General features: G+C 43.0%; 1 protein-coding gene across 4 annotated transcripts; it reads left to right on the forward strand.

The window, feature by feature from the left end:
• Positions 1 to 13,903: 13,903 nt before the first annotated feature.
• Positions 13,904 to 54,594, forward strand: ppargc1a (peroxisome proliferator-activated receptor gamma, coactivator 1 alpha). Of its 4 annotated transcripts, none has more exons than XM_042512220.1 (13): positions 13,904 to 14,096; positions 16,710 to 16,889; positions 31,672 to 31,866; positions 33,726 to 33,851; positions 35,681 to 37,022; positions 37,943 to 37,988; positions 38,185 to 38,258; positions 43,902 to 45,123; positions 46,852 to 46,944; positions 48,144 to 48,264; positions 50,036 to 50,157; positions 50,482 to 50,633; positions 53,606 to 54,594. In XM_042512220.1, the coding sequence occupies exons 1-13, from the start codon at positions 14,049 to 14,051 to the stop codon at positions 53,707 to 53,709; spliced, it is 3,825 nt and encodes a 1,274-aa protein (XP_042368154.1). In that variant the 5' UTR covers positions 13,904 to 14,048; the 3' UTR covers positions 53,710 to 54,594. The 4 variants fall into 4 exon arrangements, with proteins under 4 accessions (XP_042368154.1, XP_042368156.1, XP_042368157.1 ...); XM_042512222.1 differs by having other exon boundaries at positions 13,905 to 14,096; positions 35,681 to 36,035; XM_042512223.1 differs by having other exon boundaries at positions 13,905 to 14,096; positions 31,675 to 31,866; positions 35,681 to 36,035.
• The last annotated feature ends 17,495 nt before the right edge of the window (positions 54,595 to 72,089 follow it).

Genomic DNA, 72,089 nt, shown 5'->3' on the forward strand with positions numbered 1-72,089 from the left:
TGTTCACAAGAGTGCACCTGTTGTTGCTGCAAACACACACACATATACGGAGCTTATCAAAGAAAAACAAGAGTTTACAGCCTGATATGTTACAGGATACAGGGTGTGACCCTGATTTACATTTGCATGGGGAGTGCAATGGAGTACAGAGAGCAGAAACGGCAGTCAGCAGAGAAGATAACCCCAAACATTCACTCTAAATTTATGCCGGGATCCTATTCCCTCTCACTGAATTAATGCTTTAATCTCTCCCTCTTTGTTGCATGTGTACTTGGGCTCAGGGTGTGTGTGTTTGTGTGTGTGTGTTGGGAGGTTGGGGGTGGGGGATTATATTTCTCAGCAGCCACTGTTTTAGTAGTTAGAATGAAAGAATTTACCGACAACGTCCGGAGCCTGAGAAATTGCACCTTTTGCCATTTCACTCTTTCCTCTATTCAAAGTCACACCAATAGTCCCCATCAGTTCTGCTGTCTTTGCATTTCTCCTCCACAAAGAAATAGCTAGTGTTCTTTAATGGAAGATTACCTTCAAATGCAAGCTTAAAAGATTATGTGCTTTCATATATGTCTTTGAGGTCCATTATTCGATGTCATTTCTTGAACATTCGGTCCTCTGCCTCACTTTCCTCACCTCTCCTTCTCTTTTGGTTCTTCTCTCATTTATCTGCGCATCTTTAATTCACCAGTTTATCTATTCAAATAATACTCACCTGCTCATATCGCATAGAAACTTTCTCCTTTTTTTGCCAGACACGTATGTCAAACGTGTGACTTAACGTACTGCATCTTTGATCCCTCGGCTCGCTCTGCATGCAGTACCACCAACATGTCCGCTGACAGGCCGTATTCATAATTTATTCCACTCTAAAATGAAAAATCAAACGTATGCCGGGGAATATTCATTCTTCCCACCGCCGTCCTGCCACCTGACTCCTCGCTTTATGAATTATTTTGACTATTGGTAATGATGTCCTGTGTTGGTAGGCCATTACAGGAGAGGAACTTAATTTGCCCATTGTTAATTAATTGCTTCATTCTTAGCGGGAGTAATAAAAATGCTATTAAGTAAAATACCTCTATCATTAACCTAACTTTGTTAATATGGGTATCAGTGGGGCTCAATAAACAAAGCTGTAGTGCCTACCGCCACACTGGGGTAATTAAAAATGCACTGTCATTAATTATATTGGATGGAAGATTGTCCAATGAGTTGGAGTCTTGTTGACTATTCCCTTCCGTAGCCAGCGCTCCATCAGGCGCTCGGTGAGAACACTGAGTTTTTATCAGACCTGGACTTCCTGCTGTTCATCTGCAGTGTATGAGTCTATCCATATAAAACAAACATCCTGGAGTTGCACAAAATGTACTTTCTGTACTTTTGAGCTGATTTTTTAACAGCTATTTGCTTTTGTAATTATACAACCCGCAGTTGGAGGGATCTTAAATGCTGCAATATTAGTTGATGCTTTACTTGTGAGTCACAAAGCCGCATAGTACACCGCTGATCTCAAATTTGAACAGATGAAAGAAAGGAATTATGCAAACTGCCATAAAATGTGTTTGGTCAAGAAGCCATAAAGCAATTGTCAGGTTAAATATCTGCTATCTCAGCTTGTATAAACAGATGTGTTTGCACCAGAGATATAACCTGGTTACTGCAACACCTTTTGGAATTTAGTGGAAGTTTTTGTCGTGGATCGGGTACTTTTCCTTAGAGGCATGACACATCTACAGTACCTTGGACAAGAATGAAACAGCAGAGAATAAAGCAACTGTGGTTGTATTACTTCATTTATTCTCAGAGAGAAAACTGTGATCAGTACCTGTGCTGCAAAGTAGCTGCAAAAAACGATAACTACAGAGATGGATTACTTAACAGGTCTACTGGGCTCAGGCCCAGGGACCAAAAGAGTCAGGGACCTCCTTGGCTTTCACCTGTAAAATGTGTACTGACCAGGAAAAAACACAAAGCAACCACAAAGAGACACAAAATTACCTCAGTTTGACACAAAATTACCTAAAAGAGACTCAAAGCAACCACACGGAAAGACAACCACGAGGACATACACAATGATAACAGAGATATAAAACCACCAAAAACGACACAAAATTACCTGAAAGCGTCAAAAATCTCTGCAGTAGGACACAAAATGCCCTAAAAAGAAGCGCAAAAAGACCTCAAAGAGACAGAAAACAACTTAAAAAGAGATGCAAAACAACCAAAAAAGGCAAAATTACCTCAATTAGACATAAGATTAAGTCAAAGACACATAAACAACCACCAAGACAAAGACCAAAATTATTACAAATGGACACAAAATGACCAAAAAAGACACAAAATTACCAAAAATCACAAAAATTCCTCAAGAAGACACCAAACAATCTCAAAGAGACACTGAATGACACAAAATTACCCAAGAGAAACAAAATTTCCTCAAACTGAAACAAAACAACCATAAAGAAACACATAATAACCACAAGTAGACAAAAAATGATGAACAAGGGGCACACACCAAACACCAAACTCATAGAAAATTACAGAGAGACAAAAAAATGACCACATAGAGACAACGTAGAAATATACCTCCACCACAAAGTCCATGTGTCTTGTTGCTAAGCAGGAGAGGTTGTGGGACCTTTTTGGGGGTCGCCCAAATGTCTCATGATCCGCCCATGGATAAATATGATTAACTTCACATTTCCTCATTCTAAAGCCTTATTACACTATGAACAAATGACTTCCTTTAACTCTGCAAACATACCAGAAAGAGTCAGTTGAAATGCAGTAAGAACCTCTGTGTTGCATCAGTAAATTGAGAAGTGGCTAAACAATAGTCAGTAGAGATATTAGGTTTGGAGATATTCTCATTTGTTTGTTCACGAGACAGCTATGACAGCAATCACTCGCACCGGGAACAGGGCCTTGAGATTAACATTGCCAGCTTCATGTTTCTCCGAGCTCGTTGTTTTCTTCCTCATCACTATCTCCCTTTTTTTCTCCTACTTTTTCTTCTTCCTCCCCGTCTCCATCTTGTCACACTTCTGAAAAAAATACAGGCGGCACAAGCGTGAAATTGATGTGATGAAAAACAACTGGGATATCTCTATGAGCCATTTGCTTTGCCGTTTTGGCCACCCTCTCTCCACTTGGCGTGGCTTTCTGTTGCGATTGGGGGCATACTGCAAATTAGCCAGCAGCTATCTGAGGTTACCGACCAAGTGCATCGATGACCTCGCTCTCTGCCAAGCTTCAGCCCAAACTCTGTTTCACTGACGCTGGGCGTTCTTTAGTTGGTATATTTAAAATTCTTGAAGAAACACGTATGATCCATTACAAACATTTCCTTTGGCACGCCTTTAATATTCCTGAGTCAATTGAATTTATAGAGAGGAGGCGGCGCAAGTTTGGCATACCTAATGTTGCGTCTTTACTTAATGTAATTCAAAATTGCATTTACACTGACAAATGGCTGCTCATACTCTAAGTAACTATGAAATAATAATAAATAGGTCTGCGCCCATGCTACGTTTCATAAGAGCTTAGATAAAGCATCATCCTAAAGCCTAGTGTTGAATTTCTTTTTTATTACTGACTCTCCTAACAACCGAGGAAATAGAAGGGCAAATAAGAAAACTCTCCCCTCAGTTATGCTCATCCTAACATCTCCCACATGAGCCATGAAATCGGGCTCTGACTTATCCCGCAGCTTCACGTTTACAAGGCGAGATAAGGGCAGTTCAGACCTATTGTTGCGGCCGGCATGACCCTAAACATGAAAGGGCATCTTGGCCATCTCCCATTGTGTGCAGCTACAGTATATATTGAGCTGCATAAACCCATCCTTTTGTGCGAAGTGAAAAGAGAAGGGGGCCTCTTAATTAAGCGAGCAAGTGACTTGCTACGTGCATAAATGAACGTTCAAGAAAGTAACTGTGTCATCCTGAATGTGGATAAATGAATAAGTTGCTGAATGCAAGCGGCAGTAAGTGGGTTAGCATGTAAATAAATGAATAAGTTAGCGAATTAGTGTTTAAGTGGGTTAGCATGTAAATAAACAAGTGAATTACAATGCCAGGGAGTTTGCAGGGTGAATAAAGACGTTAAGGAAGCGAGGGTGTCAGCAGTGCAAAGGAAGTTATAGCAGCAAAGGAAAAAAAAGCCTTTGAGGACACAGTTGTTAAAGCGACGCTTGTTGCCGGGCGGCACAAACGAGTACATCTGGCTTGCGCATGTCATATTTCCTCATGTACAGATGACATGCCAATTACTCCTTAATTACACGCGTCATCTGGACCAAAGTGCCCAACGCCAGTGCTGATTAATCCTGTTTATTGTGGCGGCGATGACAGTCCCGGTGGACACAGAGCACCACAAAACACACAACAGGGGATTATGAGAGGGAGTTGGAGAAAGCTGCAGGGGACGGGGTAGCCAGGGCAAAGGGTTGACTGATTGAATGACTGCCTGACAGTTAATCTTGCTCTTGATTTCCACCACTGATTATCAGATATATAAAAAAAAGTGATGGAAATTCATTTTATTTCCAGAAAGTGGAAATGGCTTGAAGCATAATAACACTGGAGTGGGGAAAAAAAAAACCTGCCAAAAAACACTGACGTTGCCTTACTCACGAGGAAAAGCTAACATTATTGCTCAGCACAATCTTCAATATGCTTACACACGCTTTCATGTTGATGGACGGCTGCCAAGTCATTTGAATATCATGTCCAGTTAAAATCACGATTTTACACACATCAAAACCAATTACTTTCTGTCATCTTCACATCTCATTATTTCTTCCAATTTAAAATGGCTAACAAGGAGAGAGAGTGCATTTGCGACACAATTTTATTTCTGAAAATGTGATAGTCATGAGGGGGCAATGAGGTCGTGTTAGCAGCGGTGGAATCTGTGTGTGTGTGTGTGTGTTACTGTGCGCGCACGTGTGTGTGTGTGTGTGTGAAAATCTAAACCTTCCTGTAAATGAATACGTGGCACAATGTGAGCCAGATACCCATCGTAAGCAGGAAGATCTAAGAGCGTGACCGGAATATGCGGGGGAGGGGAAGGTGGTAACCATTAGATTAACGCTGAGATAGTGGTCGGACCAGTGCAAGGAGGCCAGCAGGGACCGGGGTCAGTCCCGGACGAAGGGGGCGGTTTATCTTCAGATGAGTGATGGAACAGTTTCGAAGCATGGCGAGGCGGTTTGCCGGCCTCCCATCGGTCTGACCCTTTTGTTAAAGTCCACACTTCCTGTCCCCAATCACTCCTCCTTGTACTTAGCTTCCATCTTCCTTCCTCTCCTTCCATATCTGCCTCTAATTCATGCCCCGTCTTTGTCCAAATCTTTCTATCACTCACTCGCCTCACTCCCTCTTGCTTTTGTTGCTCCCTGTCACACTCTCTTTCACCATTAGCTCCATCTCCATCCATCTGTTCCTTTTGTCTCTTTGCTCTTTTTCACTAGGATGCCTTGGCAAAAATGGGTATTGACTCTCTCCTCTCATCCCGGCTTCCTTTTCTGTTTTTTTTTTCCCCATCACTGTGTACTCCGGCAGCACTGTACATGCTCCTTTTAGGAGGTGATATGAAGAGTAGTGGAAATGCACCCTGTAAGGGGAAAAAAAGGTGATGATACAATCAGTTTTATTGTGCCGTAAGGATTTTTTCAGGCTTGTGGTTATACACCCCGTATGCAGGCTGTATGAAAGAATTGCAATTCGCATGCATTTTTTTTTCTTCCCCTCTCGTTCCCCTTCTCCTTCTCTTTTCATTGCTCAAGATAATTAGACTGCAGTCTGGACTCAGGGGTGTAACGTTTCTGCTCACGTTTCCACGATACAAGAATAAAAGAAGAAAAAAAACTGGTTGTGCTGCTCCAGAAATTTCTACCTGTGTGTCACCAACCACCACCTCCACCCCTCCTCTCTCCCCTGATGCTGTTTTAACGTGGAGTTCCACGAGGCACAATGCACTTCAGCTGACCTAATTCTTCCCTGGCACTCTTCCAGTGCTAAGAGTACATAAGGACTGCGCTGTCAAGGTATTCAGCCCTGCCTCTCTATTATTTTAGAAATCAAGCAACATCTGTTGTGCTTTGGGCCCTCCTCGTGACTCACAGGAGGTTTTTTTTTTTTTGCAGTTTGCAGAAAGATGCACCCAAAAATGTGCCTGTAGCCAGTGGTGAGATCTCATTAATGCACTTTCTACGGTTCATTTTGACTCTTGCTGTTTTTTTTAGTCAAAACATACATTTTCCTGGAGATAGTTAAACATACAGTTCACAATCTAAACATATCAGAAAAGAGGTAATTCCTTTAATTCCTGTGTATTACCTAGATTACACTGCTGCAAGCATCATTGCTTGTACAGGCCATGGCTTTTGACTTACTGAGTTTAAAGTTCGTATTCAACCCCAAAAATGCCTTACTGGATATTCAGAATGACAACAAGCACAATTTCCATGTGCCCTTTCAGTAGAACCAGATTTGACTGCACCTCCTCCACACAAGCATATCTCATTTCCTCTAGTTACATTGCCGGGCATGTGGCATCTGTTGGAATTTTACAGCAATTTTCAAAGTTTGGGTTTGTAGCATTTTAAGTCTTGTTTATGTATGTGTGTTTGCAGCCCAAACCCTCATGGTCCATAAATTTTAATATTCCTGGTGAGTGCTATACCCAAGCAAAACACAAAGTGCCTCACAAGTCCCTGCCCAGAGCGCTAGTTTAGCACAATTCTCCACCAAGACGCATTAAACACCAGGCCTGCGCTCACAGCTCACCCTCCTTGTGCCACCACTTTCCACATGCATCTTGCATGACTCGCTGGCGATTTTAAACAAGCCCAATAACAGCCCCACAACACAAGGCTTCGACGGGAGACTCCGACTCGCATCGCCATGTGACCGTGATATTATTCATCTGCGGTGGGGGGGAGGGGGCAGGGCCGCCGCTTTTCTCCAGCTCCTCCAAAAACAGAGCTGGAACAGGGAAGGGGAGGGCGGAACCGTCCTGTGTGGCGCCCCAGGCTCCTTTTTGTGTTTACCTGCCCCTGCATGGGACTGCTGCTATTTTCAGTTCCAAGGCTCAGCCATGGCTAACTGGCCCTAGCCTCTTCATGCCATTTGCCTTAATAATGTGGGCTGGACTCTCTGCGGGAAAAGTAGCTGCCATCCTGAGACTGGCTAAATGACACAGTGGAGTTCATTGATGGAAAGGATTACACGCTTGCACACAGGGCGGCAAGGCGACGGGGTCTCTGAAGGGCACTACAAAGAGAGGCGATGTGGAATCATCACAAGGAGAATGCACTAGCTTACTGTATGTCAAAGGGCGAGCGTTGGCATAATGGCGTCACACTGTTTATCTTGTAACCTATAATGCATGAGTTAAGAGCCTATGGAGGCTGAGTAAATGTATGGACTTTGTCAGAGATCTTTCTGTGGCACTGAATAAGCATTACAAATCATTTAAAATGTTATGTTGTGTTACGTTATTGTTGACTATGTGATTAATGTTAGTTAGTAGTGTCAGTGCAGCTAGTGGTGTTAACATAGTTAACAATGCTGAAAGGGTGGCACAATGTTTCCGCAGCAACGCATTCTGCCACAGGGACAGTGTTTCCAGCTGTAATCATGGAATTCTCAATGCTGCTAGCTGCCTAACATTAGCTCTCTTTCGACTGCATGGTGCGCAGTAAAAAGTAGCCAAGATCAAGTGGATACTGTAGGCTGGGTAGTGGGCATATTTCACAGCTTCTTGTATTTTTCATCTTTTTTTTTTCTTCTCTTAAAAACCGGTAAGTTACAGGTCAATGGATGTTGGCCTATTGAAAGTAAAATTAACCAAAATTGACATCCCTAAGAGCTCACAATAGCTACAAGGGGGGAAAAAAATAAACCATATTGTTTTTCTGTTAACATTGCGCAATGGTTGAAGCACTTCCATTGTGCTTTTGTACCCGGTGGCAGACAAAATTGCATAATGAAAGTGATGCTTATAAAGAACCAATCTTGACGCCAATGGTGTAATTATTCTGTAGCCATGACATCATGCAATCAACATTTACTTCACAATGATAAGTTCAAGCAAAAAACTTGCCTTTTTCCACTTTATTAAGTGGTAGTTTCAAAGCTGTCCTGTGTGATAATTTGACACCACATTATGACCTTATATTTGCGCTGTGTATCCATTTACATTTCCTGTTCCCAGTTTGTACGGCATTACATCCTATGTTATTACAGAGACTTTGACTACTGAGAAATGTGACCACTTCCTCCACTGTCCCCTAATAAGTAGAAAACAATATGACTTGTCGAGGGGGGGAAAAAAATCCCCCATGCTCCAAAGATCTGAAAGCATGTCAAACCACAAGCGGGAGAACAAAGCATAAGCTGTCTTTTAACAGTCTTGAACAATAAATGAATAGCTGTAACACTCTGTTTTACCTCTGCCCTCAATTAATTCCTATGAATCCAGCCACCATGTATTAAAATGGCCAGATGCTAGGATAGATTCTGTTGGGAGCAATGACATGCAACAAAGTGATATGAATCATCCCCCACCACGCTGTGCAGCGGCGCACACTCTCAGAGGGCCGGTGACACAATTTATGGAAAAAGGAAAACAAGACACAGCCACTTGAGTATAGATGGACTGTCAAAACCGACACTGTTAAAAAAAACACTGTCAGACTGAATTGGAATTAAACACTTAACCATAATTTCCACTACAGGATCAGTATGTTTCCAGCTCTTTAATATCAGATTCACTCTGAGACCTGAAATGCAAATTGGAGACTCTGTATCATGAGTCAGGCCATGTTGAATATTCAAACAAAGATAATTATCTCTGGATTAGCCCCATTTTGGCTTTGAGAGCTCCACTTGTCAGCTGACTCTTGGGAGAAATTGTTTAATCATTAAGACCCTTTGCTTTCTGAGAAATGCCAGCAGCACAACCCTGATTTAAGTAAGTCTGACTGTAGTTTATCTGCAAGTGGGACTGGACATCTTCTGTGCTTACAGAAACAGTGTCACGCTGCATTGTTTTTGAGTTAGGAGCCATTAAGAAATAAGTGAAATCACTTTTCTATGAGTTTTAAAGGGACATAATACCCTCAAATCAAAAGTGTTTATTTTTCCTGTTACACTTAGTACTACTCATTAATCTAGATTGTTTTGCTGTGAGTTGCTGAGTGTTGGAGATATGAGCTGTAGAGATGTCTGCCTTCTCTCCAAAATAAAGGAACTAAATGGCACTCTGCTTGTTGTGCTCAAAACATAAAAAAAATACATCTGAAAAACTCAACAGCAATGTGTCTTTCCAGAAACCATGAACCAGTTACTCAAGATTATCCACAGACCTTGTTGTGAGCAGTTTCATGTAGGAGCTATTTTCTTTCTTCCAAACTACACCCACTAACTGTATCATCGTGCAGAAGGAAGCATGCTAACCTAGCACCACTCAGCTACTCTCAATTATTCTCTTTCTACCAAAGTGAAAATGCCAATTGTATCATAATGCAGAAAGAAGAGTGCATCCACTTGTGGATGAGAGGCTTCTGCTTGTAACAGCACGAGATGTAAACACAATTGCATCCTCCTCCACTGAGCTGTAATGTTAGCTAGCACAGTGGTGCACGGTCAGCTAGCTGCAGATGCACCTTTTCCTCTGCGCAATCATTGCCAGCTGAAGTTCAGCAGAGAGAAATTAGTTCTAATGTGTAACTGCTCACAGCAAGGTCTGTGATTGATCAAGAAAATATTCTTTCTATGAAACTACACCGCTCAACTAAAACACTGCGCAGAAGGAAGCATGCTTCTACTGCTAGCTCACCTAGCACTATTGAGCTATAGCTAAAGTTACTGCGCAGTCAAGGAGGACCCCATTAATGTTTACATCTCGAGTTTTCAGGAGCCTCTTATTCACAAGTACATGCACGCTTCCTGCTGCACGGTGATAAGGTTGGCAGGTTAAGTTGAGTAGAAAGACAATAGTTCCTACATGAAACTGCTCACAACAAGGTCTGTGGATTATCTTGACTAGGTTATGATTATAAGGATGCCTAGGTTATAAGAGACATTTTAGCTGGATTTTTTTAAAGGAATTGTTTCGGCACTTTGTGCCCCACAAGCTGAGTGTCATCTAGTTCCATTATATTCAACAGAGGGACATCTGATATCTCTCACTCGACAACTCACAGCAAAACAATCTAGATTGGTAAATGGCACTACAGGTAAGAAGAAAAATATGTATTTTTGATTTTCAGATGAACGGTCCATTTTTAAAGTATGTCTGTCAGGTGGTGCTCTGTAATTCGCAATATTCAAAGTCTTGCAGAGGTTTCAAGAGGTCATGGTCCATCATATGACAACATGCTATGCATCAAATGGGTGTGAACAACTTTTCACACTCCATTCTATACATTCAGCCCCTTGAGACATGATATCTATAAGAGTAGCTAAATGCAAGAGCAGTGTGAAAGCAAGACCCAAGGTCATTCTTGGGAGAGGAGTGATCAAACACGCAGTGACGTTGTCCCCGTAGCTGGCCTAAATATCTCCTCTGATGTGGTGCTACGAAACATTCTCATTCTGCACCAGTCTGTGACAATCTTCCCATACTTACCCATTCATTAGCATCACTCTGCAAGTGAAACAAAAGCTGTGGCATTTCAAAGATTACCTGTACTTCAGTAGAACTCCCCCTTTTTTTCTCCTTTTGATATGATTCCTATATCTACAAATCTCTGCTGCAGCACACGTAAATATCCAGCCTCCAGCAGGAATGTGTTTGCAAGGGAAAAAGAAAGAATCAAAGACCATTCAAGAAAGGAAATCATGACATTATATCTATATTTAGCTTCCGTTGTCTTAATTGGCATGAAGAGTACAATCAGATAAGCCTTTTGACTGTGACTCGCCTGCCGCTTCAGGAGAGGGAGAAATATCGTTTACCAGCACGCATCTCCTGCCAAGACTTTTTTCCTCTCTTTTTTTGGCAAATCTGTGTTCATTATGGTGCTATTACTCAAGCTGTAAAGAATCTATGTGACCAGTACCTGCAGTTAGCTACATCTGCTGGACACATAAACACCACGTAGAGGTGATTTTAACGACGCTTTTTCACCACACTTAAATCCCTGTTGTCTGAGTGTTTTTATATCTACCGCAGTCGCAAAGCCAGCTACCATCAAGCCCCATGTCACTCCCATGTTTCCCCCTATATTATATCTCTGTGGTACTGGTCCATCTGGGCTCTGTGAGGTCACTGCACACGCCACCTGCTCTGATAGGGTTTCGCCGTTGCTTCTGGGTAGCATCTCTGGGCACGCATGGAGAGGCAGATGTATAGATTTAGTGGTACAAATGCCCTTAGATACCCATAAGCATAACACACACACACTTATGTCTCAATGCACTCACAGGGGCACACACTGGCATGCTCACACACAATCTGTACGATTTACATATCCAAGCTCACAACCTTTTTTACAGGTTTCTGTGCAATTTTGTGTTTAATGAGACTTACTGTATGTGGTTCACAAATTTAGGAAGACAATTGCTCCTTGCATGCTCAGGTGGACTTAATAGGCTTACAAGAGTAAAAATTGGATTGGGGCTAGCAAGTTCCATGGAGTGAGTTTCTTATTACAGAGTGCATTGTCTCAAGTTAACTTGTTTTTTTTTCCTGAAAATAATGTCCAAATATAAATCTGTCGACATACTCCTTTTTACAAGTTTGTTAGAGACCTCATTCAACAGTATACAGTATCCCTTTAGACAACACCTTGTGATAGTTTACATATAGGGTGAAGACAGGTAATGTGGGACATCAGGTAAAATGGGACAAATAAGGTTTTACATCTTTGGCCCTTTAAATATTACAGCCAAGAACTAAACATGTTTTGCATTGTTATTACAAACGTGCTTTACACAAAACAATCGTTTTTATTAGTTTGAGATAACTAGTATGAGCACACGGAATATTCAAAAATCCAGTGGTCACTGAACTTCCAGGCATGTTGATTTTCTCATGTTGGGGTAACAATAAAAATGGTTTTAGGGTTTTGCCTAAATTTTAATGGATTGCCACAGGTTACATTGTCATTTAATTAATATATTGAACTGATAAATGGGTTTAACCATTTAAAAAACAAACATGCTTGTCCCTTTTCACCCTACCAGCTGTCCCATTTTACCCGAACATGTCATCAGAGTAAGTTTGGGGTTCTCTACATGTTTGACTGTCCAATATTTTGCTTAACAACATATTTTCTTCAAAGAAATATAACAGAGAACCATAACAAGTTATAAAAGTAACAATTAAAGTATAATTCACAGTTTAAGATTGTTTTCTTGGTAATCTGACTAAAAGCGTCCCACTTTAACTGCCTTCACCCTATAGAATAATGTTTCTGTTAAATGTATTATTAATAGAAGTCACCAACATCTAAAGAGAATTCATCCTGTAGTAAGCCTGTCAGTCTATACCTAACAGAAGCCCTGCTTTGTTTGAAATGTCCACAAAGCTTTTGTTTTTATTTTACCGAGGTAGTGTTGCCTATACACGTCCTGTTGACACTGTATACACAGTTGATACTGCCACCTGTCCTTTTTATTGCCTCTGAATGGACAAAGAAATACTTCCAAAAAGACTAAATTACCTTCTTTGATATTCTATATACCAAACAAAGGCATTTCAGGTTACAGTCTTGTGTGGAGTTCAAGTATTGAGCAAACAATGGAAACTAATTATCTTGTAGAAGAACAATAATTTAATTGAACATAAATTGCTACATACTCTTGTGTGGCAAAAACCTGTAATTCAACATCTCAAACTTTAAATGTGATAGACATCCACTGTAATCTCACCCTTATAAAATGATTTAAATGCTGGAGTTTATAATTTCCATTTTTGGGGGGTGAGAAACATCATTTATTATTTTCTCCGTTATATGATCTGTTTGGGCATGCAGAGATGTCAATACCATGTGCTTTTTACGCATTCATGACCAGGAATCCCTGTGGGTACGGTGACATATTTACAGGATTGGCTTTGTGAAAATATTACTGCCACTTTTTGGGGAGCTAAAAAAATCAGGGATGTCAACACACTAAACTCCGAGGTGCTGCAAAGTCCCATTGGCTTAAACAGAACAGAACTTGAAGACATGACTGATGTTGGGCATTTATTTTATGCCAAATTACAAGATGGACCTCCCTCAGAAGAACAAATGTCCTTAATATATGTAACTATTGTTGACATTTTTGTATTTGAAGGATGAAAAACTACAGTTCCAAAATTACACCAATTTAGTCTAGCGACTTGCGACCATTCACACTGCGAAAAATGCTGATTTTATTCAGTTTCTCTATCATATATCAGTATAAACAGAACCCCCCCACCCCCATCCACCCTTAATATTTAGAACATGTGCATTTGTACAGCGCAATAAAAAAGATGAAGCAGAGGAGTTGTATTTTGAGAAATTTAAATACATTTACTACATAAATTGGTGCAAAAAATATCATCAGAATGTAGGAAAGTAAGTGTTTGATGCCCAGAAATTTCTGGAGAGACACTTAATTTGTTCATTTCAATGTAGAAGGTAAATCTTTTTAAATTCCCCCAAACCAACCTACAAACAGAATATGTTGCTTCCTGTTTGAATATATATATATATAACACTGTGTATGCACAGATAAAGCCACGATATAGGTTTGAGATTGACATTTTTTGCAGTGCACAGAGAGGATTTTACTATGTGCGCAGCCAGACCCCGCCTGCTCACTGCGCGTCACTGGCGAGTAGTGTGGACTCGGAGTCACTCCCCTGCCTACTTTTAATAGCTTTGTCATGTGATGGAAAGCAGTTGTAAGACAGGTGCCCTCGGTTCATTCTCGGCGAGGGGCAGCAGTTGCCTGTGTGAGCGCGAGTGGGAAGCGTGTGTGGATTTCTTTTTTACTTGATTTCTTTCTTTTTTTCTTTTTTTTTTTTCTTTTTTCATTTTTTCCCCTCGGACGTCATTCAGTGGCTGGATGGCGTGGGACAGGTGTAACCAGGACTCGGTGTGGAGAGAATTAGAGGTGAGCGCATCTAAAAAAAAAAAATCCGACTTGTTTCATCTTTCTAGCCTCTCTGGAGTTTCTTTTTTCCTTGGACCCGATGGACAACACTGACTATCCGAGACAGTGATTTCCACATTACGCACTCCTCTGCTGCTGCTGCTGCTGCTGCTGCTGGTGGTGGTGGTGGCATGCCGGTGTAGTGCGCGTCTGGACACAGTTGAGGATGCGGGGGATATACAACACGGGAATATATGACGAGTGGAGTGCGGAATCTCCCTTTTCTCATCAGTTAAAGGTGTAGTTGTAACGCGTGCACAGGCTCGGGACCATCGCTTCCCTCATCTGCTCAGTCGGAGCGAGTGCTTGCAAGCTTGCGGATACCCTCCCCAGCCGCGGACTGTACGCGCTCCGGTGCCGAGAAGCTTTTTCATGCCGAAATGACTGAAATGTCTCAAAGTCAGGTATCTCGCTGACGCATGAAATCCACTGACGATAACAATCCCTTTGATGTGCTGTGTCGGGATAGGGCATGCTATTTTTTTGCTTTTCAATGGCAGGAGCAAAGGTTGTCCACACTAAGGACTATCTGGCATTGCGCAGGAGCATCATAACGGTACCGGGCACGTCTGTATGCCAATATCCCGGCCGGTGGAGCGTTGGCTGGAGAGCAATATCCAGCCATATCATATAATGTTTGTGCGAATTTCATTAATCTTCTGCGTATTTTTTTTTATCACAAGTTATTCCCGTCGTCTTTTTAAATATATAACCCTTTCTAGTGTTCTGATTAAAGTGCACATCAAAAGGATACTTAGTCGTCCTCCTTTCCTCTAATTTACGGAGTCCGTTCATCTTGTTGTGGACATTTACCTGGCTATACTTGTGTGCATGCAGGAGCTCAGGGATGCTTCAGAAAGCTTTTCTCTGTAACTACACGATGCGGTCTGCCTGCATATTTGTGGCTGCGTGATGAGAATATGAGAAATAAGACTGCCTTAAAAAGTGGGACTTATTTAGGGGTTTATTTTCATTCACATGCGCTACTTTGCACTTATATCACTGGTGCATACACGCACATTGTCACTTTATCCAGGTGGGCTTCAGGAGAGTCCTCTTTACCGTTTAGGCTGCGATAGCCAGTGTCAATCCAACAAATTTCCGTGTTTTCTCGAAATTCATTTTTCGACTCATTCTGTGAAGTGTTACGCGTGTAGACTCGATTATGAACTGTCTTCCAGGATGTCACTACTTCCTCTAATAATCTTCCCCTAGCAGTTGCTTTTATGCGTGCGTAAATCACCGGAGCGCTGTGGTGCGCCCTCATCGTCTGTCTGGCGGCGCTATTTCATTAGTCCACCAAGAAGTCCATAAGATAATTGAGCACAGGGACGTCCAGCCTGTGAATATCCACGCATCTTTGTTTTGTTTTTTTTTTCCATCCCGTGCCTTGTCACACTGGATCTTCACAGGGGAAAGCCTAAGACGCAGTGAATCTGTCCCCTCCGCTGTTGCGTTTGCAACATAACGGATTTGTCTCATCACAGTCTAAGTCATCGTGTATTCGCGTTGGTGCGAATCCGACGACAGATGAACTGTGACACCGGTGTCTGGGTGGTTTTTCCTACTTGGCACAGCATCCGTCTCCCAGCTTTTACCCTGAGCCGAACCTGACTCTCATTCCTCCTCAGTTTGGGAGCCAAATACCTCCCGGCTTCGCCTGAGGATATCTATCTTATATCTGTCTTAAGGCCAGTCCTGTAGCTGTTCATACATTGGCTGACGTGTTGTCAACAAAATTAGGAGTGTGTATCCTATTAGACAGTTGCCATGAAGCTGTTTTCTCAGGGTTGGATTTGCATGTGTGCAGGCACAGATTGTAAACAAGCCAAAACTCTGCTGCATTTTTGCCTTTTTTAATGACTATAGATCTCAAAGTTTGCTGTTGTTTATAATGATGAATATAAATTAAACTGTGCATCATCAAGAAGAGATAAATATCTGTAAATTATCTTGCAAAATCAGCTAAGCCTTCTAAACTTCTTGCCTCCTCCTCTCCTCCACTGAAACACCTTTTTGCACCACCAAAGCCCTGTTTGTTTCCACTCCAGGGCCCCTCACTTGCAGCCAGAACAGAGCTGCCTGATGATTAGTGCGGGGAGGAAGCAGGAACAGCTGCTACATACAGTACACATTGGCTAGATTACATAAAAGTGGCTGGTGAATAACAAAATGTCAACAGGCAGCGTTTAGCAGCACGGGGGCCAGCACCAATGGCAGTGCTTGGGGGAGTGATGGTGGGAGGGCACGGTGTTCTGCACGGCTGGAAAGAAGCAGAGGTGGAAACAGGTTGCAGGTTTGCATGTTCCAATTAATCATAGCAACAAAAGTGATAAGGCATAAGTGGCATATTCGGAATTATCAAATGAGGGGATTTTGAACTTAATTTGTCAGTTAGATGAGAAGCTTTGTATGTCAAACTCAACAGCAGGTTTGCAGAACACTTGTGACTCCTGCCCAGATTTGGATTCCCTCATTGTTTCCAAACTTGGCACAAAGAATTCATTGTCTGATTTGCATATGAAAGAGATTGTCTAACTAGTCGTGTTTGTTTGGTTTTTTTTTTCTCTCTAGTGTGCTGCCTTGGTTGGTGAAGACCAGCCCCTCTGCCCAGACCTCCCTGAACTTGACCTCTCAGAGCTGGATGTCAGTGACTTAGATGCAGACAGCTTCCTGGGTGGCCTCAAATGGTACAGCGACCAATCAGAGATTATTTCCACCCAGTATGGCAACGATGCATCCAATCTTTTTGAGGTAAAAAGCTTACAGTTTTATATTTTTTTATTCATTGCCTTCATTAATATTTATAGCATGACAAGTTGGTGTTTCTAAGCCTTCTGCTGCTAAGGAACATCTTTGCATCCACATTATTTTCATGATATATTCTCCCAGGGGTCAGGAGTGAGCGGCGATAACAACATGCCCTAGCAAACAAAACGCGCTTGAACGCGAGCCAGACAAAATGTACAACAGTCACCAGTTTACAAACATGCTTTTACATTGCTCCGAAGTACAAAAGGGAGAGATAACGTGAAGAACGATAAGCCCCGAGAGGACCTTTGTCCCCTTGTTTGCATCCTGGCTGCGACTGTAGGCTCCCTTATCAAAACTTTGAGCGTTTATTTCACCCCAGAGTTAGTAACGCGGCGCACATCTGAGAGAACGCTGCGGTGGTAAACTCGTGGACGCGGCGGCTGTGTTGCAAAATGCTTCTCAAAGGTTGGAGTGTAAAACTTTAATCTTTGCTTCCCCCTCTCTCCTTTTTCTTTCTCCCTGTCTCCTCCTATCCCTCTTTTTCCGTCTGACTCGTTCTTTCTACCCTCACCCGGTGACAAACGAAGTCCACAGAGGGTGATGATCTGGCCAGGGCCATAAAGCCATCAGTCTTGGGACTGAGTTCCAGTCCCCAGTTCATTATAAGCCTTTATCAGTGCCAGAGATAGACAAGAAAGACTGAGATTGGATGCTTTAGCCTCGCCTCGGGAGGAAAAACCCTGTCTGAGACACATGTGTGTGCGCCTGTGGCCCTGTCATGTGCTCACGTTTTCAGGGGCTCTGTTTTGTGCTTTGTGTGTGTGTGTGTGTTGCCTGTCTTGCAGGCAACAGTTGATAACAGGCTAAATTCTTTCCACGTTTGACCTCCTCCCTACCACTGACACCTTTTTCAGAGTCTCTTCATACCACCACACATTCTACCTCTGTGGACCACCCTATCACACACGCACACACACACACACACACACACAAACACACACACACACACAGAGGAAGGGGTGCCTTAAGTACTAGCTGGTGTGACCGTGGCTCCTCTGTCGTCTGAGAGTGATATGGCTTACAGCCACTGAGTGGCTCTGGGGATGGATAAAAATACCAATGAGAGTGTGTGCATGTGTGTGTGTGTGTGTCATTTTAAAACACAATGGAACTTAGCACCCACTGAGGACCCTGATGAGGGAGCTAGCGCTGAGCAAGAGGCCGTGTGTGACTTCCAATGTGGGAAAGAGCTTGTGTTTGTGTGCCTATGCATGTGCCTGTGCATCCACACCATTACTGTACATTGCAGTAAGTGGGTGATGTTTTTCACACGGAATAAGCCCGTGGCAGCTATTGTATTATGCTGAGGATATGGAAAGGCTTCTAATCAAGCAAGGCAAACTGGGGGTTTCAAAGCAAAGTAATGCATTTTCCTGACCACAGATTTTTTTTTTCCATCTTTGGAAAGTTTCAAGTCACCATATGAAGTGCTCAGTTCATCATACGGCAGGACCCAGCTAATCCTACTTAATCTGACAGGGGAAAGTTTGCCGCTCTGCAAGGATCAGAAAGCTGGGGCTGCAGCTGTACTTCCTGCGCCCCCATGATTGGCCTCTACACAGGGGCAGAGAAGCATCCAATCAAAAGTTTACAGAACATGTTAATCACCAGCCAGATTTGAAGAGTCTTTGTTTTCCTGCACTTACCCTTTCTCTTGTGCATATACGCTTAACAAATCAGCGCGTGTTTTTAAAAAAATAAGCAGGTAGCAGCTGATCAAGGCAGCCCTGAGTAACATGTGTAACAGCTGGGTGCAGCTGTCACGCTGAGGCCCCTCTTTTAAAAGTCCCCATCAAACAACGCGCTCCCTGGTAGTCTGAACCGGCTTTCATTAGTTCAAGTAAGTCAACTGTTGAAATGATTTGCAGCTCAGACAGAAAGACAAACACCTACTGTTTTTCTTGGACTGGAGCTTTTCTTCAGGTTCCATGTGACAGACAGCAGCAAATGACTAAACAGACTTGGTCGAACAGTACAGTCAGGACCAGAAACATAGTTGTCACATCGCAGGAAGTCTTATTTGGTAATTAAGCAGAAAATACTCCTGTTAACTCCTTGTCAAAGTAACCTTAGAGTGTGTATGGATGCAAATAAGCCTATGTTTCTATCTGTGTGTGTTCTCTTCTGTAAGCAACATACGGTCTTAGATCACAAGCTGTCCCCTGGCTGGCCTTTTGCTCCGTTCCCTGCCACTGTCCCAACTGTCCCTGACACGAAATGTGAAGAATGATACACCTCAACCCCCGCCCCCCCTTCATCCTCCTCTTGTAACACACACGCACACAGACACACATAACAGCTATCGCTCCTGGCATAGTGTGTTTGACACCTCTTCAAAACGGGCCGACCGTGAAAGTCCACAGTCTATTTTGGGCTGCAGTTGTTAAGGGGTGGTTACTCCAATAAGTTCCCAATGTACTGCCAAAGATAATAGCATAGAAGCGTGACCCAAAGTCTTTCTAACCACACCACTCTGCTCAGATTTTAGCGGTTTGATTGACGGATCTCGTCGGTTTTAGCTTACTCAGATTCCGACGTCGCGGTGGCGGTCGCACAGGGATGGCCACATCACAGGGACGATTGTGTCTCTGTGCTTATGCAAGAAAATTGGCACCGAGTTTACCGTCTGGCATGTTATCGCCGCTGTACCTGTCCTGTTGTGAGATACGCTGATGATAGATGGACAGGTGGGACAAAGGGACAAGGGCAGATAAAGTAAAGAGAAACAAAGGGAGGTGCGGAAAAAGGCCAACAGATGACAAGACAGACAGACAAACATGGGGACAGATGGGTAGTGAAAGAGACAAATGTAGAGAGTAGGAAAAGCTTGGACTTGTGCCAGCTTGAATCAAAGCCCGAGGATTGGAAGTAAAAGGTTGTGGGCTTTGCAGGTAGTAAAATAAGATGCCAAGGCTTAAAGCATTACTCAGATATTGCATAGGGACTTGCTGTGAGTAATTCACGTGAGCGCACATATGTGGGCCGTGTCGGTCATGTAAAATCTTTATATTCCTCCACCAGGATGTGCTTGTGATGGCATCAGACTTTGCAAGGAATTACGCTGCTTTGTCGTGCTTGTTTGAGTATTTTTGGACAGATGCTCAAGCGCTTATTTTTAAGCAAAGGCAGATTAGATTGATTGGGTCATCTTTAGCAGGCTTTGTTGAAAACATGCTGTGATGAAATGTTTTTTCCTCCTCAAATGGCCCCCATTCCTTTTCCCCCGCAAACACGTGTAAGCGCAGATTAGCTCACACACTTGTTGGGAGCTCCTGTGAGCTGAAACAGGCACAAAGTCATGGACCCTTTGAGAGGAATTGTCACACCCACACACACAAACACACACACAGACACCCGAGACCCTTATTGTCCCTGTTCCTACTCCCCGCTGAATGCCGGTTGCGTTTATTTTGCAAATTTATGCTGACATTTGAGAGTACACCACCCGCACCAGTTCACTGCTCCAGCAAAGGGTGTATGAATTATCATATTCCACTGTATAATATGATTTTCTCAAGTGAGTCTTATTAGAATACACCATACTTTCCTCATCTCGACTTCCCTTCAGTTCTCTCCCACTGTGCTGATACATTGTTTGCACTGTCTGATGGAAGGAATCCTCCATCACTGTCGAAACTGAAGGCGAACGGTGCTCTCACACCCGCGGCTATGCTGTTTCAAGATACACAATGAGAGAGAGCACGCCGACAAGTAGGCGCAGACGTATAGTAGAGAGATGCAGACTTGGGCTGTCCAAGCTTGTGTCATCTTGGAGCGTCTGTCAGATCCACTCCACAACAAGAGCTCTCAACCCGCCCTACAACACTGTGGGCTCTGCTCTCTGCTTCCCCCTTCCTTCTTCTCTGTCTTTTTTGCTCCCAAGGCAAAGCATTTGTTCCTAGCTGATGGGAAGTTGAAGCTGCAGCGGCTAAACAAATATATTCTGGCCTCCAACTATCGCTTCTGGAGAGAGAGGCTAGAAGGGGGGGGGGAGGGGAAAGGAGGGTTGGGCGGGGGAAGGCCAAGAAAAAGTCCCCCGAGGAAATGTTTTTTGAAAAAGAGCAAGGGAACATCCTTTGGTCTGGTGGTGGCTGCATGTGTAGCTCTCTCTCTCTCTCTCACACACACACACACACACACACACACACACACACACACACACACACTCAGCTTACGCTCCCAGTGGGCCTGCTGCTGCTGATTGAGGCATGGTTTGGTGTTCGTGCCCCAGCTGATCCCCTGCCCCCCAGTGGATAACCGTCTCTCTCATCACACTGGAGCCACCGGTGTGTATGTGTGCATGTTTGTCTCTTTTTTGTGTGTGTGATTGAGACACCCTTTACAAAGATCAGATCTTTTCTGGCTAGACACAACACTATCATCGCTTTCTGTTTCGTGTGTTCGCATGTGTGTGTATTGGGTGGGAATGACTATTTTTAGTACCTGGGGTAATCTCCACTAAGAGCCTTTCAGGGCTGTTTCACTTAAACCTGGCCAAAACACTAAGCCAATAATCCACCCCCCCCCCCCCCCCCCCCCCCCACACTCTCACACACACACACAGACACACGCGTGGCAACATGTTGCAACGATGCCATGCGATAAGACGAACCCTCCCTGTATTATTTAATAGTGTACACTTTGGAGTGGGAGGAAGGTATAAACAGTGGATTCCTAGAATGCCTTTACACCCGCAAGAAATCAAGACAGAGGAAGCAAAAGATGGTGTTTGCATGGAGATGAAATGAACTGATCAAACAATGACAGCTAGGGGTACAAAGGAAAGAGTGAAAGCGATCGCCGTTAGTGAGAAAACAGTGTGAATAACAGACAAAACAGGGAAACCTCGACAGAGAGAGAGAGAGGGAAGACGATGGAGAGAGGCCTTCAATCAGTGAGTGCTGTGATTCATGGTGAAGCGCTATCAGTCTTGGGCGATAGGCTGCTTCCCCTCTCCAGGAAAGGCCAATCGATCCCAGGTGTGTGTATGTGTGTGTGTGTGTGTTTCGTGCCAACATGCCCAGCAGTGGTGGTAGCCTTGGCCAGCTCTTCTGCTCTGGTAGTTTGACATACTCTCTATCAATCTCTGTGTGTTTGTGTCACAGCTTCCAGAGAACTTTGTTGATTCTGAACAATGATTAATAATTTAAAGACAAGTGATGTCTTTAGCAGTTTAAGTACACAAATAATACAGTTATGGGATGAACTTGCAGATATTAAAGAGTGACTTAATAACAGACTGAAAAGATCTAGATTATTTCGGTATGAGTTGCTGAATGTTGGAATTATCAGCCGTAGAGATGTCTGCCTTCTCTCAGATATCACTGTATCAGTGCCCAGAGGGAAGCATGCAACTACTGCTAGCTCACCTAGGATCACTGAGCTTGCTAACAATGTTAATGTTTACATCTCACAATGTCACAAGCTGATGAGTAGATTCATGCTTCCCTCTTTACTGTGACACATTTGGTGGGTGTAGTTCGATGGAAAGAACATAGTTCCACCATAAACTGCTCAAAATAAGGTCTGTTGATTATCTTGAGTTAATGGGACCTGATTTCCTGAAAGAGACATTGTTGTTTTTAAGCACTACAAGGCGAGTGCCATCTATTTCCATTATGTTTGGGAGATGGCAGATATTTCACGGCTGATATCTCCAACACTCTGCAACTCACAGTAAAAGTAAGATTGATAAATAGCACAGCAGCTAAGGGGGAAAATATGTATTTTTGATTTGGGGGTGAACTGACCCTTTTAGTTTATTCAGAAGTGAGATCTGTTGCACCAGTAGCCTCGCCTGACATTGATGTCATGGAGTACAGCTGCACATGACTCCAGCAAGGTGAGAAGTTAAACAACAACAGGTCAGCAAAAACAAGATCAGCAGGTGTAAACTTGCTCTTCCAATTAGCTCGGATTATCCTTGTGCAGTAGCAGATAAGTTGAAAAAGGAGAGTGATGGTGCTTCTCTTAGCTTTTATTGTCAGGTCAAAGGCCCATGTGTATCTTTTTTGTGTTATAATTTAGGAAACATGGTTTTAACACATCTGTGGCCATATGCGCTGCAGTCTTGTACAGTGCAGAACATGTGAAGGACTAGTTTTCCCTGGTTGAGAGTCTATTTTTAAGAGCTTTGTCGCCCATGCAGAAGAAAACCTCCCCATTCTAACTAAGCTTTATGATGTGCACTGCATGCTTATAGCTCCAGCTTATTTCCCCCCTGAAGCATTTAAGTCTGCACAGGCCTCAAATAGTTCAAGAGGCTCTCCGAGGCTCTGCTGATGCATGAGTGACTGGATGCTTGGATGACTCACTTGCTGCCCAATCAGTAGCTCCTGAGTCTAAACTGAAAGCAGAAGCTTTTACACACATTTGGTCACAGCGGATATAAAAAATCCTTGCACTCCACTTTTTGTAAAACAAAAATGTGCATGGATGTATCATTTGGTACTTTATACGGCTAGTCCTTCTCAAGAAAATGGTAATGTTATAGACGATAGATGTATGAACTTGGGTTGGAGCTAAAAAATGGAGTATTAACTACTTACTACGCAACAAGATAATCTGGCACACGCACAGTTATACCTAGCATGTTTTTTATCAGGTGAATTGTGAAATATTTGCATTGTGAAATCATGAAGTGGTATATCTGGGATAAATCTGCTGGATTCATGCGCCATGACAGTGCTTTTGACCTCAGGAAGTCAACAGCTCTAAAAATTGTCTGCTTGTTAATCAGCTCTTTCCAGAAGACCATTTTCAGTCTATACTGCAGCCAGCCAAACCTCTTTTCATATGGCTGTGGGCTGTGTTGTGTAATAACTCGACGGGCAGATTGGTAAGGGATTTCGAGTGTTGGACGCTTGTCATCAAGTGGTCAATGACCATTGATCACTCTGCTTTTGGCAGACGTTTCGCAGTTGAGTAGTGTGTGCAGGTGTGCTCAGCTAAATGTAAGCAGTGAAAGGCGAGCCTATCCAAACTAAAGGCAACATGATCAGTATTCCACAGAGAATAGATCCTAGATTAAGATGAAATGCGGCTCAACATTCGATGTTGATGCTACAAAGAAAGACTCGAAGGGCTTTCATACCCCCCTCATCCTTTCTCATAGCATCCCTGCCTCACGTCAACGAGTTGAGATTGTATCGACTTAAGTGCACGGTTTCTTTGATGTGTTTTCATTTCTTTACTTGTAAAGATAGGCGCATCCCCACATCGTTACCACTCACACTACATGCAAAGGCTTGTGAAGTCCTCTGCGTTTGACCACTGCTACTATGTGTGCAGCCCATACACATATGGCACTTGAGAGTGCACGAAAAAAAAAACCTACTCAGATAACATGCTCACAAAGTCACTCAGGGATAAGAGGCACACACACTGCAGTAGCAGCCTCCTACCTGGATCCAGGAGCGAAAAGGCACTCGCACACAGAAGTCAAGGTAAAAGATAATGCGTTTATTTAGTAATCAGCAAATAGCTTTTATGCAGTGGGTAAGTGGTGAAGCCTGTGAGGCCTTGATAAGATCGTTTGCTTTCAGGCGTTTCCCTGTCGCACCACGTATGGCATTGAGTGCAAATTGAATAGAGTGACCTTTTTTGCCGCAGAATCAAATTGACTGCATTTCCCCCAAAAGATTCTGCCATTTCAATTACCATAAATTTGTGATATTGCACCCCCACTCAACCCCTTCATATGCACTAACACTTGCACACAAAGATGTAGAATAAGACAATGACACAGAAAACGCAGGTTTTGTTTGAAATGCCGAAGACCACTATATCTCGTCCACTGTACCCCTGGCTCTCCTTTGCGCTGGCATCTTTCCGAGGAAGACATTACTGTGACAAATGAAACGCTGCAAACCCTCGATGGGCTTGGCAGGGCCTGAAAGGTCAGGAGCTGTATTTGTGTGCAGGTGTGTGCATGTGTGTGCGTGTGTGTGTAAAGGTGGTGTCAGCAGTGGATAATAACACTGAGTCCTCGGTGCGAAAAGCAAGAAGTTCTGGTCCATTCTGCTCCCCTCGCAAATCTATGTAAATGTCAAAACCAAAGTGACCAGCCGTCTGTGTGTGTGTATAATTGTTTTATGGACAGCTACGCTTGACTGCTGATGGTAGACTTACACTCCAGCCAGGAAATGTGGTCCATTTAGCAAGATGGACATTGGAAACAGCTTCCTTTTTTCCCCTGTCTCTCCCTGCACTCGCTCTGTAACCCCCTCCCTGTGTTCCTCCAGCACATTATCAACAGTGTACCAGTATGTTCAAAGGCCCCCTTGCTTAGTAGTGCACATTCAGAGCTGCCGACTTAAGCAAATAGCTATTTGCATGCCATTAAGGCAAAAAAAAAAAAAAGCAGAGGGAAGCACCATTCTTCATCCCATCTCTGCATCTAGCTGAATATTCCTTCTTCGCCACTCCAAATCTCTGTTTTTCTCCCCCCCCTCCTCCTGCTGCAACCGTCAAAGCGAGTCAGAGTCAGAGCAATCACAGCAATCAGGGTTTCCTCGTGCCAAGCCGATTGGAAAGTCGCTGCCAAAACAAAAGAGTGAGTGTCCAATCATTATGATGGTGTGTGATTCTGTGGTGTTAGCAAACGCTTGCTTGGACCATCTGTTGGACGGCTGTGGAAGGAAAACAACAGCAGCTTGGGGCAGGGCTGTAGATGGGGAGGCTCCACCAGGACACACCGAAACCCCCCTGTGATCTTATTGGTTGTTTGGATAGCTGTGTGAGAATGCTTTAGAGTGGATGTGAGCACAAGTGTGCATGCATTTTATGCCATGTTTGGGGGGAAATATAAGGAGGATGCTGCGCATGTTGTCTCTCACAGATCCTTCTGGTTATGCATGCTTTTGAGGTACACAACTGATTGACCCAAAGGTAAGCCAGTATACACTGTGTGATTTTGGGCTGTCTTAGATAGGGATGCGCGATAATAACGGCATATCATCAGTATCAGCAGATACTGGCTTCAAAATGAAATATCAGAAAAGGCCAACATGGTGATTTCTGCTGATTTCACAAACCGATATATTGTTTTATATTGACAGTGAACATGTACTAAACATCAAGCCAAAGTTTAAGTACTTTTCTTTTCTATGCATAATGATTGGATATTACATAAATTGAAAAGCACTGTATTTTATGTCCCCACATGCACGTGGGCCATCATGATGAGAGTATGCATAATATGATGTTGTTGATGTTCCACTACAGCAAATACTTAATAATCACTAAAATCAGGTGGGGAAAAATGGATATTTCAATAAAGGTTATCAGTAAAGGAGTTGTTATATATTTGCATTTCTGAAATCGGCAAAAATCCAACATCATGCATCCCTAGTCCCAGACAACACATGACCACTGTGAAAGAAACGTGGCAATATTTTTGGTTGTGGCTTTAAAACAGTGGTAGCACACAGAGAGAGGTTCAAGAATTTCTGTTGTCACAGTCAGAGACAGCCTGGGATAAAATTCTGACAGCGTCAGAAATTTAGGATGACCATCTTACTGTGTGACTACTGTTACAATCTGCATCTACTAACCAACCAATGGAAATGCAGCATGAAATGCAGCACTGATCAGCGTGACTCTACTAAAAATAAAGTAGGCGTTTACATACATCAAACTTGATGTCTTACCCAAGTTTATTAGAGCCATGTTGCACAGTGTAGCTTGCACCAAACTTATACGATTACTGAAATCTCACAGTCTGTGTAGGAGGTGTTAGACATAGAGGGCCGTGACAGCCTCAGCCGATCTCAGCAGATGTGTGACAGAGTTCAGGTGGTTAGTTTTAACAACAGCAGCAGCAGGGTTACCGGTCAAAGGATTTTTTTTTTTCCACAGAGAACTAGAAAGAACAGCGCCGCTAACATCCCTTGGGTAGGTGTCTCAATCGGATCTGGCCTGTGTCAGGATGTGTAACAACAGTTCTCTTTCTCTCTTTGGCTCACTCTCTCTCACACACACATACACACACACTCACACAGATATCTCCTCTTCTCACTTTCTCTTTCCCTCGCTCTATCCCCCATCAGCTCATCTGATAGTGCTCTAACAGTCTCAAATGGTTCCCAGGAGATGCATCAGCTCCACACACACACACACACACACACACACACACACACACACATCCTGGTCCTCATTGATGGGTTCGAAGCGTTTCCTCGCTGATGTATAACTCACATAGTCTTCCAAACTGAGACAGACATCTGGCATGTAAACAGTCAGCTTCGGCACCAGCGCTTCTTCTTCATTCAGAGAGCTGCCATTTTTGTTTAAGCGGAGGCACAAAAGAGTGAATTCCTGCCAGGCCGGAGGGATTATCGCAAGAGCAGTTGTGGCGTTATAGCTAAGTAGGATGGAGAATCCTAAAATCAGCTGCCTGGTGCTTGGACCGGACAATCTTGTCCCTGTTTAGAGGGTGCAAGATTTAGCAATTTGCGGCACAAATCATGATAAGCTGGAATACATACCGAACCAAATGCAATGACAATGGAGGAGTTACAGAGAACATGTCGATGTTAGATATCTAGTCCTTAGTATCATTTGCTGGGGAAATTGTTTCAAAATAAGAAGATGCTCTGTTGGCTCTGCAGTCACTCGGAAAACAACAGGAGCTGTCAGTTTGCTGCTATGCACATCGGAGCCAATCACAGCCCTGACCACAATGGAGGTTTAACACTTAGTTTTATGATTTGGAACATTGTCAGACTGTTTCACCGCCATCTCACACACACACACACACACACACACACAGAGGGACTTAACAGTGTTATGTATGGCTTCATCGCTCCGTATAGGCCATAATCACCCTCTCTCCATCTCAGTAAGCTCATGCTAAATGACCAGACGTCTCTGGCGGCTGCCATGATTTGTCTCTCCGCCGCGCATCGTGCTGTACCTTACCCTCCCTGCCTCGCTCTCCTCCCCTCCTTCTCCGCTGCCATATGTTGTGCCTGTGTGACCGGCCGACGTGTCAGGCCTGACTAACGCCTTAACGGCAAGGCTGACGTTGATTTATTTCCTCTGAAATCTGGGGGCCGGGGGTAATAACACAGAATGACATTATTTGTTTATCAAATCCAAGGCTGCTTTTCTTGGCAGAGTCAAGATGTGACGACTTGATACCGCCACCACCACCGCCACCGCCACCGCCACCTCCCCACTCACACGTATACCCCCCACAATTTCTGATTGTGCCATGATTAGAAGGTCTGGCTAGTCGCTTAACCTCATCCAAGGGGATGTTTTTGAAATCTGACAGAGCAGAGAGCAGAGGAAGAAAAAAAATAAAAGATTGAGATGAAGCAACGCAATTAAATTGTCAAGGCGCAGATTTAACCCCGCCACGCAATCTGGGGGCCAATTTATTAAGAATGTTTTCTGTCTGAACTGACTGGATGTGATGTGTCTATCTGCAGAAAGGGAGAAGGCAAGAGAGAGCGAAAAGACAGTGTGAATAAACAGTATTTTAAATACCAGATGACCCATTTAATGGGAGATATTTTATCTCCCCACATCCAGAGTGTCTGTCACATGTTCTGCCTCTCATTTGAAGATAACGGCGGGGCTGTTTAGTCTTCGTCTCGATGTTATGCAGCGATTGGGTCTATCGTTCTGGCGCTTTCACAACACATTTGGTTCCCTTTTTTGCACACGTAAATGATGCATTGCCCCGAAAAGCTCGTTAAAATTTGATCCCTGGCAAATTTGCTCAGGAGCCTGGAATCCTCAAGAAGCAATTAGCAGATTTAATTTGGCTATTTGCCCTGGTGTTCAGAAGTGGGTGTTTGTTTAAAACAGCACCCTCACCTTCCGTTATCAGCTGTGTGAATAGTATCTCCTGGAACACAATGCTGTGCTGTGGAACTCAATAAAAGAGTTAAAGGCAAGGACAACCTCAAAGACAGCCTGCCTGATAACAAAAGGGCCTCACCTAATAACGAACAACTGGAGTTGGCTTTCTTTTCTCCGACGTGGGGAGGCTGGGGTGAAGGAGGGGGGGACTCTGCCAGCACTTGCCAGCATGTTTTATGGCTAATTGAAGCATTTGGAATAAAACAGCCACAAAATGGCACCCTTTAGAATTGGAGCGGGGTTAATATATTGTGATCCCACAATTAGCCCAGGATTGTTAAGATCTCTTTAATTCGGTGAGGTCCATTAAGCGGGATGGGCGAGAAAGTGCTCCCACCGAGACAATTTTTCTCTTCTCTCTTTGTTCTTGGTGCCCTCTTTTCCTCTCAGCAGCTGCTGTAGTAATCAATATAAGTGGACACGGCCGTCAGCAGGTTGCTAGGTTATCCCGGCGTCACCCCCTTTGGGTGCCATAGCTCCTGAAGTCCACCCACACAGAGGTTTTGTTTATAAATATACAAAGGGGCAAGTGAGTCATTGGTAGTGGATTGACTTTGGTGCAGAAACTCTGCAATGTGTGGTCCTCACGCTCACTCTCGTGGACAGGGCTGCTAGATCACGCTCTCTCCAGGGTAGAAACGATCACTGAGGTTTGCTCTTTACCCCAGTTTCTTAAATCCCCACTTGGCCTATGAGTGCCTCCACTAGAGCCGCAGCAGCGGCTGCAGCATGATCGTCACGACTCAGGGTTTTACAAGTGTCTCTTTCAGAATATGAGAGTCCCTTCTGGGTTATCTTTGGGGATACAGTGCGCCTGTGGGAGCTTGCCAATTGGTGGAGGTTTTTGAAACAGGATTGAAATCGCTACATTTGAGCCTGCCACAGCCTCAGAAATTCCCCAATCCTTTTCCAAAACCATGACATAATGAAGCTTGCACAACCCTCTCAACTTTCAATGTAACTAGTGTCACACTGTGGCACACACTGTCATTTCTACAGAATGTTTAAGTTTGAAGCCACTCTGGAGAGGTGAATAAAGCTCTACCCAAACACAGCATTGCTTGGATAGTTGGTGAGCTTGGGCCTAAACAGATGGCTGGCTCATTAAACACTCATTTGTGATAATCTAAAATGATCCTACTCTCAATTTCTCATGCTAGGATGTATGTTTGGGCTAAGAAAAGGCTCCGGCTTTATCAGCAGTTAATACCTACCCGCTTAGCGCTCAGGTAATAACTTGGGATGCTGCAAAATGGGGGGACATTTCAGTAGCGTAGGGTTCCAGCACAGTGGATTTGAAGCTCCTTGCAAGTAATTAAACAGCATGCCACCTCATACAGAGCAATTTCCTGCAAGGCATTTGCTTGCCAATGCGGCATGGCCCCAGTCTACGTCGTGTTATCTCTGTGAAATATGTCCCCTTTATCATTTTTTAATAATGACGGAGTGCTCGTGTTGTTAGGAGAAAATCTACTCAATGAACATCAGATTAACGTTTTCCTCACTGTTAGTTAGCTAACTATATCTGTGTCATCTCTAAATGAAAATTGGAGGGAAGGAGGGAGCATTGAAATGGCCGCTATCTCATTGGGAAATCCAAACCTGCTCCAAAAGTGCCATCCGTGGTGGGCGTGTAATTATGTAAAATCAGTGGGGTAGACAGAAACAAGTGGGTGGGTAAAATTTGTGCAATGTGGGGATCTGAGTCTTTGGAGGTATAGTGCTGGTATCTGAGAGGTTGGTGGCCCCTGTGGCATAATGATGGCCACACGCCGTCGCCGAGCGATGATAATCCTGCCATGTGCATAAAGGGATTTGTTCTTGTTGGGCTGGCCACAGAACATCCCGAGGTGACGACGCTGTTTATCTTTCCGCTGTCTTAAAGTCCCCTGGGCTTTTATGGCCCTGGAACTTACAGTTCCTGTTGTCACTTGTCACTGTGCAAAGGCACAGCCGTGCACAGACACACAAACACAAACTGCATCCCTCTCACTCTTGATATCTATTCTCTCTTTTCTTGTTTTTTCCCCTCCACATACATGCATAGTTATTATCTAAACGGAACCTCCGATGTCGATAGTTGGCAGCTCCCTCACTCTCACTTTCCATCTCCATATTTTCATCTGGCTGTCTCTCCATTTCTCACGCACAGTTCTAATCTCTACCATTAAACAGCCAGCTGCAGCAACTCCTCTGCTACATCAAAGAGGAGCTGAGTGGCAAGAACAAGCTTTATTTTTCATGAAATGTTGATGCTAACTTCCCGCCCATTGTGAACATCAGCTGTCATGCCAACATTTTAAATATATCACATTTATTTCGCATTAGCGGGTGGTAATTCGCCTTATCTTAGGACTGCTTGCAAACATCTTGTCGGCAAGCCGATCGTCTCTCAATTCCGTAGGGGGAAGAGAGAGGAGCGTCAACTTCCGCTCATTGTTTCCTTTACCCCAACAAACCCCTCCATACCGCAGCGCACCCCGACCCATTCCTGTCTTCCCCAGATACTTGCCACTTGTCAGCCCTGGTAATGGGTTTCTTGGGGGAGATATTATTTTGGTCCAGTAAGCTGCGTGCTTAAAATATGAGTGACAGGCTTGACTCACTTGCACAGGGAGAGAATTTTGTTTTTAAAAAGGCTGCCAAAATAGAGCCAGCTCTGCTGCTGCAAAAATATTGAGAAAAAATCTTCCCACTCTATTAACAATGAAAGCCTGCATGCAACCACCCACCACCTTTACTTCCCTGGAAGATAAAAAAAAAGAGATGCAACTTCTCCTGACTAAAATGTCCTATTTTCCCTGTCTTATTTTTCTGTCTCCGTCTTCCCCCGTTTCCCTCCTCCCCCAAGAAGATAGATGAAGAAAATGAGGCCAACTTGCTGGCAGTGCTTACAGAGACCCTGGACAGCATCCCGGTGGATGAGGACGGATTGCCTTCGTTTGAGGCCCTGGCAGATGGGGACGTGACCAATGCCAGTGACCGGAGCTGTCCCTCCTCCCCCGACGGCTCGCCACGCACCCCAGAGCCAGAGGAGCCTTCCTTGGTAAGACTACTAGCTTATCCTTCTCGAGATTCTCCCATCAGCACCGCTCCAGGGTCGAACCACGTTGTTCCTGAGACATGACCTCCAACCCGGCTGTTGTTTTTGTGCCAGTCCGTGGCAGACACCAGATAAGACTCTTCAACAACAGTGGGCACCAAAAGTGTCCATTTGTCTCTCAGACTTCTGTCTTTGGCAGCGGCCAATCCGCTCTCTGCCACATTCGCCACAATGTATGCATAGTGAGAGCGTGCACAGATGCAGATGCAGGGAGGAAGTAAATGGAATGGATCAGTGTGTTTGCAGCTCAGTGCTAATTACATAACAGCGCTATTGTAGCGCCAATTCAATGATATGAACACTGTGGTGGGGCCAACTACGGTTGACACAGTGCCACAGGCCCTGAAATCAAGCCTGCTTATAATAAAAGTAAGGCGAGGAAAGAAATCCATCTCATTTCATGGCCTCTCAGTGGGTCTCAACTAATTCTGCCCGTGCCCGAGCCATCTTTTTTGGCAAAAAGTCAGGTCTCCAGATAAGAAGTCAGCTTACCTTTGTGCTTTTATTTTTACACATACCATCTGGGCATTTCTCTAGCTTAAAGGCTCTGACCTAAAATGTTTTGTTATGTTCAGTTATAGTCCATTTTATTCCATGCCGGTCCATTCCAAATGACCTTTAGCCACATGCCCCAGTGTGTTTATTCAATCACATTAGAGAAGTCTGGCTGTGTGTACACAAAAACACCTGCACAGGGAGAAAAAAATCTGGTCTTGACACACACTATACTGCTTAAAAATATATATTTTTGTTTATTTAACCTTTATTTGACTGGGAAAAATACTTTAAAACAACAATGTGTCCTGACCAAGACAGGCAACAACATTAGTTACAGACAACATGCACCACAAATACAAAATCAAAATATACAGTTCCAAAGCAAACAATATAAAACACAAAAAGAACACAAAATGAACTTACTACAAGAAAGGACTAGTACACTAATGCCATAAGTGAACCATAAAAGCAAGAGAAATTAAAACAAGCTAAGATACAAAAAATGAAGGAGAGTTGAGATTTGTTAAATCTTTTGTCAACAAGTCAAAACCAAATAATACCAAGGCACACTGATTTGCAGAAGTTAAATAGCCTTTTATAAATTGGGCATTTCAACTTATAGTCTTTATCAAGGCATGTAAAAACAAGTGGCAGCTCACAGATACACCAAGGCTGATGTCAGGTGCCAGGCAGTCAGAGTAGCACTGGATAAATGTCACAGGCGCAGTCATTGAAGTGAGCTCAGATACACCCTGACACCGGCATGTAGAAGATGACAAGTCCTGCAACAGTTGAGTGCAGCTTTGCGTCGTTCTGCAGAAGATTCCACATGTGTGAAGCAGCATACATAAAGGCTCCATATGAGGTATAGACAACAAGAACAAGTTCTGTGAATGGAGAGCATAGCCATTTTCAATTTTTTGCTTAATGTTCCACATAAATATGCTGGAAGTAGGCCAAGAACAACCTTGTAAATAAGAGAATGCCAATGAGAGAGTCAGTTTTAAAGACAGTCACCCAACTCACGGATACATTGATGAGTGAGGGGTTTGCAATTAGTGATGAATCTCAATGCAATGGATACACAAGAGTCCGGAGCATGCGAACACAGGGAGAGCACACAGAATCTCTAATCTTTTAAATATGTCAGTGATTTTATCTTTTCTAGCTGCAGTATTGGTCTCCTCTGTTTGTACACTTACAAAGGCTGTCTAATTGAAAGAAAATGGTAATTTGCACAACCCACGCTCAATTTCTCCCCCTCCTTCACCACTTTCTCTTGTTCTGTTTGGGTCCATTCGCAGCTGAAGAAGCTCCTTCTGGCACCCGCAAACTCCCAGCTCAGCTATAATCAATACACAGGTGGCAAGGCACAGAACCATGCAGCCAGCAGCAACCACCGGATCAGACCACCACCTGCCGTCGTCAAGGTAGGGACACACAAACACACACACACACAAACACACGTGCTGCTTTTTCACTCCTGTACACACATTTTTTTGTCCATGTTTGTTTATCTCTCTCACTCCGCTCTTGCTCTGTCTGGTTTTCTTGCTCTTTTTCTCTCCCTCCCTCGCACACTTTCTTGTTTTGGTGGCCGCCTTTAGAAGATGTTAGACTACTGCTCTAGTCTACCATCCCAGGGGGCCATCTCGTAATGAAAACAGGCTGATTGCTGTTGGGCTTTCCAGGCGAGGCATCGGCACCGTTGTCTCATTAGCTCCACCACTTATCCGCCTTGGTATGGTGCCTGTTGAAAAAAAAAGAAAGAAAGAAAAAAAAAACAGCGACAGGCACTCTTGCGGGAGAGATTGATGCCTTGAGACGACAAGATCAAAATATCAGACTTGATGTTCTCATTAGACGGCTCTCAAAAGGATTTTTTTTCTAAGGGGGTGGGGTTGATTAAGATTAATTTTAGTCAGTGTTACTATCATAGGTTTGTGAATGTGAATTAAAAAAGTATATGATTTCAGTAATCTGTGAAGTCAGAATGTGGCATACTGTATGTTCAGCTTACAGATCATTTGCTCTTGTTTGGGGGAAAGATGTCTGTTTGATTTATGCTTTCCCTCATACTTAAAATCCTCTGAATGTAAAAAGCATCTGTATGTGATCATATCGTGTGGTAAACACTACACAGACACAGATTTGTGTGTGTTGCGGCACACCATGTTTGCACATGCAGTGCGTCAACCTTCCTCACATAGTCTATTTTCATACTGTGCCTTTGAGTCATCCATTTCTGGAGCACAGCGAATGAGGACTCCCGGAGGACATGGTGAGCGTACAGAGTGGCGCGGTGGTGCTCGCAGGGCCACGCAATTAAGATGATGGGCGGACCGCACTCCCCAACATCGCCTCCCAGACAGTTGGGCAACCACCGCGCTCAGGCTGTCTGAGTCCCTCTTTCTGCCACTTCATCTCGACTTTTATTTTTGTGCCAAATTAAGCACTTAGCATTTCTCACAACTGGATCACTGTGCTAACAACTAAGCAAAACTTTGAACACACTAACTCTGTTTTTAAAGTCAAATGTTTTGAAGTTTATTGAGCTAGTAGAATTTCAGACAGCACAGATAATTTATAAAGCAAGAAAGAACTTACTACCAGGTAATATACGAAAAAAATTCTTTGGCAGGGAGGGTAGTTCTGATTTCAGAGGAAAGCTTAACCTAAAGAAACTTTTTGTTCATGCAACTATGTGTGTATTTCAATCTGTAGAGTAAAATTGAGGAATGAGTTAGATGAGGAGCTCAAGTGATGCACAAGCATCACTCGGTGAAGCAGACGCACAAAATCATTATTTTACAGAGATTTAAGAATGAAGACTGTTGCTGTAGTCAAGTCTTGCATAACTGCATGTGCGTGTGTAAATTCATAGGGTTGTACATATGTAGGTATATGTATGAATGGATGTGTGTGGTTATGATTGCATGTGTCCAAAAGTACAAGTATAATTATGTAAGTATATGTGTGTATATATACATGTTAAAGATAAAGTTCATAAATTAATTGAGGAGTAACTGAGAAGGGGTAGGAAATAATACGTTTATACTTTCTCCTACTCCTTTTCCAACATGTAAGATCTAATTTTTGTTGGTTTCTAGAGTCTATTCATTGAGTTGTGTATAGATCCTCATCCATGTTATATTTTCATCTTTTCATTTTGTTTGTCTTACATGCTTGAAATGAATATCAAATAATCAAATTTCAGCAAATTAATTTCTCCCTCTCTCTTTCTTACTGTGTTGCACAGACGGAGAGCCCCTGGAATGGCAAAGCAAGAGGGGGCTCCAGCCAACAGAACCGCCCGGTGAGGCGGCCTTGCACTGAGCTGCTGAAATACTTAACAGCCACCGATGACATCCTGCTCCACACCAAAGCCAGCGAAGCAAAGAGCACCTGGGGGGGTGCCAGTAGCAGGGACAAGAGTGGCCTCGGTCTCGGTGCCTCTTCCTCCTCCTCTTCGCCATCCTCGTCATCCACCTCTTCGTTCTCCTCCCTCTCCTCCACCTCTTCCTCCTCTTCCTCCACCACCTCCAAGAAGAAGTCAGCTGTGCCATCTCAACAACAGCAGCAGCAGCATCCGCCGCAGCAGCATCACCAGCGAGGTGAGAGCCGGGCTGCAGGCGAGTGTAGTGTGGCTGGTGTTGGGGCTGGGAAGTGGCAGCGTTGCACTCACGATGACGGGGTTGAGGAGTCGGAGGGTGCTTCTATCCCTGTCGGCCACAGAACCTCCACCTGCGGCCATGCCCGCCCCAAACTGGAGCACGGGCCGCCCAGTGAAGAAGGAAGGCCGCCAGGCGATGTGGGCCGCCTGGCCGCCGCTAGGTTTATTAGGTATATGCATTCTTATTCCCTCCCTCCCCGAGAGGTGAGTCACAGCTGTGAGCATTGCCGAGAGGCTGCGGGCGCCACTCAGGCTAGTGAGGGCTTTGGCAGGCAAGGCCGTAGAAACAGTAGTGGTGCCGACCACGCACCACATAGGCACATCACAGTGACTATTAGGAAAAGAGATGAGAAGCCGGGGCACCCCTTACTTAGCCAGCTGCTCACCTCCAAACAGAGGCCTGCTCAGTATCGAGCCCACCTACTCCCACCTCAGATCACCCCTTTTCCCAACACTCGGAGCAAATCAGCAGGTAGGAGGTCTGAGAGCCCAGCAAAGGCTCCCTCAAAGGTGGAGGAGGAAGAGTTGGGAGGGACCACTGATTGTAGAAACGAGGGGGAAAGTCGGCTTGAAGAGCCTGACTCAGGGTCCCTGTTGTCCCCTCTGGCCTTAGATCTAGAGAGCTGGGTTAGCCAGCCAGACTCAGGGCTAGACATGGGCTTTGGACTAGACCTCGGGTGGCTAAACCAGGGGGTCTATGGGGAGGATGTTGACCATGATGATGATGATGATGATGATGATGGTGTTGATGATGATGATGATGATGACCATGTCACGGGCAGCCCCGCAGCGGTGCTCTCACAGGGCCCACTCTTCCCAGATACTAGAATTGCAGAGCCCGCCCCTCCCTGCATCATACAAGGGCAAGGGCACCCACACAGGCAGGCACTCAGCGAGCACCCCGACGACCAGGGCCTCCCGTTGTTAGGTAATCATGACTGCATCCCCCCCACTGGCCTTATCTCTGCTCTCTCTTCTCCCTCTCCTGCTCTAACCACTTCCCAGTTTGACTTCACAACTAACCCCTATTCTAATTCGAATCTAACAGTCATTCTGAGGGCATAAACAATGACAACAAACCGCCTGCTAGCCAATGCTTTTTGCTAGTCCCGTAGGCTTTCCTTTAAATTTAATTTGTTTATTTTTTTTTTAAAGAGGGGGTGGGAAAAGGGGCGAGCCTTGTCTTGCTACTGTACGTCTTGTATTCATAAAGTCGACCCTTGAACCATCTTTGGCTGATTGAGCTGAGTGTGCTGAACATGTACATTTAGACTCAGAGCCCAGGTGCTGCTCTTTAGCGTCGTGCTACTGTACTAAAGCCACGTTCCCTTAGCTGGAGCACAGGTCGGCCAGAGCCTCGGGCAACTGCACAAGCTTCCTTGACTCTCCTTTCTTCCTTCTTTTTTCCCCTCCTCTGCTGTTGGTGCATGCGATTATGACTTTTTTATTTATTTTTGTCCAGAGAGGGGCTCACCCACTGTCATGTGTCTTGTTTGTGGCATCGTCTCTTTATGTCGTTATTCCATTTTTCGATCTGTTTGTTGTCTTGAGCGGGGTATGTCTGTGTCTAGACACCTGTGAAATGCCATCACTTCATCCTGCCTCACAGAGTGGACAGTCTATCTTTAAGACAATAAATTGCTAAAACGGGGTCAATCTAAAAAAGATGTGGTTTTTACACTAGTGTCCATTGAAAACTTTCTAACCAGGTATGGGTGTTTTTTGTAGTAATAATTGCATTTAATGAGCCAATTTGAGATTAATTGTTGCAGAATGTGGACCTGTTCTCTTCTGCCATGAGTGTTATACCTAGGTCAATAATTACCCATGCTCCTTTGTGTTCTGCAGCCAAACCAACCACCTTGCCACTTCCTTTGACCCCAGAGTCTCCAAAGTAAGTGTGAGAAGTTTTTCCACATTATTTAAGGCAAAAAGCAACAACAAACTACAGACAAAAAGACAAAGAAAACTACAATAGACTAGAATCCAAGTTGAGGCATTTTTGTGACTCATTTCCATTTCTTAGATCACAAAAGCGTCTCTCTATTGCACCCGAGGAGTAAAATGTTGCACTTTTTTTTGTCTTCCAGTGACCTCAAGGGATCACCGTTTGAGAACAAAACCATTGAACGCACATTAAGTGTGGAGATTGCTGGAACCCCAGGTAAGCACACTTTTCTGAAAACACACCTCCCTGTTGTAGCTAGTAATGGGTTAACTCCGGCAACATCTTGATAGTTCCACCACAGTTCAGAGTTCAAGGTGATGGTGTAGGAGAACATTTTTATGTGCCTGAGTATTGATTAGGCTTTCCAATCTCTTCAGGGTTTATTAGCAAAACCCCTCCCATCCTCCACCACCTCCCCCTCCCCCGTTACTGAAGAGTTAATATGCTTTTCCTCTTCCTCTATCAGATCCTAATGCTCTCTGACTGACAGCTTACTTAGCCTACACATCATAGGAAAATTGAAATGGCAGTGTTATTGTTTTAATTGGTTTTGCGGTGTAATTCACTTTCTCCCGTATGATCTGTGCCGTCCTTTCCTTAGGTCCCCAGACATACAGGCAATTAGATCAGCTGACTAGGGAGTCAAGACTTGTATGCAAAGGATTTTGCAAATGGAGTCAGCGTGAAGGGTTTTTCAGCATCATTATTGACATCATGCTTCTGTGTTATTGAGTTATAATTAACTACATCAGAAAAAAGCTATAGGCAAAAAGGTAATTACAAGACAAAAGTGAAGAGAATGTCAACGAATGCTGCTATATTGGGGGTTATCTCGCTCTCTCTCTCACTCTTTCTCTGTCTCTCGCTCTCTCTGTACAAACAATGTCAGTAGCCTCTTTTACACTTTCTGTTCAAGGCAGGAATATCATGCCATAATGCTGCCTTATCATTTTGTAGAAATGTACAGTTGCGGAATGGGGAGAACAAGTTGTCGTCACATTTGCACCGACAAGGGACAGTTTAGCCCTTTTTACATAGAGATGGCACTATAGGGCCGATACAAAGTCCCTTCTACATGCTTCCTTTGCATTTTTACACAGAACCAAATGACGGCGACATTATTCCGCTCCAGTGTGTGATCATAGACTGCATTCCAGCATCCCACAATCAAAAGAGGCGTGATGGGCATGATATGTAACACAACAACATAGGCTTCTAGTGTGACATGAAACAAATGCATCACCAGCGCTGTAAACAACAATGGCATAATGTGGCAAAAACAGTAACTTACAGTACCTTCTCTGTTACATCGTGGCTAATTTCATCCTCTGCTCAGGGTAAGAAACTCCCGAATCTCATTGTTGTCCCGATTTGCGGACATTTACAGTGCTGTTCTTCTCAAAGTTAGCTGCTAACTGCTGTCAGCAGCTTTTTGAATCTCCAGTGGTGGGTCGCACGCAAAACATGTTTTCAAATGACACACCCGTGCCGCCCACAATCCTTGAAGCTGTCTTGTTTATACAGACACTTTTTTGGCAAGACCAGTCTGTCCCCCATTCTGTGATCCTATGTTATATAAAAATTGGGAAGGCGACATAATGGTGCAATATTTCTGCCCTTAACAGACAGTGTAAAAGGGGCTAGTGACAGTGTCGAAACGGTGTCAGTGCAAACAGGACAGCCGGCAGGATGAGTATGACTGTGTGTTTATGAGTACAGCCCTCCACTGGAGCAATTAGTGGTTAAGTCACACACAAAAAAAAAAACAGTGGCTATAAATGTCTGGAAACTGGGAAAACAAGATCAGCTGCCTCATAACAGGGACTGTAATGATTGTTGTTGCCATGTTACGCCGTTGTTATTGTTTTATTGTTTAGAAAGTGCAGATGTGTATATTATGTCGCACTAGAGGCAGCCTCTTTTTTTCCGCAATACCAGCATGCTATCTAAAATCATACACTGGAGTGGCATGATGCCACTATTGTTTTGCGCTATGTAAAATTTGTAAAAGAAGCATAAAGAAGGGACTTCATAGAGGCCCTACAGCACAATGTCTGTGTAAAAAGGGCTAGTAATTATCCCCTTTCTCTCTCAGATTAATCATCTACGGGCAATAAAATCAAAATGGCTGCACTGTGTGATGTTGCGCCGGTCCCTTTGAGTATTCATTTACCAGCAGGTATACCCCATGTCTGCCCCCTGCACCCTCTGTTTAGCTCTTTAGGGAATGAAAATTTGTGGCACATCAGACCCCAGAGGTCTCCCTCTGTCCCTCTGACCTTGCTCAAAGTGCCATTTAACCCTTTTGTGTAGATAAGCTTCCTGGGTCAAAGGTGACGCCTGTTGAGACCTAAAGAAGGGAAAGAGCAGAGCTGCTTAAGCTCCGAGGCAATCAAGCACGGTTAATATTTCTTCCTGTTTTACTGCACGTGGGTGAGTTTATTGACCTGTGGCCAAGTCCTGGGCGTCCGTTCTGTTCCACTGCATCCATTTTACAAGTCAAATAAAGCCCTTCACCTGACTTTACCGTCCTAAGCGAATTTAGGATTGAATATTAGCAAGAAAAGTCATTAGACCAGAAAGCTCCAGGATACTGAGCCCTCTTTGGTACTTTGGGATTAGCTTTTGAGTCTCATGCTGCATGAGACAGATGGATATAGATCCCCAGTAATCGGAGGTGAGAGCTTTGAGGTCCAGAGTTACACGTCCTTTGCAGATTTACAGTAACATTCCACTACAATGGAGATTACGATGGTGTTGCTGATAACCAGATGGAAGTTAGCCAGGCGGGCGGCTCTACCTTCAAGGCAGGTCACTGATGGAAGTTTCCATGAATTGCTGCCAATAACTTATTATTTTATGCTTTTATGATGAGTTGTAGTAGTAGTGGTGGTGACTGTTTCATAGAGATAAATTATCAGCTGGACTTGGACACCATGGTCTTAGCCCAATGTTTAATACCAAACACAATTTCGGACCGTTGGCTGCATGTTTGCATGACACCTCGTAGATAACTACAGTAAAGGCCACAACAAGCAAGCAAGCAAAACCTAATTCATATAATGCATTCCATTCCAAAACAATGTGCTGCACAAAGGGTGAGGTACAAATGTCAGGCACTCAAAGCAAAGCCACCAACTGAGCATACACGTGAATCAAATCCATTGAAATAAAAAAATAAAAATTCATAAAATAATAATTAAGATGAAGAATACACCATTAAGAGATACAAAGACATGTCTGTCAGAACTGATTTTAAAAAAAGGTTCAAATGAAATAAAATGAATAATAAAATTAGACCATTAGAAGAGGATAATAAGTAGGAATTAAAATGAATTAAAGAACTAAAAAAAGAATAAAGAATAAAACTAATAAACCAGTAAAAGTAAAACACCAACACAAGTTAAAACCAATAAGATAATAAAATAAAATAAAATAAAATAGAAAATAGCTAAAACAGTCAAACAACAGGCAGCAAAGCCCCCTGGGATCTGACTGTTGTGGCCTAATCTCTGCCAAGCTAATAGATTTACCCCGAGCTGCCGTGTTGTCTTTAATTACTGTATCTCATGACACTGGGGTGGTCTGTGTGTTGCTGTTTGCATGGCTTACCGCAGGATCAACTCTTTAAGCACCAAGTTGTTATTTGCTCAGAAGTCTCCTCGCAATTTACAGCCGGACAAAAAAAAAAAAGAAAGCTAAGCCCCTCCTCTTGCTTTCTGTCTTGTTCACTTGCTTCATCGTTTTCTCTCCGGTGGCTCCATGATTGGTGTTTGTGTCTGCGGCTCATCCATCACTAGCAAGTTTGACTGAGAGGCACATATTTATCTAATTCTGATTTATTTCACCCCCATCGCTAATGGTTCCTAGTTTATGACCCCACGCACACATTGTTTTGGACAGATGGCGCTTCATTGGTGAAACAGAAGTTCCTCAGGCATTCTGTAGCACCCCGCCCTCACTCTCTCCCATCTCCTTTTCATAGCTCATTTCATTGGCATCATGCATATATGTCTATATCATTATCAGAGCTGAGAGAAGAGGGGAGACAAGCAGTGGGAAGAGGGGGGCTTGCAGTCCTACTTACAGACATCCAGATAATAAGTAGGATGATAAGCCGTTGGATCAGGCATTCCAAACACAGCAAGTGGTTTCAGAAACTTGCATATTTATGTATCAGGCTCCTGCGCCCCTCTTTGCCAAGCTGTCTCCGCCGTGCATACTCTAACACTGGATTTGATACTAATAGCTGTCATTTGGTGCAATTCACCAGCAAGGGAAGAATGATGTGCATTATAAGAAAGGCAAAGAAGAGGGGAGAGCGTAGGTGTTTCAAAGTGCTTGACTCCAGTGAGAGACTGTTAGTGATGAGTGTGTGTGTGTGTATGTGCGTGCGTGTTTGTGTGTGTGTGGGCACATTTGTTCAGCGCAAGACAGAAACAGGATAGGATGCTGAGAGACGGAAAGGGAGAAATAGAGATTGATCCAGGGAAGATGGCAGACAGGAAAAAGGAAAGAATGCAAGACTAAAGGAGAGGAGGGAGGAGAGAGAGTAATGGTGGCGGCTGTTTGTGTGAGTGCATTAACAATGCTATAAAGTGGGCTCATCTCAGGACTTCCCATATAACTGCCATCTGTCTGGTTGTAAATCTGTAGGAGGCTGGGGAAAGATGGGAGGGGGGACAAGCAGTGGGGACATGCCATCTGAGAAGAATGACAACCCATTCGCCAGTACTTCCTGTGCTTCCGTAACATAGCATGGCAACATCACCTGGCATGCTAACATGTGAGAGTAGAGACACTGAGTACGTTTACATGCACAGAATTGTCCGGTATTTGACTGTATTCCTAAAAAGACAATATTCCTACTAAGCTGTTTACATGTCTAAAGAAAATGAATATTCCGCTAACAATCCTGTGAACATGCAGCCGTGCATATTCAGGTTATTATTCCAACCGGGAATGGGGGATTTTCTTTTGCATGCATCTTTACCCCACAGCTTTGCAAACTGTTGGTGAGTTGGTTTGTGTACAATGTATCCATGACGACGCACAGAGATGCCCATTAACAGACAAGAGGCCGTGTTTCGCAAACTGCAGGACTCATTCCTAATTGGCTGTATAGATGCCGAAATAATGCTCCTAAAAGCCGAACAATACCAGAATATCCCACGTCTTAATCAGAGAGCCAAAATTCAAAAAACTGCCTTATTTGGAATATTTAAGCGGAATATGCTGTTTACATGACTCGCATCAAATTCAGAATATTGTCATAATCGGAATAATTGGGGAATATTGGTGTGCGTGTAAACGTAGCCACTGTTTCACAGAAAAGGGAGACTGCTGAATAATCTTGAAACATGCACGCTGTCATGTCAGTAATTGTTCTATCAGACCAATAAAAAATGTCTTTGGTTTTATTCAGATGAATTGGCCGCAGTCCAGTGTGGACATTTATGTGAGGCAGGCAGAGATATGATACATGTACTTTAATTTTTTTTCCATTGGGTGCATTACATTTGTCCTCTGCAGTGTTTTTTTTTTTTTTTTTCATGAAAAGGATCTTTCCAAGGTCAGAGAGGAAGGGGATGGCAAGTCATCCGTATTACAGCACCACCGTATTAAGTTACACCAAGCATTACATTAATCTGTCAAGATTGCAATAAAATAGAGATCAGGATTAGGCCAAGTGAAAGTGAATATTTTAATCAGGCATGTATCTGTGTCCACTGTCCATAAACTGACCTGGGAGTTTATAGATGAGAGAGGGGAGGAGGGAGGAAGGGGGAGAGGTTATGATTTCCATTTCATTGCCCCTCACTTCTCCACCAACTGCTGTCTTTTCCTCCCTCCCTGCAGGTCTGACACCACCTACCACGCCCCCACACAAAGCCAGTCAAGAGAATCCTTTCAAAGCATCGCTCAAAACCAAGTTGTCTTCATGTTCCTCATCAGCCTTGGCATGCAAAAGAGCCAGGCTGAGCGAATTGGGCCCCGGCGCTCTGGCCCCGGCCCCAGGTGCCTCAGGCGGGGGCCCCACAAGGAAGGGTCCCGAACAGACTGAGCTTTATGCCCAGCTGAGCAAAGCGTCCACCGCTCTACCTTACTCCGCCGCCCAACATACTGTCGGGGGTGGCCTTGAGGAGCATCGCAGCAACAATAAACGGGCGGCGTCCCGTGGCTACAGTGACCATGACTATTGCCAAGCGTCAGCTAAGAAGGACGGCAGCACAGCCACTGTTACCATGACTACAGCAGTGGACATGACGGTCACCTCAGGTGCCACTGCTGCTCCGGTGCCTACCGCAGGCAAAGCGGAGGACAGGCATGTCGAATGTAAGGACTTAGCCATGCCTCCATCCTCTTCATCTTCATCTTCTTGTTCTCCATCATCAGCTTCATCTTTGTCTAAGCAGCAAAATGTTGCCTCTGTGAATGGAGAAGCAGCCCGGGTCCGGGAGTTAGGGAAGCAGACCCTTACACAAACCACCCAGATCCCCTCACAAGAGGCCAACACTGACTGGGACCAACAACACTCTTCTGCCATCAGCCGGAAGCTCCTGTGTGACCAGGAAATCAGAGCAGAACTCAACAAGCACTTTGGCAACCCCTTACAAGCCCTTTATAGCCAGGGTGGCCAGGAGAGAGAACCAGGCAGCAAACCAAGTAAGGCTGCAGCCCCTAAGTCCCCTGAGGAGGGAGAGGATGGCTACTACTCCCAGAGGCTGGCTGGCTCCAGCTACCTGCACCCGGGCTTCCTGCCCTTCCAGGATGAGCTTGAGCTGGGTGAGGGCCGTGAGAGTCGCTTCCTCTACCCGTGGGAGGGCACCCCTCTGGACCTTCTCTTTGACTGCCCCCCTTGCTCTCCCTCCTGTTCACCACCATCCAGCTGCTCCCCGTCACGAGGCTCCGTCTCCCCGCCTTCCTCCCTCCTCCTCTCGCCCAGCAGGCCTTTCTGCTGGACCAGCAGTGGATCCCGCTCCCGCTCCCGTTCTCGCTCCCACTCTGGCTCCCGCAGCTCCTCCTCACACTACCGGAGGCGCTCCCTCTCCAGCTCACCTGACAGACACCCCTCTTCCTGGTAAGTCATCTGTCTCACACACAAGCACACACGCGCACACACACACCTACCAGCCTTGGCTGCTCCTCACCCGTGTAGTTTATACAGGGCTCGGAGCTGGCAGGGGATCTAGCTTAGGAGTGTAAAACAGGCCTGATCAGTCGTCACAGCTGCTGTCAGACAGGATAGACCCTGGGGACTCTCAGCATGGGTTCTTGACCTCCTGCTAGTCTTCGCCTCGCTTGGACTAAATGCAGGATAGATTTGGCAAGTGTTGCACAAAGAGATTTAACAGGTGAGAGAGAGGTGGAATGGATTCTAACCAAATTGTCTGCAGTTGTTACGCTAACCAATTTCTGCCTTTTAAACCAGGTAGCACTTCAATGTCTCTGAAGTGGCAATGGAGGAAAACAATTGTTGAATGGTGCGATCCCCTTTAAAACGACACACAGCGAAAAAACCCTGAACATGAAACGTGCCAGAGGCACTGGACTTTTGAAAAGTGTGATTTTTAATCTCTAGGCAGGGAGTTTTATTTGAGTGTCTTCCTAACACTCGCCCCCACCCCCCCTCCTCACTCTCGCTCCCTTGCATGCTCCTGTTTTTGTGTTTGATGCCGGGGCTATTGTTTTAAGCGGCAGCTGTTGTTTTTACTGAGTAGCAAACCCTCTTCTTTTACATCCCCAGAGATGAAAGCCAAATCCAGGCTGTGGAAATGTAGTCTCAAAACCCCTCTCAAAAGAGACTCCTATCATCACAGCTCTGTGTGAGAACTACATTTCCCATGCTTCCCTTTGATCAGAGCTGAGGGGGTTTCTGTGTCTGTTTTTTCGTTGAAGAACAGAGGCAGACCGTAGTTACCGAGAAGGATGCAAGTAAATTAAGTTTGTCAGTAGTACTTCATTGAGTGTCTCACAGTGTAGGACTCCACTGCTGTGACTCAGTTTATTTGCCTGATTACTTAAAGGTCAGTTTACTCCAGAGAGCCAATAGAATCACTTTACTCTGCTTGTGCCCTTGTTCTTGTGCAACTCGCTCACAAATTATACAGTTATAGTCTCAAGGCATCCGATCAGAATCTGACACTGACAAGCTTTCTGAAAATACTGCATAGGGATCCTTGAAAGCGACAGAACAAGACGCTTGTTATATTTTCATGCAAGGAAAAGATAAATAGAATTTCGGCAAAACAACTCAAAATCCCTCCTCTCTGTTTCAAGTTTCGCAGCGTCAGATCCTCGAACCTCTCCAAACTGGCACTCCTTTGCTTCACTGAGCTTCCTAAACTTCTCTCTCTCCATCATTCAGCTCTTCCTTCTTCAGCAGCACTTCAATAATTAAGCATCAGAAGCTTAAGGAGTGCAGCAGTACAAGCTCTCTAGTCTGCTCTCTTGGGCCTACAGTATTGACCATTTCCTCATGCAACATAGATAGCAGCATGTATATGCTAGCTCAGGTGTGTGTAAAGGTTCTGCAGAAAATCACTTTCTGTGGCCATGGGCGAGATTAGGAGGATGCGTTTATCTGGAATTAACCCAGTTTCAAACATCTAAATGAGTCTTGTGAATATCAAAGAGGTTAATTTGGTTCCCAAAGCCAAGAACAAATTAACCAAGGTGTCACAAGTTTGCAAGAGTCCTCGCTATGTCGTATGATTAATGTTTTTCCTAACGTATGAGATGAACAGCATTCCTGCGTGCTGCTAAAAATAAAATATACTCATATTTAACATTTTCTGTTTCCTCGCAGGTCTCGTCACAACACAGATTCAAGCACCTTTCGTTCCAGGACTCACAAGAGCCCCCACACTCAGTCTCGATCTCCTCTTAGCCGCAGGCCAAGGTGATTATTTTAAATCAATTCTTTAACCTCGGGGTGTCCAGTAGCTCACCTGGTAGAGTGGGCACCCCATGTACAAAGGCTGTGTTTCCTTGCCTCAGTGGTTGCAGGTTTGATTCCAACCTCAGCCCATTGCTGCATGTCATCCCCTCTCTCTTCCCCTTCAATGCTATAACTGTTCTGTCAATTAAAGGCAAAAAGCCACAAATAATAATAATCATATTTTAAAAAAAAATTCACCTCCAGTTTTACATATGTCATTAACCTTTGTTTAGTAGCTTTTTTCAGGTTTAGACAAGTGTTTATGCTCAGCAACTGCCTGGCAAAATTGGCTGAATAACAATGACTGTAGTGAAATACAGTGAAAGTAACTTTTTCCTGTCACCGCTCAGAAATAGTTTGATTTGTCAGTGATTCTCTTTTCACATCAAGAACGAAGCTTTTTCAGTCCCATCCGAACGGGGCCCCCGTGACAAACATTCAGGGCAAATATGTTTAATTGATCATGTTTTATTGGACTAGTGACAAAAGAATCCCAAATCATACTGATGCACATTCATACATCAGTTGTGAATTTGACGCTTGCAGCGATAATGATGCTCATTCAACTCAGTTCCTCTGTAGTTTTCCATGAGCCACTGCAGAGGGGACCGTTTCATATGCAGAGAAGGACTGTCAGAGTGCAGGAAGAGAGAGACCGAGAGAGAGAGAGAGAGAGAGAGAGAGGGAGACTGACACCATCTCAGCGCTCCAAGCTGATTTGGCACCCACGGGCCTAATGACACCCGACAAGCCCGAGAGTCGCTCATCAGTCGAAAACTTAACGGACACGTCTCGCGCTAGTCTGGGGTGGGGGAGAAAGTTGCACTTTCCTTCTTGATGAAGCCCTAACTAAGCAGAAAGTAATGACATGTGAAGTTGTGCTGACAGTTGCAGCTGCCTGGCTCCCCAACCGCGCTGCTCGCCGGCACTCCCGCGGGCCTATCCCGCGGGCTCCGTAATCATAGCGATGGCGTAGAGACATCTTATTAACATGTCCATTTCCCTCTCCTTTGCAAGCCTCCTTCTCAGCCATCAGAAAGTAGGGGACTGCTCCTCAGTGAATACTGGTGATTGTTCTTAGCAGTCATCAACAGGGAGGGTGGATTTACAGTAGAGGACGAGCTAGGACAGTGATGTCTCACATATGCTTTCCTCCGCAGGTATGACAGCTACGAGGAGTACCAGCATGAGAGGCTGAAGAGGGAGGAGTGCCAGCGGGATTACGAGAAGCGGGAGTTCGAAAGGGCCGAGCAGAGAGAGAGGCAAAGGCAAAAAGCAATAGTGAGTGACACCATCTAATTTCCTCCGTCATCTTTTTTTTTTTCCTTGTGTTCGACTTTTCTGCTGATAAAAGACCGCATGCAATCACTGCTGTGGCACATGCAGAAACCTCCCACAGACACATTGCTTTGGATAAGACAGCCCTGCAGCCCAGTGCCATGTGCCACAGTGTCTCCCCACTGAAAGAACACATACAAAGTGAGTTCCTGAATGATTCAGGCGACAGGCCCTTCCTTTTTATCTCCGGGTTGTGTATTTTTAACATCTCGGTCGTCTGGAAACACTGTCGACTCTTATTAATCACACCACAGGGGCAAAATGTTAAAATAGTGGAAAACAGAAACTAGGAGAGCAAGACAGAGGAAAGGACAAAAAAAAGGAAACGGCCACTGATTCTCTTGAGCTCTTTTTCCTTTTTCTGTATCAAAATTCAGCCTTGATGCAGTGAATATCACATTCCTCCCATATCTCCGCTCTCCATGTCTCAGTGTGAAATTACTCAGGTTTCCAGCAGGGTAACGCCACCACCACCCGTTGATAAAGCACACATTAAATGATGCAGTAATGCAAACGTGGCTTGGCATGCATACATTTGCAGAGATGGAGAGACAAACAATTACGAGCAGCGGAGCTCAAGCTGTCAAACAAGGTTTGGGAGGCCAGGCAGTGCGAACGCTTCTGTCTGTCTGTCTGTCTGTCTCTCTCTCCTTCGCTCTGTTTTTGCCTCATTCTCTCACTCACTCACTCATACACCCACACACACAGGCAGCCCTCAGGGTGCCATCAAGAGAAGGCCGCCTATTTATCAGTTGTCAGCAACTAAACCCCTAATTCAGCAAATACTTTTTTTTTGTCTCAAACAGTATGTAAGCATTAAAGAGAGCGGAAGAAAATTTTAAAAAACAGTCATCTGTAGTTAATTTGTATCTTTCTAGCTACTCCATGGAAGTCTAACAGGGCAAAGGTGAACTTTGAGTTTAGCACTAGGCAACTGATTTACATATATGTTACTGCTACCCTCAAGACAGCATTCAAAATCTCAACGGGCCTCAGTGGACTTGCCCCGGTAATGGCAAGTAAATGAATGAATAAATAAATAATACAAGTCATACACTATAGCCCCAGGCTTGTGCTGCATTATATGATTAGCAGATGCAATTAAACTACTCAAAAGCCATAATTGCAGCCTGGTGCAGTTTGTTCCTAAATTATTCCGCTATGACCCCCGCGTCCTCTGAGGTTGAAGAAAATCATGTTTTTTTGCCCCGTGGCTTACCGCTGCTGCTCTTAATGCTCCCTCGCTCTTGGATACAAATACCCGTGCAATATTAACTGACCGTGCCTAGTTTGCTGTGCATTGCGAAGCTGGCAGGCTTTTTTTCTGATTTATGTCTGAGTCACCCCCGCAGCTTTATTTTTAGCCTTCACAAAAGAAGAAGCAGCCCCCAAACTTAAGACATGGCATCATTTGATAAAAATCACCCTGCCTCTGGTTGATGAGTTGCAGAGAGAAAGAGGAATTGTGGTGCCGAGGCAGACTTCCAAACTCTATCAGATAACAGGAAGCAGGCTGAAGCAATCACAGAAGAACACAGCAGACAGACAGTGGAGAGGGACAAAAAACAGGGGGGCTGAAAGTCAGCCGCAGTATCCACAGGAGTGATCAAGACCAATTCATTAGGGGCTCGGTGAAGAAAGAGAGGGTAAACGGAAAAACAGACTCCCCCTTTTAATCTCCTTCCTCCCCTCTGTCTTCCCTCTTAACGAGCAGGAGGAGAGACGGGTGGTGTACGTGGGGCGACTGAGGTCCGACTGCACCCGGACAGAGTTGAAGCGCCGCTTTGAAGTCTTTGGCGAAATTGAAGAATGTGCAGTGAACCTGAGGGACGATGGGTAAGGCCCCAGGGACTTTGAGTGCATGTGAGTGTGCATATATATGGAGGGTAGCAGAATTTATTTGACCATTTCTAACCTCTCAATGTCCTGTAATACACAAAAATCTGCTGTAACTGCTGGGCAAAAGCAAGACAAAGACGGAGCTTTTGCAGTCTCACAGCATCTCCTGATCCATCTTTGGAGCCCCAAAGATACACTTTTATTGATTCTCTTTTGCATATAAATAGCGTGATCGTCATCTAAGACAAGCCCCCCTCCCTTTGTTCAGTTATTGTCGCCCCACAGCACCACTCTGACGTATCATTTTCTATTCTTGACCAGGGACAATTTTGGCTTCATCACGTACCGCTACACTTGTGACGCCTTTGCCGCCCTTGAGAACGGACACACCTTACGCAGGTCAAACGAGCCTCAGTTCGAGCTGTGCTTTGGCGGACAAAAGCAGTTCTGCAAATCACATTACACAGACTTGGGTAAGTGCTGCTTTGTTGTTGTCTCCATCAGCCCCCTGCAGCCATGCAGTGTATTTGCGTAGCTGGGAGGACTTTCAGTTAAAAGCGAGGGGGAGGGGGTAAGACAGAAATAAAAGTGATGCTTCCAGATCAAAAGAGTTCTATCTCTGTAATAGCCTTGAACGTGTCCACCAGGCATTCGGGGCTAAAAAGTGGTGAACAGAGTTCAGAGGTCAGTTTGTGAACAAACCAAGAATACAGTTGCATTTCCTCCCTGCTTCTAAATGTAGTAAAAGGGCAGAAATACACGGGGGCCCATGAGGTGATGGAGGGCCCTCCAACATTTATTGGAGGGCCCTCCATCACTTCCATGGAAATTGAGACTTTAAAGAGAAAACACAAAAAATGTATTCAAAGAAAATTCCCTTAAATGAAGCCATTTACTATACATGCCCTCTAAAAGGCAAACCCATCTCTGTCATTGTTTTATTTTTGTTTGCTGTAAAATACTATAGTAGAATTCAATCACAAAATATGATGCTTATTCTACCAACACTATAAAAACAAACAATAGAATAAACAAATCATTTCTTATCTTCTATGTTTTTTTTGTCATACAAACATGAAATGATGGTTGCTGTGTAATCTGCATGTTGACTGGGGCCCATTGTAACTACCTTACATCACTGCTGTAGTATCTATTACTCATGTGAACATGGAATTCCTGTTTCTACTTTATTCATACGAAACGTTAGACATTAGAAGGAGAGATAAAAGCATGTGCACAGATTTGCGTTTTCATCTACGTGTGTGGGAATCACTTTAATAGCACGGCAGAAAGGGACGATTTCGTGGAGAAAGGTGCGGTAGGAGAAAGAAAAGAGATGAGGTGAGGAAGAGGAAGGTGGGAGCAAGGTTAAGTCCCAACAACCCCCTCCTCTCTCGCTCTAGAGTAAGATTCCATCTGTTGCCAGCTGTTGCACAGGTAGAAGGAGGTAGAGCCTTGATGTGGTAGGTAGGGGCCGGTCATTTACATAGAGGGAGGGGCCACATGCCCACTTCTGCTCTGTGATTCCGTAGACTATATGTTCACATATGTAGGCGATGAAGGTGCATAGCTCATGTATTGATCTTATACAGAAATCTGTTCTCAAATAGATGCAGCAGAAGGTTGAGCGATGCATGTGATAAATAAGGCAAAATATCAATGAAATAATTTTTTCTGATGTGATGCCCTAAACACAAAGAAAAAAAAAACACTTGTCTTAGTTGTACAATTACACTGGTGGTGATAATCGAGGAGCCGTATTGAAACTCAAGTGTGAGATGCCCCATTAACTCACGAGTTTCACATTTCCTCCATTTGATGATGACATATCAGATAAGTATTGACTCATGCATCTGCAGCCAGTTTTCCTTTGACATTTATTTACCTGGAGGTCAGGAATGTATAATGCACTGCTACAAGAGGGTCATTGGGTCACTAGAGAGAAAGACGGAGCACTTTCCTCAATAAATGAAGCGGTTACTATACATTTTCAAAGCACATGCTTGAAGCTATCAGCTTTTAAGAAGAGGACATGATGAGAAATTGACACACAGAGAAACAGTTGCTAATCCGAAAGCCTTGAGGACAGACATTATGCTGAGATTGACTAATCAGTCCGCTGAAATGGAAAGGCCTTCATTCGACCGCCTCTTTGTCAGGAACAGGCTATTTCGGTCGTCCCCATACTGATAGCGCAGGATAAAGAGATTGAGAGGAAAGGGAGGATCTATAATAGTGTGGTATCCAAACCTCTCCCCGTCTTCTCAATCTCGTAGGCTTCTTTTCTGCGCGTTCGGAGACACTGTCCATTAGTTTTAAGTAGAGCACCGGGGTATTTTTCATCCCTCAAGGTGCGCAGCGTGACACAATCCAGCCCTCAGCCATTGCATTAGATCAAGACTGCCGTCTTCTAGCTGCCATGGTCATTCCCATTTCTCAAAGCTCTTGGAGTGTGCTGCTGGGCCCTTTGGGGGCCCCATTTGTGAAGCTGTCTGTTGGCAGAGATAAGATACTCTTTATGTGTTATCAGGTTGATCAGGAAAAATAGGACATGTGAGAGATGAACGGACAGAAGGATATGCTTCCACATCTGTTGCCTCCATGTAAAATAAGGCCTTTTTTTCTACCTGCACTATTTGAATTCTTTTGTCGCAGTTAATATGTTGCCATTTAAACATTCAGTTATCGGCTGAGACATTTTCCAACAAGTTATTGCAGCCAGCCGAGAAATTTTCCAGCACAAAACCCTTTGTAAAACATTACCTTTAAGCGTGACTCTAGTAGGCTGAGCATTATCTTTTATTTTTCAAGGTTATCAAATATTCACACATGATTTTGTGACAATTTGACACCACACCTTACACTATGGTTGAACAGGGCAATACTTTTTGAAACCTGAGCAAATATGCATGGTTTCTTTTTTTTTTTAAAAAAAAAAAAGGGTGAACGCAATGGGCAGTGACAGAGGAAACAACTCAAAAATTAGCAATAAATAAATAAAAAGTACAAGAAAACTACTTGAAAATGTGTTAAAAAAAAGAAAGGCGTAATTTCTTTTTGCATAAATTTTTCCAGAACAGAAATCTGAACACTTAATACATGTTTTACACTCAAAAAAGACCATGGAAGCAAAAAAGCCCCAAAATTGAACATGTACCAGTAGATGAAAAACTTTGTTTCTACCTGAAGTGTCTGTCTTCAGTATAGCGCAAGACATGAACCAAATTGTTTTCTTTTTCAGGAAAATGCATATCTTAAAACTCCTAAAATCAATATCAAAGTGAGAGTCAGATTAATACTGAGCTCCAAATGACTGAGCAATAATCGTGTTAAAGCAGAATATTCTGTGAGCATCGCCAATAAAGTTATTTTCTGGTCTTCTTATGTGGATGTTTTTAAACTTGCTCTCCTCAACACTGACCACAGCCCTACTTGCCACTTTCAGACTCCCATTCGGACGACTTTGATCCAGCCTCCACAAAAAGCAAGTATGACTCCATGGATTTCGACAGCTTGCTGAGGGAGGCCCAGCGCAGCCTGAGAAGGTAACCAGTTCAGTGGCACTTGCTGTCTGTCACAAAGAGGGACTCCTGATACCTCACTGTTGTTTCTCGCTCCTTTGACGACGAGACTACCAGAAGTTTTACACTCTATGTCATAGAGTATATTAGAATAAGTCTATAGACCTATATCAATATAAATGAATATATCAAAAATAAAGTTTACATGAACATAGCTGCTGAAGAGCTGGGAAGAGACATTGCATTCTGGGAAAGCCAGTGAACCCTCAGAACCTGGTGCACAGGTTTGGTGCACTCTACTGCTGTACAACCATCAGTGAAAGAAGAAAAAAAAAACTTTCATGTTTTTTTTCTCCAAGCACTACAATGCCCGCAATTCTTTGGGGGTGAAAACATGCAGCTTGTTCAGCCAGATTTTTTTTTCTTTTGCTGTTGATTTTTATCCTTTTTCTTTTTAAATCTGGTGTTTGGATCTAGTGTTACATTACAAACAAGAGTATAGGGAACTGTATCTTGGAGGTAAAATTCTCAAGGTAACATTGTTGTCTACATTTTAAGGAGGAAATGTAGCCGTGTATTTACAAATACTATAAAAAGGAATATTTTTATTTTATGTACATATCTGATAAAGTTCTTTATTTGTTACAGCTATGCACTGTAAAACGCAGCCTTTTTTAAAAATGAGGAGAAAATTTCTTAATTCAGAATGTCGATCTGTAGTAATTACAATACTGTAAGACATATTGTACACCTACATGATGTTTAGAAGACATGACATGATTGTAGAAAAAAAAAAAAAAAAGAAGTGTCCGATTGCTCATTTTGAGGGAGCGTGTGAACAAACGTCCTTTTTTAAGTTATTTTGTTGGGGAAAAAAACAGTCAACCATGTATAGTTTTCTCTGTTTATAAAGTTTCTCAATCAGTGTTTTTGCTTATACAACCAGTGTAAAATGCATTTTTAACGTGTTTTTCATGATTGTAAAAAAAAAACGTACCCCATTTTTTATTAATTATTTCTGAAGCAATCAACATATATATATATATACATATATATGTGTTCGCGGTGTATATATATATATATATATATATATAATATATATATGTATATATATATATAAACTCAGTTTGATTTCATTGCTATGGTTCACCTTTGATTCAGTGAAAGAAAATACTGCATTCAGATCTTTTTAATCAGTGCAAACACATATTTATCTATTTATTTTAATATTTGAATCAAGAATATTTATGGGCTCCATTTTACATGGCATACCTCATTGGAAATTTATTTGCTGTTTATGTTGTCCTTCGATTTGTTATTTTACTTCCAATCACTAGACAGGGTGTACAATAAACGCTTTGGTGGGGATAATATTACCTTCTATGCCTTTCCAAAACAATCAAAAAACATTCAGCTAATCACTCCAGCAGCCAGCCCCTCATCGTTTTTACTGATTTCCGTCCGCACTATCAGTCACATCTGCAGCTGGTTTTCCTTTCCACAACAGAAGCAAAACATGAAGCAATAAAATGATTTTTGCAGGAATTCTGTTCAGTAAACACTCATCGCTCCACTCACGCTTGATTATGTGAATGCCAAACAAAAGTTTACAGTTTCCTTTTCCTGAATTTTTTAAAGATCTTGTATTTGATGTACAAAATATATATATACAATGATGATACTACTAATATTATTCACAATAATTACAAGATGATTAATAATAATAACAATGATAATAATATAAATGAAAGAAAAAACTATATAAAAAGCAATAAATTATTTTTCAGAGTTGTATTTTAGCTCCTATTGTTGTGTGATTTTTGGACTTGACCCATTACCCAGTCGCTGGTAGCTAGGATGACTCCATTCCAGTATCTTGGCATTTTCATTATGACATCACCCTGTGCGGTAAACACTTGAATGTCCCCACCTCCCGCTCTTCCCTTTAAGATGTAATTGAGTCTATGTGATTGTAATGCACGCATTACCTTGTGACATCTGTGCAAAACGTGACTCTTAACTCCACCGTGTGTGTAAAAACGTGTCGAGTTGAAACTGTTTGTTGTGTAGTTGCATGGCTATTACAGGATGACAGTCGGTCCAGTATATACCACTTTGGATATCTGCCTCTCAGCTGTCTTAACTGGCAGATTTTAAATGACATTCTATAAGCCTAGAGAAAACTACTCAACAATGTATCGCATGCCGCACCACTTTCCATCACCGCCCCTCCACCCTCACAGTCCAGATATCACAGCGCCGTCGACATGACATAAAAGGTAACCTTGCGGTTTCTGGTTCAATTAATATCCCGTTTCTAGCGCGAGCCAAGTAATGAGAGAACCGGCTTCCATCACAGGAAGGAGAAATCTTTTGTATGAAAGCTTTGCTGATCACAGGCTTCCTTTCATGGAGTTTGACCGTGGAGAATTTTTTTATGATGCAAAGAGGCAAAAAAAAAACAAAACAAAAATTGGTCGAGGAAGAAAAAAAAAAAACCCTTTACCTGTGTTTTAAGACATTGTTTTTACTTTCTTGCTGTCTGTGTAGCGTTTGGGTAATGGTGTCGTGTCCCATTTGATAGATGTGGCTTTAATCATTGTAATAATAATAAAAAAAAGCTTTGTAAATTGCCTAGAGTAGCAATATATTATAACACCTTCTGGTTCGAATTTCAACTGTGGCGGACTTTTTAATAATGTGACCTACTGAGGACTTTGCCACTGCTTAAACGTTTGTTGGGTAATCATGTTTCTTTTGGAAGGACAATATGTGTACGAGCAAATGTATGTGTGATTTCAGGCAGGTGTGTGTGTGTGTGTGTGTGTGTTTCTGGGTGTGTGTGAGTGTGTGTGTGTTGGGGGGGGTCGCTATGGGTTGTTACCTGTTTGTGTCCTATCCACGTTGCCTTCTGCCAAGTCCTTACCAATGCCTTTGTGGTTCTACCTATTGTACGACTTTCTTGTGAATTTCATTTTTTATGTGCAATTCTCATCAGCCTCACCATGCCAATAAAGGGAAATGTGTTTGAAAAAAACCCCCTTTTCTTTCTTTTAGTGACTTCTCTATTATCTCCCTTTTCTCCTGTGATGAATGTCCCTTCATCAAGCACTGTTGTACCACTTTCACTCAGCGCTGGCGAACGATTATGATTTGTGCTCACTCTGATTACTATCAAGGAGACATCCTTGAAGTTTTTTAAAAAAAGATTTAAAACAATGGATGTTGTAAATTCACAATAAATTCATCATACCTCCCTCCTGCGCTCCTATATCAAAGTGTTGAATGAAAGCTGACTGACGCGGGAGGAATGACACAAGCCCATCCTCAGCACATCTGTCTCTCTCTGAAGTTTCTCCCCTAATAAAGAAACTCAGCCTAATTCAGAGCAACTTCCCTTCTTTGATATTCATATCACCTGGGAGAGAACACTGTAGTCTTTGTCTGTGTCCACAACTTGACTCCACACCACGAGCCTGCGAGTTAATTAAAAAGTTGGGGGGAACAATTTCATTAACACGATGGAGAGCTATAGTGAGCTGATGGTGTGCTTGATATTCAATGGGGCTTCATTATGACTATAACAACCCCCTTTTTTTCTCAACGCACATCTTATCCTGGGATCACACCGGGAGCTTCCACAATTTTTTTTTTTTTTACTGGCGAAAGGAGAAATATGGGAAGAATGTGCATTAAACTTTAAGGTTGGGGGTCTGATTGTGTTTTTTATTAAGGCCGCTGTTTAGCCCCAGAGAAGAGAGCGGCTGGCTTTCATTTCAGCGCGGCTGCCGCATTACAGCAGGAGGTCTCCTTCTGCTTGCCCTTTCCACAGAATGAAACTGTCCCTGGAAATCTCTCCGCTCCCTGTCGGCTTTTTCCTCTACCACCTCTCTCTTTCCATCACGATAGGATGGCTTCTTTTTTTTTTATCTCTTATGTGTCTTTTTTATTATTAACCAGTAGATAAGCAGCTATCTCTACTCCAGTTGGAAGTAAGTGGTAGCCTTGGAGATAATGGGGTTTGATGGGGCTGGGCTCTCTGTGGGACAAACACTGAGATGTTGCCGCTGAGTTGTGTAGCTCTGTATTTTATTTGGCATCTAGCTGTGGCTGCTGTGTCGGATGCTGTTGAAATCCCGAAAATGGCAGCGACTATTCAGCCTTTGTTTCCAGCTATGTGACACGAATGTGTAAATGGTTCGTATTTTTTTGGTGGCCAAGCAGTCGAGAGCAACTTGAAAATGAACACCCTGCACAATCCTGGCAGCTCATAAGGATGTCATCCTTCCACTGCCTGTATCATGTAAGCAGGTTAGGGTGTGGAAAAAAGCATAATAAGATTAGACTACCTGTGACTAGTTAATTAAAGCCCATGGGGTGGAACATGAGCAATCCTACCAGTAATTTACTATCAAGAACTTTTTTTTAAGTTCTTGAAAAAAAATACATCAAGAGCACAAATTTCCCTTCAGTATCAACATTGAAGCAACAACATTTATCTCCGGTTCTATCACAATAATTAAAGTTAGGTGACACTGATTATCTCTGACTACAAGGCTGGCAGAGAGAATAAAAACAAGATTATAGGCGTAGGATTAGGGAGCTGTTGGCGGTGACAAAATAACATCAAAGAGGCGATGCCAGGATGTGACGCCGTGTCGCTGAGTTTTTGCCTCTAGTGTCCCTTCAAGGTTCCTCTTTGCTCTAACTCCTTTTCACTTTTTGTCTCTTTCTTGCTCCCTGTCCCTCCCGTGGCCTTTTATTTTTAGAGGATTTTCATACAAGCTGAGTAATATTAAAGTGTTGCCAGGCAGAATTAGGCGCTCAAGTGAAGCAAAAGCAACCAGACTTTGCCAGAACTGGAGGAAATTTCTTTGTGATATCATGACTGCGGGAGCTGCGGGCGAGAGGCTGTTCCATTTCCATTCCAATCAGATTGCATGTACAAACTGGGGATGATTGGTTAAGTCACATGGCCTGTGGTGTGTTGGTCACATGACCCATTGGTTTTTGTTCGATCAAAGGAAAAAAAACAAATCCTGCTGCAGTTTTTCCTCTGAAAGTGCTCTTTGATGAATCAGAACAGAATGAACCACTAGATATTGCTCAGCTTCCATTTATTGAAACGCTTCTTTGTTAACGTCATTTTTTTTCCCCCTACAAGCCTTTTATCGTATGCCACCTTATGGGAGGAGATAATGACAGTGCTATTAAAATCGCAATCTCCCTATCCGGCATTCTAGTTTCAGCACTTTCTGCTGTTAAAGAGTAATGAGGAACAGAAGGACAGTATTCTTCTTCCCCCCAAACTATCAACTTTGGGGACTGAATGTATTCTTCGCTAGATAATTAATGGCTACAGACAAATGGTGGTTGATTGAGCGACTCATCCCTCTATTTTCAATCACCATCTGGTGTGTGTTGCTGGCAAAAAACAATGTTAATTACCTCGAGTGTGCCCAAGACGTGGCGTATTAATTAGAACAACAAAAAAGGGAAACCTAAAAGATTCCAGTGTTTTAGTATCTGTAATGATGTGTGTGTGTGTGTGTGTGTGTGTGTGTGTGTGTGTGTGTGTGTGTGTGTGTTCGTATAGATTTTGTTGATGGATTAGCATAGGAGTCAGCTCCAGAAGGCAATCATTTAGTGATTTGGCCTTTTGATCATTTACTAACAGATCAGTGTTGCCTTGATGTGCCCACGTTTACCTGCTCCCTGTGCCTCGAGGCCACGGCAGGCCTTTAAGAATGCTGGGGCTGGCAACTCTCTGCCACACAGAAGGGACATCAGCAGAAAGATGAATCTCCACTGTGACCGCAGGGACAGCCAGCTGACAGAGAGCGTTAGGGCTCCGGATGCAGACGGCTGGGCTTTTTCACCTGACCAAAAAAAAAAGGGAGACAGAGAAAGGGAAAGAGACGGAGCGGGACTGACTCGACGTGACAAGGCTGCAACGGCGCTCTTTTGGGCCAAAGCTGTGATGGCACCCTGCAGGCAGACACTCTGCCCCCCCCCAGCTCCCAGACTCCCAAGTGTGCAGGTGGTGAGAGTGGATCCTGATAGGCCGGGCGTCACGGCGTCGTCGCTAACGAGCTGATGTGGAGAGCAACATGTAAATGTGATGATGTGAGCAGCATATCATCAGTTATTATTTGGCAATCATGGAGTAGCATCAATAACAATTAGCATAATTTCCATGACTTCAGGACTTAATGACTTCATTCAAAATACTGACAAATCAAATATGCTTATTTCCTTCATACAAATAGGTCATTTACAGTCTGTTAGAGACAGGATTAAGAACATCAAGTACTGCAAATGAAAAGTAGCATGGGACCTGAATTACAAAAAGACTTTAGCTTCATGCACAGACGTAAACAACTCTTAAATACTTCACCAGCGCAATCTCTCTTTACAGTGGCAATCCAACTCACCCCCATGGGAAGATTATCGAAAAGTCCAAAAAATACAATATTTACGTATTTTCCACCCTAGAAATGAACTCATGACTTCTTGATTTCAATAATGACCACTCGTGGGGGTCCCATCCCCCAGTTTGGAAAAGCACAGCTTTAGAGCATGTATCTAGTTTTTATTCCTGTTTTTTAAACTGTTCCATACTAGTTGGATCTGGGCTTCATAATGGCTCCATTCAAGCATTCTTGACAAGATGGCCTGGAAAGAGAGAAAAGCTGAGTGCCCTCTCCCTCTCTACGTATTTCCCCTCGCTGTCTCTCTCCCTCTCTCTCTCTTATCTGCTCCTTGTATTTTTTCGCAGAGTGGTCCTGGCGGATCGCAGAGTTGTGTCTAAATCCAGTTCCCAGCTACTTAGCCCCCACCCAACCCACTCACTCCGACACAAGGGCGCAAGAGAGCATCTCTCCCTCTCTCTCAGACCCCAGCTTGAACCCATGTATCACACAGCGAGCCATCACAATACAGTCGAATGGGCACATGGACAGTTATTGTTTGTTTGCACTATTTATGTCAATGTACAGACTGCGGCAAATGGCACCGTAATGCAATCATTCAGTCTTGCCATCCTGTGCTCCCGTCCATTAGGCTAATGATATTCTGTAACCGTCCCGGGTTCCCTGGCTGTTGAAATCATGAATGTGAGAAGTAGGAGAAAGTAGGGAGGCCGCTGCTTAATTGGAAGGCTGTGATCAAATTCCAGTGTCTGGAAGCATCTGTCCTGTAGTGCCCTTGAGCAACAGACAGGTTTCTTGGCTGCTCCAAAGAGGCTGATCATGTGATCTGACCAACATATGGAGTGTGGAAAGTGGATGGCAACAGGAGATCAATAAAGTATCAAAAAAAGAGGTTTGATGCTGTCTGTGCTCCTTATCATTTCAAAGCACAGATGCACCTTCAGTGACATTAACTCTCCATTTAAAGACCGCAGCTTCTCTGAAAACAAGCCATCTGTAAAAATGACTTCACCAGTCACAACAGCAGCAAAACAAGGTTCATCTGTACAGCAGCAAAACGGAGCAGAGAAGTGTTTTTGACAGTTGACTAAAGACAATAAAAGTCTCTGTGAAGAAGCACTCTGAATTATTGCTCATGTCAAAAGCATGCTTACTGTGACAATGCTAACATGCTGATGTTTTTCATATTCAATGTAGAGTTTCTGTGGCTGACACACAAGCTGGAAAAGGGAAAAAATTACCACAGTATGTTGAGTATCTTTGATTTCGGCTTCTCTGATTCTCTCCTCTGATACATAAATAGCATCAAGTCAAGTCGATGTCCTGTCAAATTAAGTACTCATTATCACCATATATCCTTTTAATCCTTATTTTGTGGGCCCCATTACAGCCGAAATGCCAGTGTTATCCCGAAGCATTACAGATCATTTTGTAATGGAACTTTCCCCTGTTTGGACTGTCAAACATTTCAGCCCAAATCGTCCTGACTAAAGTGCATTAAAATGCACGGACAGTCAAGCTATAATTACTGGGCAAAAATACCCCATGCCTTAATCCACATGGTAATAACGCAATTAAAGCGGTGTTTCTTGGACTTGGTAATCTTCTGTGACAAGGCTTACAATTCAATTAACCCCGTTTTAACACTTTGTTTCAACTTCCTGTGAGGCTAATTTGCTTTAAACTTACTTCACTTGCTATAATTATGCCTGAAGAAATGTCCAATTTCTGAATTATCAGTTGTTTATGTCGGTGAAGCGTTGATTTCCAGTGGATGGGATCTGTTCTTATCCAGCGGGATGCCTGAAAGGGAATTTCTAAAGTCTGGCTCCCAACAGCATGATAGCTTTGTCATTTATTATAATGTTTGGCTGGCTTTATTGATCTCTACTGATGTGTTGGACTTGTTGCACTCATACAAATTGAGCTAAACTGCTCCATAGCTGAATATGGGAAACAATGCTCCATCACCTCTGAGATGAAACCTCAATATTTTTGGGATTAGAAATAGTCTCTTATTCTTTTTTTCTCTGCTCCGTAAAGTGCGATGCATCCATGATGATAGAGTTTCAGCCTGATACAATTTCTGATAATCTCATAGTATAACCAGAGCTGCACTCCTCCTGACATCTACCAAAGCCAGCCACGGATCTAACCCATTTAATCACTCCTTTCTTGTTCTCTTTCTAAGCTCATGCTGGCTGTGACATATTGAGCCGGCAAACTTTCCATGTTCTCCCAGAGAAGGTCATTGGGCCAGGCCCAATCTAGCCTCTGAAACTGAGCCAAGATTTCCACTGCTGTCGTTCAGATTAGTATTAGACGTGAGCGCCTTTCCTAAGCAAATCAGACAGTGTGAAGGACAGAACCGTTCTTCCATTCAAGCACGCCTGCTTCTTGTTAAAGAGAGACAGGGCAATAAGTTGTAGGACAAAGGGAAGTTTGTGGGAAGTCCTCGCATTTCATGAATGCTTATTTTTAAATGTGACAAGCCGGTTCGCCATGTTAGATTAGAAGCAATTGTATTGCACTGACTAGAACTATAGGAGCTGTCTATAGACATAATGTCTGTCAGTTTGTGAAAAGCGGCAATACATATGCAATGTTCTTAAAGCTGTAAGTAATTTGTCTTGTGAGTTTGTGAAGAAGCTTTCCATGTTAAATTCTGGTCACATACCTGTTTCAAGAAGTTTTTATTCAAAAAGAGGGCTGCTGTCATTGGTCACAAGCAACACCAATTTGCACATATTATGCTGTCAAACCCCTTTTTACAGCATCAAATAACCAAAAAATATCAGAAAAACAAACACTAAAACATACATCAGGTAGTCAGGAAATAAAATGACAGAAACCATCTTTGGGGAAAATGTATTTGCATCACACCCTGTTAAGTTAGTTGTGTTGCCCTTTTTGTTATCTGCATCTTTTATGTTTTGTGTTTCCTATTTTAGGCTCACGTGTTGTCTAGTTCTTGATCTCTTCACTTTCCTCCTGAGCTACATGCCTGTGTGATTACCTGCCCCACCCTAATTTGTTGCACCTGTGTCTCATGGTCTTCCCTCCTGCATTTAGTCTCTGTGCTCCCTTCTCTCTGTGCCACTTCTTGTTCCTTTGTGACAGCGTTCCAGCCATTTCCCTCCTGTGAGTTTGAGTTTGAGAGTTTAAATTACCATCGCTAGTCATGATTTAGCCATAGCTTGTTCCTCTTGTTACCTCTGTCTGATCTGTCTGCCTTCTTGTGTACAACCTTTTTTTGTTGTTGCAATAAACAGACCATGATTTCACTGCAACTGTGTGTCGAGTCCTAGCCTGTGGTTCAGTATTGACATTTTGGCTTCACTTTTGGGGTGCTGTAATCTCATACATTTGTTTCATACATTGTGTAGTCCAAAGCTAACACGGTGAATTAGTTAACAAATAGCTTTATGAGCTTATTCTGCTATTAAGCTTTGATTTTAATGTGTGCATCATTTGTTGGTGGGGAACTTACTATGGTAACACTGTTTCAGTATCAGGCAATCAAAGTCAAGTTGGCTGTCTCTATTTTATTACTTTCGAATGGATTAAAAGTGTAAACCTAGAATGTATTATGAATGTGACTTAGGCAATATCACTGTTGATTATGATAGTTTTTGTGAAGTGTAATGAAAATGATAATTTTATGAATTATCTAATAGAAATGTAATGCAACAATCCTGTCAGAATGTCAGCTGGCTAAATTTTTCTGGATCAATTAGGATCCATAATGTTGGTGAAAGTCTTTTAACACAAAACCAATAATAACACTTCACTTCAGCCAGGACATGTGCGACAAAGTAATGTTAATATCAAAGTTTTTGCTAAAGTGTCTCTGTGCCCCCTGTGTTCCCCCTGAATGTAGTATAAGTATAATGCAGGTATTTTCTGGGTGACACTTGCAGACAGGCACACTCTGTATTGAATGCTGACACATGATACAAGGGCAGCAGGATCTAACATTCAGGGCTAAAGGACAACGCAGGCAGGACACACAGTGTGCTGCACAGATATGTGAGCGCAGCACACTACATCTGCACTGTGAATCTGACACTGTTTGGGTATTAAAAAAAAAAGAAGAAAAAAAAGGTGACATACTGTAATTCAAGAGTTTTGTTGCGAGCGTGAACAAATTTGGTGGGTGAATTGGTATTGATTCAGCTCCGTAACACTTGGAAGGACAAACTTGCACCTGGACTCAATCAACGTTGATTGGAGAGTGGCAACATGCCCACATGCACACAACACAGCTGATGGGACACACCATGCAGTTCTGCTCAGGAGAAGTTAATAATTAAACTTTCAGACTTTCCTTCATCATTTTAGATCTCACTTGCAAATATCTGGAAGCTTGATATGTTTTATCACATCAGTGGAGAGCTGAGCAGGAAGCCCCAACATGATCAAGACCTTTAAGTAAGATGTGCATTTATGTGATTACCCCACAGTGGGTAGCCTCACAGAGGGCTAGGTAGTGTTTTGTGGATTTTTGTGGCTTAATTGGAAATCTTGTGTCAGTTATTCAAGTCCCCTGTTGTTTGTTTGGTCCCGAATTACTGCTTTCCCTGATTTTCGCTGAGGGGTTTGATTTTAGAGTTTTGCTTTTATTTTTGTCAGAACCCTCTTCATGCAACTGCTTTTGCATTATTATAATCACAGTCTGTAAATGCTGAGCGGTTAAAAGAGTAAGGACAAACATTTGGGCTGCAGTGTTTTAGCAAGACAGGTTGATTTTAGTCCTGCTTGGTAAACAAAATTTCTACATTGTCACTGTAAATAAATGAGATAAAGTTTGGCGCAATCGACAACTTTGTAGATGGGGATGGGTACCTTTAACAAACAGTCTTTCTGAACTAATTATTCCTTGCCTTGTTGTTGCACTTTCCCATTTTAGATCTGTTGTCTGTGGACTTGTTGGCATGCCGATCGCATGGCTCAGTTTTGGGATTATGTCAACGCCTTCAGCAGATGCTATTGCATTACATAAAGAGATATGCCATGCTGGAGAGCCTCCACTCACTCCTAATGTGTGCATTCTGGCCACAGGCAACAACTTCACATTCAGTCCTATCACTGACATGGCAACCAAGGATTCTGGGAGCGATCCCAAAACTGCGTTGCATCACTTGTCAAAGGTAAATTCTGACTAAGTTATTTGAAGTTGTATTAAGCAATCTGTGACAACTGGGGGCAGAGAGACTCCTAAACACACTAAAAGAAACCAGCTTTGATATATATCACTTTATCGGGTGCTTAGGGCTAACATGTTAACAAGGAGATGGCTTGAATGTTGTTATTACATGTCAATTTTTTTTAGAGTTAAAACTCTGTAGCCATTATGTTTTTGTACTGCAGATCCCGCTGAGAATCTGACAGTCAACCCACCCGTCTGCAGCTCACTGCAGTTTTGCAAGCTTTGAGCTCCCTGGTTTGATTTGCAAGTTTGTGTCCAAACAATTCCTAAATAAGTTGATGGATGAAACTTTTAGAATTAGTAGATATAAAGGGACAGATCACTCCCAAATAAAAAATCTGTATTTTTTCTCCTACCTTCAGTGTTATTTATTGATCTAGATTGTTTTGGTGTGAGTTGCCTGGTGTTGTAGATTTCAGCCGTAGAGATGTCTGCCTTCTTTCCAATATATTGGATACTAGATGGCACTTGGTTATAGTGCTCAATCCCTAAAAAAATACATTTAAAGAGTTCAAGAGTAATGTTTCCTTCCAAAAATCATGATGCGGTTACTCAGGATAATCCACAGACCTTGTTGTGAATCGTCTCACTATTTTCTTTTCTATGTAACTACACCTGCCAACTGTATCACCTCACAGAAGGAAGTGTGTGTGCTGAGCTCACTAACAGCTCAGCCGAGGATGCCATTCATGTTTACATCTTGAGCTGTCATGGGCCTGGTGTCCATGAGTATACGCACACTTCCTTCTGAAAAATAATGTGGTTGGTGGGTGTTTGGTAAAAAGAAAATTGTTTCTACATCTCTATGGTGGATATCTCCAACAAATCATAACAAAGCAGTCTAGACTGATAAAAAGATAGCAACTACAGCTAAGAGGACACATTTTTATTTTTGATTTTGGGTGGTCTGTCTCTTTAATAACAGCGTTTTACTCAAAGGAGAGTTCACCCCAAATTGTGTAACTGTGTTAGGCTGTAGGGTGAGTCTGTTGTAACTCATGCTCATTTGCCTTTGTGTACATAAAAATAGTTACTGGTTGCTGTTATCTTTTACTTGGATTTGAGACACAATCTACAGTCCTTCTATGCCAAAAAAAAAAAAAAATCTTGTACTTCAGCTGAAGCTAATGTGAAATTAGATTTTATTTTATTTGGTAGATTATCTTATTGTTCTCTGATTTATTTAGATAAAAAAGTAATCAATGCTAAAGTCATAGATTATGTTGTTTTGAGTTGCTCCTGCTTTGAGTTTACTCTTTGAAACCTGAGCAAACTGTCTGGATTTCTTTCAAAAACACAGAAGCAACATGTTACGAGTTACAAGAAAATTACCTGAAATTATGTAAAAAAAAAAAAAGAGAAAAAAGAATGATGTTTGGGGAGGGATTAATAATAAATAAACACATAGATAAAATAGTTAATGATAGAAAATTTTAATAATTATCTTGGTGCGGTGGAGCGGACATTTAAAAAAAGTTAAGAAGAAATCGAGAAGACGTCCCCGTGCTTTCCTTACCCACAACCCTCTAGGTAATTCAGCCTTTTAAAGTTAAGACTGGATGAAGGCAGCCTTACACTAATATGATGCTTCAGTGATCTAAATGAGAGAAAATTAAGTTGCAGTGTTGTTAGGATAATATTCCCTCTTATTTTCTAGCTGGGCTGCAGTGAAAGACTCATAGAGGGAATCTCATTCTGCAAAAACCAGAACTTTGAAATACACCCACTTAATTTGTCAGACTGCTGAAGCCTCACATTAGCTTCGGATGAACTCTGGAGTGCTTTTTTTGTACAGTTTGTCCCCCATCCCCTACCGTAGCTTTCATCAAAATCGTGTTAGGAAGGTTTCTTCAGGAGCATTTGCATCCATGCCTTTAACTCTTTCAATGTACACATAGACATGTGAGTACTGTCTTGAAATTATTTTACGGAATGTTAATTGCAGGTAATTTCCTTGTTTGTTTGTTGTTGGTTTATTTTTAAGTTTTTTGATTAAAAAAAGAATTTTTTTTTTTTTGCAATATTTAGGGGATTTTCTTGTACTTAACCAATTTCTTGCAGACTTTTTGTAATTTCTGTTTTTCTTTTGGTCACTGCCGCCTTCCCATGTTTTTTTTTTTGTTTTTTTTTTTAAGAAATACGGTTGAGGTAGTCGCATTTTTAAAAAAGCTGACAAACAGTCTTACCTTTTTTCCACATTTCTTCATGGTTTTGGATCCAAAATGCTGCCTGTTGCACTTTTACATTGATCAGATTTAATATTTCTTTGCCAGGTGTGAATTGTAGTTTATAATTATGATAATGTGTGCACCCTCCTAAAATCTAAACTTTTCTAGTGCATTGTATTTTATGACACAAGCAAGCCTCTCTCTCAATAAAATCAATTTCTCCCAGCTCTGATGTCCCGGTGGAGGCCCAGCAGGTTGTGTGATGTGCAGAGAGGAACAGGATGCAGCGGCTATTTTTACCTGAAGCCCAGGAGTGAGCTCAACACAGAAGGTGAGGCGAGAGGAGAGTGGAATTTGGGCAGCGTTTGGGAATGTGAATCGGGTAACGTTAATCATCTGGACAGCAGAGACATTAACTGTGCATGAAGCTCGGTCTCTGGACATTGCATGTACTGTTCAAATACTGACAGAGGGCATGTGTGTGAGAGAGTCAGAAGCAAAAAGAGGAAGGGCATGGTGTATTTCTATGTGAATCTGGGAGGAAGAGAGGACACACTGTAGTGTAGTGGTGTGAGTTTGTGTTTGTGTGTAATGCCTGTGCTGAGGTGATATACAGTGCCCTGACTTACTCTTGTAGATGAAGTGCACTTTGCTCAAAGCTACACACCCCCAAAGGAATAGACTGTGTTTTCCAACTCACTTTTCGGGTTGGGAAAACACACTGATGAAAAAGGATGAGGCTATAGCAGCACACTCAGTCTTCGCAGCAGCCCCCCGTCACACACTAACATCATTACAATTTCAACTCCAGTGCCTTCTAACAAAACTCTGCATATTTACAATGTGTGTGTGTATCCACTATTGTCTTGTTAAAATTTTTACAATGGCTGCTGAGCGCCTTCGCATACCGAATGCAATATTGTGCCTTAATATGCCCTAGTATAATGCCTACAGATTTGGAGAGTGCTGATACGGCACATTTTGTAGCGGAAGCATCTGAGTCGCACGAAACCGGAGCGTTCACCCCTGAGAGAGCGAGGGGGCTCACCTTTTGTTATTATTTTTGGAGGCGCCGATTCGCGCTGACCTACTTTGGAAGCAGAGATTGCTGAGCCACAGATCACCAATGCAAATGAAATCTGTTGCTTCCTGCCTGTTGGATTTCAAGGATTTCCAGGCACATGATGCAATTGGGGGAAAAAAATGACTTCATGTCATATGTACTTACTGCAGTTTTTGTGGATACTGTCATCTTTTTCCTGCTATTTCTAAAGCTTATCTGGACTCATCGCTATTCTGCATTTTCTGTGGCGGTTGTTTTCTCAGAGAGATTATTGAATCAGTGACCTTACATCAGTTTGAATTCTTGACAGCAGTCTGCTTGGTTTACCTACAAAAAGCTTACATAAACCTGCTCAGCATTGCAAATGACAGTGATCACACTGTGACTTGAGTGTGACACTCCACCAGACAGGTAGCTGTCAAAAATACCTGTCATTCTGTCAGCAGCACAGCCTAGCCACTGCATTGACTCCATGTTTTTTACAAGGCATTTTGGTCTTGCACACAAATGTATTGCAGCAAAGGAAGATGAGGATACTGTTTCTTTCTGTCATTTTGATGAGCAAGTGCCGTTGCGTAGTGCTGAACAAGCTTTTAATATGATAGAATTTTATGTTAGTATGTCTTTTCAAAGAAGCAATGCTTATATGGCTATGTTCAGATTAATTGTTGCTTTAGGCAGATTATGAGACAATGGGTTGTTCGGATTTGCAAAAATCCCCACGCCTCACCTGTCGGGCAGGGAGACAAAAAAACATTGTGGCGGTTTTGCCTAATTTTTAATTTTTTTCGCGTTGTTGTAAGTGTAATGCATTTTTTTTGTAGTTTGGTTTCTCTTTTTTGCAATTTTGTATAACATGGTTGCTTTGTGTCTCCTCGCAGTCCTTTTGTATCTTTTTGAGGGATAACCATGTCTTTTTTAAAGTTTTGTGTCTCTGTAGTTCTTGTAGTTCCTTTGCGTCAATTTTTGATCGTTTTGTGTGCTTTTGTAGTTCCTTTGCATGGCTTTGTGATTGGATTGTCTTTTTGTAGTCGTATAGTTGGTATCTTTTTGAAGTATAATTGCATTCCTTTAATCAGTTTGTGTCTCGTAGTTTCCCATCTGTGTCAGGTTGTTTGGTGTCTGTTTGAGGTAATTTTTTTTTTGATTTTGTCTTTTTGTGGTGGCTTAGTGTCTTTTTTTGGTTATTTTGTGTCTCATGTAGTTTTTTTTTGCATGTTTCAGGTTGTTGGTGTCTTATTATTAGTTATTTTTCATCTCAATTATTTTTTTATGTTTGGTCATTTTGTTGCTTCATAGTGGTTTATTGAGGTAAGATTAATTGAATGATCTTTTTGGTCATTTTGTGTCATTGCAGTTTCTTTGCATCTGTTTCGGGTTGTTAGGTGTCTTTTAAAGGTCATTTTGCCTCTCTTTATGGCCATTTTATGTCTCTTTTTGAAGGATATTTGTGTCATTTTGTGTCTCTTCAAGGTCATTTTCTGTCCCATGGAGGTACATTTGGGTAGTTTTGTGTCTCTTTGTAGTTCCTTTGCCTCTTTTTATGGTCATTGTACATTTCTTATGTTATTTAGTCTCTCTTTGAAGCATATTTGTGTCATTTTTGGTCATTATGTGTCTCTATGCCGTCATTTTCACTTTCTTTTAGGTAAATTTGTGTCTGTAGGTTCTTTGACTCTCTATATGGTCATTTTACATCTCTATGTGGTCACTTTGTGTCTCTCTGAAGTATATTTGTGTCTTTTTTGGTAATTTTTTGTCTCAACACATTGAGGTAAATTTGTGCCTCTTTGTAGTTCTTTTTCATCTTTTTTGGGTTGTTTTGAGTCTCTATGATCATTTTGTGACTTTTGTGTCAGGTCATTTTGTCTCTTCGTAGTGGTTTAGTGCTGCTTTTGAGGTCTATTTGTGTCTTTTTTGGTCATTTTTTTCTTGTTGTACTTCCTTTGCATTTCTTGTGGTCTTTTTGTGTGTCTTCCTTGTCTGTATGAGTTAATTCAGTTGACATTTTGCATGTGGAGGCCAAGGGGGGCCATGACACTTTTAATTCCTGAGCCTGGGTCTGTTTGGCCTGTTCAGTAATCCACCCATGACTGTGGTGCATTTTATGAATTTACAGTAAAGCACACTGTGCCCCTCAAAGGAAAAAGTAGGTAAAACTTAAAGTTCAAGTGGGTTTATCCCCACAGTATGTCTAACACGGACCATTCTGACTTTAAAACCTTTTCTATCACCTTTTATATACATGCAAATGCAGTTCCTTTTGAATTATTGTCAAGTTACAAGTACTTTCCCATGTGGGTGCTGCCATGATCTTTTTATATTACACACTGTAAAAGTAGACACATGGTGGGCAAGTGGCCATTTTTTGGGAGAAGAAGGCGAATCAGAACCCAGAGTGCCGTTGCCATCCCTGCAGGGGATGGAGTGCTCTAAATGTGGTGTGGCCTTTGTCGCCACGTGTGAAATATGATTTGGTGAAGGATGTCATTTGAAGGGGCCCAGTTCTGCAGTTATGACAGCCCCCGAGCACTCTCTTACAGTCTCACTGTCTTTTCCGCTGCCTCTGTATCGCTGCATCTCTCCCACTATCTTATCTATCCTTCACACATTCTCTCACACCTTTTCTCTCGCTCACTCCTCGCCTCCCAGTGGCCCTTTTTTTGGGCTGCTTTAAAGCCAGATGTTCCTGTGCTGCCAGGATGACGAGGGAGGCGGGGTGGTGGGGGTGGGTGGCGGTTGAGGTGAAGGGGGAGGGGCAACCAAATGACTTGTAGCTTCAGAGTGGCTCATTCCCTACACAATAGACTCACTTTCTCTCCTGATGTTTTACCATTTTTCATATCCAACATTTTTACCCTCAATTTCTTTCCCAGGATCTCACTCACATTATAAACTTGCAACACACCCACATACACAAACTAACTTTCTCTGCCTCCCTGCTGCCTGTTATGCGAGCGACCTAGTTCTAAGTTGAACCAAACGTTTGATTTGAATCAGGAAAGAGGCTGCAGCCGTCTTCAATACCGCCACATGACACGCAGCAGATAAGAGGTGTGATCTCAGTGGCCTGGCCCTGTTTTCAAACCCAGATAATGCTCTATCAAAATCACATTCCCACAATGCCACACCTGGCCACTGTAATTGTCTGCACTTTAGCTGCAGTGGTTTTGTCCGGTACGGAACTTTTCCATGATGTGGGGGAATGAATTATTCTATTCTTAAAACTGAAAATTATCTCAGGCATGCTGTATTTTTTATTTTTTTCACTCACCAGAAGTTGGAAATGTCAATTTGCCCAGTCCTTTCTCTCTCCTCGACTATAATCAACGACAGCTCCCATTTCTGCAGATTATACAGACATTGGTGTAAAGAGAGGAATAAAAATTGCCACCATGCTGAGTTTACGCCTGACAAACAACATCCACGCGGAGATCTGACACTGCAATTTGCACTTACACACAGAGGCAAATCCTAGCCTTATTCAGATACATTTCCAGTACAGGCCTATTTTGCAAATCAATCATGCAGCACAAA

Source organism: Plectropomus leopardus, chromosome 23 (genome assembly GCF_008729295.1).
Source record: "Plectropomus leopardus isolate mb chromosome 23, YSFRI_Pleo_2.0, whole genome shotgun sequence".
Taxonomy (NCBI): Eukaryota; Metazoa; Chordata; class Actinopteri; order Perciformes; family Serranidae; genus Plectropomus; species Plectropomus leopardus.

Excerpts from the sequence above, each read along its gene's own strand:
- ppargc1a (XM_042512220.1), top strand. The coding sequence starts at position 14,049 with ATGGCGTGGGACAGGTGTAACCAGGACTCGGTGTGGAGAGAATTAGAG. Across the intron at positions 37,989-38,184 it reads TTGACCCCAGAGTCTCCAAA|TGACCTCAAGGGATCACCGT; the intron begins GTAAGTGTGAGA and ends TTTGTCTTCCAG. Across the intron at positions 38,259-43,901 it reads GGAGATTGCTGGAACCCCAG|GTCTGACACCACCTACCACG; the intron begins GTAAGCACACTT and ends CCCTCCCTGCAG.